The 69,348-nt window shown below is 52.4% G+C and overlaps 3 protein-coding genes across 8 annotated transcripts; 1 reads left to right on the forward strand and 2 right to left on the reverse strand.

Moving 5' to 3' along the window:
* Positions 1-15,273: 15,273 nt before the first annotated feature.
* Positions 15,274-24,642, reverse strand: UBXN10 (UBX domain protein 10). Of its 5 annotated transcripts, none has more exons than XM_045548527.1 (2): positions 24,568-24,642; positions 15,274-19,400 (listed from the first exon to the last, which is right to left on the reverse strand). In XM_045548527.1, exon 2 carries the CDS (start codon positions 19,383-19,385, stop codon positions 18,537-18,539), a length of 849 nt encoding a protein of 282 aa, XP_045404483.1. In that variant the 5' UTR covers positions 19,386-19,400; positions 24,568-24,642; the 3' UTR covers positions 15,274-18,536. The 5 variants fall into 5 exon arrangements, with proteins under 5 accessions (XP_045404483.1, XP_045404486.1, XP_045404488.1 ...); XM_045548530.1 differs by lacking the exon at positions 24,568-24,642 and adding an exon at positions 23,367-23,437; XM_045548532.1 differs by lacking the exon at positions 24,568-24,642 and adding an exon at positions 22,302-22,677.
* On the forward strand, positions 24,250-46,388 carry PLA2G2C (phospholipase A2 group IIC). Of its 2 annotated transcripts, none has more exons than XM_045548534.1 (5): positions 24,250-24,615; positions 33,406-33,521; positions 35,427-35,571; positions 37,278-37,381; positions 44,897-46,388. In XM_045548534.1, the coding sequence occupies exons 2-5, from the start codon at positions 33,482-33,484 to the stop codon at positions 45,061-45,063; spliced, it is 456 nt and encodes a 151-aa protein (XP_045404490.1). In that variant the 5' UTR covers positions 24,250-24,615; positions 33,406-33,481; the 3' UTR covers positions 45,064-46,388. The 2 variants fall into 2 exon arrangements, with proteins under 2 accessions (XP_045404490.1, XP_045404491.1); XM_045548535.1 differs by lacking the exon at positions 44,897-46,388 and adding an exon at positions 39,583-39,709.
* Positions 46,389-54,711: 8,323 nt separating this feature from the next.
* Positions 54,712-62,118, reverse strand: PLA2G2F (phospholipase A2 group IIF). The gene is made up of 5 exons (XM_045546466.1): positions 62,003-62,118; positions 61,331-61,380; positions 58,292-58,436; positions 57,362-57,471; positions 54,712-54,923 (listed from the first exon to the last, which is right to left on the reverse strand). The coding sequence occupies exons 1-5, from the start codon at positions 62,116-62,118 to the stop codon at positions 54,712-54,714; spliced, it is 633 nt and encodes a 210-aa protein (XP_045402422.1).
* Positions 62,119-69,348: the final 7,230 nt, after the last annotated feature.

A 69,348-nucleotide genomic window follows, 5' to 3' on the forward strand; every position in this document is an offset into this window, starting at 1 on the left:
AGAAGGTGAAAATCAAGCTAATTTCGGTTGAGTGGCATTTCAGAGCTCTGCTGAGGTGGAGGTGAACATATGCTGTGGCTGATGTCTAAAGAGAAGGTGTCAGTTATTTACTGTTCTGTATGATGCCTGCCTTGGCTGGACTCTCTCCGGTTGGGTGCAGCCAGAGCAAATTCATCTACCCCGCCCTTCCACCCTAATCTGCCCTGAAACTCAGCCTGAGATAAGACTATGTAAATTACACCGGATTAGGGAGCAGGAGATGCCACTGAGGGCTACTTGTGCCTGGAGGGGGTGGGGCAGGGAAAGAGCTTGTAGGCTGCCAGCCCCAGCCTTCCCCAGCCCCTCTCTTCTCCTAAGGAAAAATTTTGAGCCTCTGTTCTCGGTCCTACCTGAGAAACGGTTTCTCCCACTTCTGAGAAACTCCTGCAACTCTAGGTTCCTGGTCCCCGGGGACATAGGCTGCCGAGACCCCAGACCTGCAGGAAGCACCCTTGTTTGGTGCTCTATGAAGTCTGCCGTGACCAGTATTAAATCAGACTGCCGCGAGGAATCACATAGTATGGGGGCTTTGTAGCCAATCTACGGCTAAGAGGCGTACACGCTGACTAGACTGTTACCCACCATTGCGGAGGGGAAATGCACGCTGCATTATTCAGTGTCAGTTTGAGGGGTGGAGGGAAAGGTTAAAGCCACTGCCTAGCTTCAATCCTTCAAAATAAAATCCTAAATGTTGACTTGAAACATATGGCTATGCTTTAGGATAAATCTCAGTCTAGTTTCTCCTGGCTGCCCAAAGTCAGCAAAAGGATTTCTGGGCCACACTCTCTTCCTTCAGAGCCTGGGCCTTCCCTTGACTCTGGGACCGTCATCCCAGCAAGAAGGATGAGCCCTTCTTGCCCTAAACTGAAGATGGACAATCACTTGTAGAGTCTTCAGCTGGAGTTGTGAGTATGATAGGTGTGCTGTTAACCTTTAAACCTACTCCTTTGCTTTCATTTTTTAACTAAAAAGCTAAGTAGAGTAAAGGAAAGTTTTAATGACCTTTATTTTTCTATCCCAGGGAATCTGACTCAGGGACTTTTGTGGACTGGAGCGTCCTGAACTGGCCAAGCCTTGACAAAACCTTGGGTACCCGGAGCACTGGCTGAATCAGCAGCGTCACATGGCAGGGCTTGCCCTGTGATACAGGCAGAACGTTCTCTAAGTTCTCTAGATGACACGACCTGCTGCCAGGCAGCCCCCAAACAGAAAGCCCACACCTTCCCCAGAGCCTGCCTCACCTGCTTCTGTCACCTCTCCAGACCCACGGGCCTGCTCTCCAAAACTCATCCTCCTCCAACACGCTTGGTTAAAACTGGGCTTTGTTGCAGTGTCCAAGAGTCTGCTGAGATGTAGACACACAGGCAGTCCCTCTTTCCGGGCCAACACATCCCTGGAAAAGGAGTTGTAAAGAATGTCTTCACGATGCAGGTCGTATTTTCCTGCAGGAGCATGGTATAGTTGGGGTGCATGTCTAACCAGAGACTCGGCACCAGATGCATCACGGCGATATCCCCAGCACAGCCTAAAAGTTACCGTGTCCTGAAACCTCCGTGATCGCTTATCAGAAAAACCCTCCGATGAGCCTTGTGCTCTTGATTCTGGCAGGGCCTCAGCTGAGTCCTCAGTGTCCGGTGCTGAGCTGTCCCTCCCCAGCCCCTTTCTTTCCTCTCCTGGCCTTGACTTGAGGCTCTTAGCCCTCTTGTTGTCCTACGCTGGCTGGCTCTTTTTTCCTCATTAATTCCTTTAACTAAAAGGCTTTTGAACAATCCGCAATCTCATGTGCCCTCCTGATCCCCCAGCTCGCACTTTGCCATAGCCCACCCTGTTCAGGTAGCACCCCAGACTGTCATAAGAGCACCTCCCCACATTAGTGAACCTCAGGGGAGCCCCTATAACACTGAATTTGCCTTACATCTGCTGTGCCTTAAGGGGAAAGCGCAGCTAAATAGGGCCTTCATTTTTCCAAAAGATATTGATTGAGTTCTTTCTACGTGCTGGGCCCTTTCCAAGGCACTCAGGATATCGCTGTGAATAAAACAGATAAATATTCCCATTTCTGTGGCGTCTAGAGGGGAAGGCAGAAACAGCATTTGTCTGATGAGTGGAAAGACTGTTGGCTTGGGAGTTAAGAAGTCTGAGGAGCCAGTCTAGATGCTTCCACCAACCAGCTAAGTCACTTCTCCCTCTCTGATCCAGTCTCCTCATCTGGAGAATGAAAAGATGCGACTTGGTCATATGAGAGGACTCTCAACTGTGACCATCTAAGGGTGCTTTGATTTGTGACTCTCCTTATCCTGCAGCCTCGTTGGCTTCTCGGCCAGGAGAGTAGAGCTCTCCTACCTCTCCTTAAGTGGAACACTCAAGCCAACTCCCTCCCTGCCCTTGCAATTCTTTTTTGCTTTGATTATTCTGTGGTCTTAAGAAAGAAGAGAGAATACTTCTCCATCAGGTTAACCTGCCTTCTGCTCTTCCCCTTCTACCCTCCCTTCTCCTCTTCCATGTGGTCACAGATGTTTTTCAAGAACCGTCAAATGACTCCTTCTTCAGAGATGGTTTCTGTGGGTGGAATGCCTCTTTGGGGTCACTGTGATGCCTTTGGGAGCATCTGTTCCCTTCAGCATGCCCAAGGAAGCAGTGGGCAGATCCCAGGGAGGGATCCAGTACAGTTGGTGCAACAGAACCACTGGAAACCAATTAACAGGCTGAAAACCAGAGTAAGGACGATGGCCAAAGAACAGGCACCCCGTGGCAAACAATTACCAGCATGGGCAGGGACAGCAATGTAGGTCAGTTCTCAGCCAGGAAATAGTCTTACAAGTGCAAAATGTGAATCCCTTCTGGAAGCAGAATCTAGGTAAAGGATTTTTTTTTCTCTATTTGGGAGGCTGACCACCTGGTTGCCCTGTAACTCCCCTTGGTTTCTAAGCTGGTCTTGGCGTCTACCTCCCTCCAAAAAAAAAAAAGAAAAAACAAAGTGGCTCAGAGGCCTTCTGACTTGACCTTCTGGTTGAAGACCATGGGAGAGGAGGCTAGTTCCTGGTGTGCAGACCAGAGCTCTGGGCTCCAGAGAGTGTGCCAATATTGTACTTCCACATTTTTGAGGACACGGGATATTTTTTGGCATGGGTGTGGTGGATTATTTTTTTGTTTGTTTCTTTTTTGAGAGCCTGCCTTTCAGGATCTACGGTGCTTATAAAGATTTTCCCAGTTTTGGATGAATATCTGGGGAAACTGAAGTTAATATCAGCATCCAGGCTTTAAGAACCATTCTGGCAGGGGTTTGGTCAAATGGAAACAGGCAACTTCGGGGTTCAGATCCAATTGCTTATGAAATCGAGTCCCACCAGCCTTTTGGCGCTCGGATCTAGAGGCTCAGGTCGATAAGAGCCTCTTACGGTTTACACAGTGCTTCTGCATTTACTCTCTGTGTTCCCCAGAACAGCTTTGCAAAGTGGGCGGGGCAGGTGGGAACCTCTCTGCTTTGTAGATAAGGAAATTGAGGTTGGAAGAGGCTAAGAGCCTGTACATGGCAGTCAAGACTGGGGTAGGGTCTCCTCATACAGTGTTCCCCCCAACACCGTGGTGCGTTTGGGGCGTGTTCTGAGGGAGCTCTGGCCAGACAGGGCAGTTGTACTCATGAAAACATATTTCTGGTATCTTGTTGTTAATTTTATTCCAGGAAATACTTTGAATTTAGTAGCAGCTCATGGGAGGTTGGTCCTGATGGTCGCTTGGTAGAGGCGTTTAGCCTACTGGATACACCTTCCCTCAGAGGCCAGGGCCACAGCACCCTGGCAGGCATTTTCCTATGTGGGTCCTGCCTCTGCTTCAACCAGACCAGAGAGGAGGCTGCATCTCCCGAATGCCCATGGCGCCCCAGGGACCTGAGAGTAGCGATTGCAAAGGGCTTCAGAGGCTCTGTTCCCTGGTCCTCACCCTGGTGCATTTTTGCCCCAGGGCTGCCTTCCTCACTGCCACACTTTGACCTCTGGATTATGTGGGAATGTTGACCGAAGCCCAAGAGCCTCTCCTTCTGGGGTTCCTGCATGGGGCAGCTCTTTGCCATATGACTTCCCGCTGGCCTTTTCATCAAAGAGCAAAGGACTGTCATCCTCGACTTAGCAGCATAAACCTCCATCCGTGAAAAACACCTGCTGACAGCTGGTCATTTTATAATAAGAAATACAGCATTTGTTAAAACGGTACATGAGGAAATTTGCAAAAGCAATTTGTCTAGCACCCCTGTGGTCTTGGTTAACTTAGCCAGCTGAGTGGCCTTCCTACGGGAATAACATTAGGGTCCTGTCTTGACTCATTTCTAACCAGGTGGACTAGGTGTACCTCACGCTGCCCCTCGCTCCCCAAATATTGTTCCATGCAGTAAATCCTTGGCATGACACAGCCTCCAAGGCACTCTCTGGGGTGTCGTTACAGAGGGGTAAACGTTAGGGGTGAAGGAACTCATTGTGTGCCTGTAGGAGTTTAATGTCTTTTTTAAAGCGGGAATTGAGAAGTGTGACTAATGAGCACACTGTAAAAGCCACAGACCACCTCATTAAATGTTAGAGCCGTTTCCCAGGTTGGGCAGAAATGAAAATCCTCAAAGAAAGGCCACTTCATCAATTAATGAAGAATTTTTTTTTAATGTGGTAAATATTCAACAGACATTTCTAATAAGCAAAAAGCATTTACCAGAGGCTTTCAAATTGCCCCCAGCCCCACCCCAGATTTCTGGTGGGATGTGGAGGGGCGAGAGAGGTGAGGGGCAAGAGGCTTCTCTACGAGACGCGCCCTGTTAGCAAGGAGCAGCTGGTGTGTGATTTCAGGGTGCATTTGAGCCCACCTCTTCTTTGCAAGGACCCTTCTGTCATTGTGATCTTGCTTACTCTTCTAGAGCCAGCACTAGTGTTGCTATGTGGTTAAAAGAGAGAATCCTTTGGGCACAGTGGCACACACTTGTAGTCCTAGCTACTTGGGAGGCTGAGCCTGGGGCAGGAGGATCACTCGGGCACAGGAGTTCGAGACCAGCCTGGGCAACATAGTGAGACCCTCACCAAAAAACAAACAAAAAAGAATCCACAAAAAGCTTCAGTGCCTGACACACAGCAAGCATTCAGGGTATTTGCTGCCTGGTGTTACTCATAACGTCATTGTTGGAGGATGTGTCCCTCTCTGTGAATGGAGAAATAGAGGCAGAGGTTGGGAAGACCCACTGCCCTTGGCCACTGCCGAAGGTTCCATCTGCTCTTGGGCTTACCTTTCATGGGCTGGTCTGACTCGCATGAGAGCGTTGGAGGAAGCCCAGCAGGCACGTCAGTGGGCCGCTGGTCAGAAACAAGGACCTGCCCAGCAGGGCTGTAAATACAAAAGCTCCAGGCTGTCGTGTACCAAGAACCTCATTTGTTGCTTAATGGCTTGGAGTGAGGCTGTATTTAACACTGCAGTGGCCTGAGCATGGGGCCTCCAAACCGATTTCCCTGCCCCCTGAGGGTGTCTGTCTCCTCCTCAGCCACCCTTCTCACAGCCACCAGAGAGGCCTTTCTGAGACCAGTTTCTGATGTGGGCCGAGATACACCCTTGTGTTAAAATCCCTGCCGGCTCCCCTCTGCCTGCAGGTCAGGTCCACACGCCTTAGTGTGGCCTTTGGGGCCCTTTGCAATCCCCTCACCGAGCAATCACCCAGGAAGGACGAGCTCCAGCCACTCTGAGCTCCTCGTTCACCGGCAGGGTCGGCCCCTCCCTGGCTCCAAGCTCAGGGCGTGCTCTGGCCGCGGCCTGGAAGGCCTTTCTCTACCCACTTCTCTGCCTGGCAAACTCCTGTTTCATCACTCAAGGTTCAGACACAGGGTGACCCCTCTGTGAGGCCTTTCCTGACGTCCTTGAGCAGAGGGCTTGCTGCTGACACCTGTTAGGGCACCATCACCTGCTACCGAAACGGGGAGCTCTTGCAGGGCCAGTCTGAATCCCCAAGGCCTAGCCTGGAACCTGGCGCATAACAGACGTTTACTGTTTGTTGAGTGAAGCTCCGTATGTAATGCCACGTGTTACAGTGATTTTCTGAAGGTCTGAGTTGGTGGGTAAGATACAGGGCTTGAACTGGGTAAAAGATTCCTTTTTTGTCTGTGGCCGAAGAAATAAAAACCAGCCTGGTGGGCGGGAGGTAGGGGTTGGGAGTTTCTCTTCCCCGTCATATATCACCTCTTCAGACTCAGCCTTGCCCCAGCTTAGAGAGGGAGTGTTGTCATTGTCCGTGTCTGTCTTGACACGCTCCTTCGTGAGCAGGAACCTCCTGCCTGGCAAAGGCCGACATGTTTCCTGTTATTCAGTAGCTGGCCTTGCTCCACGCACCCCCTCCAGCTTCTGTATGGGCTTTGGGCATCGCCGAATAGTGCAGCCCGGCCTTGGAACACACTCTTTGGGACTTGTCATGCACAGTCTCTGTCAGCCTCCTTCAAAGCCTTAGTGTGAACATTTACACCAGAAACTGTCTAAGACGTGAAAAGTGTGTAATTGATGAATAGGAGATGGTAAACACCATTACGTCGTCTCATTTTTTTTTGTTGTTGTTGTTTTTGAGACAGTCTTGCTCTGTCACCCCAGCTAGAGTACAGTGGCATCCTCATAGCTCACTGCAACCTCCAACTCCCGGGCTCAAGTGATCCTCCTGCCTCACCCTCCCGAGTAGCTGGGACTACAGGTGCACATCACCACAACTGCCTAATTTTTCTACTTTTAGTAGAGATGGCATCTCACTCTTGCTCAGGCTGGGCTCGAACTCCTGACCTCAAGTGATCCTCCTGCCTCGGCCTCCCAGAGTGCTAGGATTACAGCCACCGTGCCTGGCTGTCTCATCATTTTTATAATAACAAAATGGAGAGGCACTAGGACTTAGAAGTGAAATGTCCTCAGAACTCCTTAGCAGGGGTTCTCAGCTGGAGGTGGGGGCGAGGGTATTTCAGTAGCACACATGGGGTTTTTCTTACACAGATGGGCTGATCCTGGTGCCCTCCCTACCCCAGACTCTAAAATGCCCCTCCCCACCCCCTGCCCCCTGCCCCCTTCCCTGCTGCAGTCACTGCGCAGGGCTTCATCACTGGAGACTCTGGCTGTGCATCCAGACCTGTGCTTAGTGGCTGTGCCACCCTGGCCGAGTCACTCTTCTCTCTGAATTCCATTTCCTCTCCATAAAATGGAAGCAAACGTTTGCCTGGGAGGCGTAGATCCAGTGAGAGTCCAGCTATGAAGTTCCTAGAAGTCACCAAAACAAATTCGTTCCATTCTCCTGTCCCTTCCTCACCCAGGTTCTACAGAAGAAACTGCTGCCACAGGAAGCCACGTCAGCCCGTCCACAGGGCACCTTCGCCCTCACGACAGTGCGGTGTAGCTTTGGCACAGAAGAGTGAGGCCCTGGGCTAAAAACAGAGCCCCTTTCCCTCTTCCTTCTACTGCTTGATGAAAGCTCTTCCCACAGACGCTCCGTGGCGACAGGTCCCACAGATTTTAACTCGTGTCTGTGCGCTGGCCACCACGGCAGAGGTTTCCACTGGATTTAATCGCTGAGGGTAGGTGGCTGGTGAAAGGTGGCGAGCTCCCCCAGAGGCACACCAGGTGGCGCTGTGGAGTGACCGGCCGGCCACGAGGGAGGGACCCGAGAAGAGCGCTTGGGGAGGGACAAGGCAGCCTGTTGAGGCAGGGCCGTGGCAGCAGTGGACAGAGGGCCTTAGTGGACCGCCAGCCTTCAGGCGCCCCACTCAGGAGCACTCTTCTGACTCAAGGTTGCATTTGAGCACACCGCAAGGGCCTCCACCCACTTCCTTACCGTTTTAAAAATGGGGGTAAATCCCTGCCTTGCAGAGTTGTTGAGAGTGGTGACGATGATGCTTACCAGGTGCCACATTCAATGCCGAGCGCTTCAGGTGTATCTACCCATTTCATTCTCACAACCCTGCGAGGTAAGCATGCTACCCGCATTTTAAACACTGGGGAACTGAGGCACAGAGAGGCTCACTAACTTGCCCAGGGTGGCCTGGCTGGGGGGTGGGAGACCGGGGGCATTCGTCTGTGTGTTCAGTGCGCACTTGCCAGCCGGCCCTGGGGGCCAGGGTACAGACAGGCAAGGTCCCAGCTCTCCGGACCTTATACTGGGCTGGGGAAACAGCTGATAAATAAATCCACAAACAAGACAATTTCAGGTTAAAGTTAAAAATGAAGAAAAATAGAGGCAGGTTACTGAGGTAGAGTTTGAGCAGCAGTCAGGGGAGGGGAGGGGAGGGAAAGATAACAAGCTGGTACAGGGAGCAGATCCTTCTATATGAATGTCGAACTAAACATTTCCTAATTCTGTGTCCTCCTTCAGGCAGAGAAAATGTCATTGGACCTGTACAGCTGGTCTGCGCCCACCCACTTACACAGCCACGCTACCCTGACACAGCATCACTTTAGGCCCAGGCTGAGCATTAGCTGAGGGATGGCACGTTCCCCAAATGCCAGAGGTCCTGGAGCTCGGTTAGGCTGTGAGCCTCGCTCGCTCACCTGGCCCCAGCTGTCAGTGTTGCTGAAACGCTGTCCCCTGGCCACGTCGGAGGGTTCTATGGCAATTGTTGAACTTGAACCTCAGATTCGAGCACTTTTCAGAAAGAAGTCTGTTCATGCTCATGGCTTTGCAGTCATACTGCTCTCAGCAAAATCTCCAGTTACAGGCAATAAAGACCCAGACCCCAGGGGGCTGTGGGGTCAGAGGATTGCAAGGATTCTGAAAGATTGGCCAGGCCCTGTCTGCAAACAGGGAATGTATAAACCATCCTGGTCCAAAGATAGAGCTCGCAGAGGGACCCCCAACATGCATTCGCCCCATCTGCCTCAGGTCTAGTCCCTGAGCCCGGGTCTCAGTGTTTTCCTTCAGAGATGTGGTCCTTGAAAGGGAGCCCAGCAAGGCCATGAGAGTATCTGACTCCTTCTGTGGCACTGTCTCACCCGTGGACTGGGCTTCTGTTCTTGCGCAAATGTACAATATTTGGAGAGCAGGAACCTACTTGTCTGCGTGGCCCCTTGCTGCGAAGAAGGTATTATCTTGATTAAGGTAATGAGAGACCTGTTCCGACATGTGTGGATGAGGACCAAAGCAGATGGACCGAATTAACCTGTGTGTGCCAGCTCTGCACAGAGCACCGCAAGGGGCTTTGGAAACCACGCCAAGCTCTTTGCGGATGGCATCGTTGTGAGATACGTCACTGTGAACTGGCTGAAGGCTTTGGGTGACCCAGATGTCCTAAGTTAGCCTTCTGCCTGTGATGCTGAGTCGCTTTTTAAAGCAGGATCTTTCACAGTTTCATTCTGGGGAGGTTGGCACCTCTCACAGGCAGAGCCCACGGCCAGGCACCAGGGGGACACAAAGACTGATTAGTCACGGGCCGGTTGTTGAAGGGCCTTACAGCCTCATAGAAGAGGTGAGGTGTGCACTGGTTCTAGGACATTGTTCCTCCCCTTGCCTGGCCCTTTAACCCTCAGCTCCCATGTTACTTTCCAGAAACTTCCCCCCATTCTCAATCCGTGATTCCATAATACCCTTTAATTTATTCATTCATTCCACAAATACTCCCTGAGCATGTGCTATGTGCCAGGAGCTGTGTTAGGCACTGGAGATACATCAGTGAAGAAAGCAAAGACCTGTGCTAATCTTATGATGGGTATCACAGTTTTCGGTGTGCCTGCCTGCCTCCCCACACTGGGCTGGGTCCCCCCGGAGGGCAGTGAGCACAAGCACGTCTTCATTTTTATATCCCTGGTGCCTGGCACAAGGAGGGAGACATATTTTTACAGGTGTCAAAACATCCTTCTACATACGATTTTGTCTGATTCTTCACAACAAGAAGCAGCATTCATTCCATTTGTGGGTGGGAAGATGAGGCTTGGAGAAATTATGACTTACCCAGACACAGGACACGGGACTTTTGATTCCAAATCCTGTGCTCTTTCTACTCCACCTCCGAGTGTTTCTTTTATCAAAGCTTGAGGGAGATGATGAGCTGGAGGAACCCAGGGGAGGGAGAAGTCACTTCCAGCAGAGCTTCAGGAAAGGCCGGGCTGAGGCTGAAACTGACAGTGGCCTCCTGAAGAGTCATGCTAAGCTCGGGGAGGAGGACGCAGAGGTACGAGAGCAGGACAGCCCTGGGCTGGTTCCGAGGCCTGGCACTCATCTGGCCTGGTGAGACAGAGAGAATCATAGACCACAGGTGTTGGAAGGGACCTTGAAATGACCGGGTCCAGCCCAGGAGTCCTTAGCCTCGCCGGTCCTTAGCATTCCCTGGGAGTTTCTAAAAGCATGGTTCCCGGGGTCCAGCCCCAGAGACTTTAATTCACAAGGTCTAGGGTGGATGTTTTTTAAAAGTTCCAGATCTTTTGGATGCTGAGGCCCCCCTTTCAAATCCATTATTCAGTTGGGCACAATAGTTTATACCTGTAATCCCAGCAGTTTGGGAAGCTGGGATGGGAGGATTGCCTGAGGCCAGGAGCTCAAGACCAGCCTAGGCAACATAGTGAGACCCCATCTCCACAAAAAAATAGAAAAATTATGTGGTGGCACACGTCTGTGGTCCCAGCTACTCAGGAGGCTGAGGCAGGAGGATCGTTTGAGGAGTTTGAGGTTGCAGTGTGCTATGATGGTGCCACTGTACTCTAGCCTGGGCTACAGAGCAGGCTAGGAGAAAAAAGAAAAAGAAAAAAAAAAAAAAGAAACAAATGGAATAAAATCCTTTATTCAATGTTTGCCCATTGAACACAGTCTTAGAATTCAGAAGCCATTTAGGAGGCATTTCTGGCTATGCTGAGTCAAAGGTTACCTGTCCCCAGCTTCAGGAACTGTGTTGTCTGAGATTTGTTGGTGATGGTCTGCTTCTCCCTAATGCTGGCAGCCTGGTCCCTGTCTGCACCCCCGTGTTACACACTGGTCTTCTAGCTCCTCTGCCTGAAAATGAGGGGAGAGCCTCGTGGGTTGACCGTGAGTGTAGATGTGATTTGTTCTCTCTTGAGTATGCGTCTGTGGCTCATACCGTGGACTTCTTGGAGGATGGGAGGGAAGGATCTAGACAGGTTGGTGCAGATGCCTGGGCTGGCCGGCCTGGGGGGGGCGGGGTGGAATGATCTGAGCAGGGAAGCACAGCCTGAACAGCCAGGACCAACCAAGAGCATTTTTAGTAGGTCCCAAGAGTATCTCCTCAGTGGCAGCTGAGCAAATCTCTCTGTGGATTAGACTGATTTCCTGGGCTCCCAGATCGGCCTTTGCCTCAACCTCATGTAAGATGCCTCTCACATCTCCACATTCTTTCTTAAAATCTGAATTAAAAGGCATTGGAAGACCATGGCTTGGTAGGCCTGGTCCTCAGACTGAATGCTAAGCGCTTTGATCAGGCTCCTGTGAAGCTGAGTGTTCAGACATCCTTCCAGAGACTGTTTATTGTAGATAAATCCGACTGTTTTCTGCCACTGTTGTGCTCAGTTGATTTCAGACTGTTATCAGGTGAGATCAAAGGCTAGAACATATGACAATTTTTTATTCACATGGCGCTTCCCACTGGATTGGAAATTCCGCAGGAGCAGCCACCAGTCTGATAGCACCAGGTTTCGTGTGTGGTGCAGGTTCATGTTCTGTTTGTTGGTTCAATGAAAAGATATGTATTTAAATAAGATTTGAACCATTAAAATCTAACATGCATTTTAAAGACCTGTTCAAGACATACATATTCTGAAAATTGTAATGCTTCATAGACTAGTAAGAACAAAGAAATTTCTCTCTCAGCCCCCTGGAGTCCCTTGGCTTTAATTTGGAATAGAGGGTTTGGGTTATGACAACAAAGTAACTGCACCCTCAGTTTTTCATTTTAGTATGAAAAATGTGAGGAAAGACAGGGAAATGTTAATATTTAATAGCAATCAATTACATGCAAAATTTTAAAAAGTTTAGTTTCTATTTTCAATCAACAAAATTAGGAAAAATTGTAAAAAGCAGTAACCTCAAAACTAAAGGTGCTGCAACGAAATTGTTATGTACTTTGCTATATAACTCTTTGCAAAGCAAAAGAAAATCCATACAATTTTTCATATAATTTGACCTGTGGATCCTATTCCTGGGCATTTGTCCTAAAGAAATAATTCAAAAGATGCAAAAAGCTACCTAAATGAAGATTTCAGCATTGACTTCTATAGAAAAAGCTGGAAACATGTAGATGTTCCATAAAAGGAAAACAGTTTAATAAATTATGGTACACCAACATGTTGAAATATTACCCAGTCTTAAAATAATTATGAAGACTGTAGAAACTTGGAAAAAGAATATAAACCTCTGCTTGCTAGGATTATAAATGTTAAAAATACACATGTGTGTCTATTGGCAAGAAAGTAATGTGCAACGTAAATTTAGTCATTAAGACTGAGATAATATATGCCAGAATATTAACAAAGGTTATCTCTGACTGAAAGGATTATGGAAGATTTTTGTTTTCCTCTTTCTTCTTCTCTGTATTTTCTAAGTTTTCCATTAAAAAAAGAAGCATGTGTTTTGTTTTGGGGGCGGAGTGTAATGGATTCTGTAAGGATGAGCCTTTCCTGCTTAGAAAAATAATTTATTATGATGATGCATATTATGGGTTAGCATTTACTTTAATACTATTTTTAAAATAAAAGGATTTTTTAAGTAAATAGGTTTTATACCCGGAAGCTGACACTTCTCTTGACACCTGTGGCTACCACCTGGTCCCCATTTCTTGCTTGGATTATGCTAATAGCTTCTACTTGGTCTTCCAGCCAGAGAGCTGATTTGAACACATCTGTCAGGCGCAGCTCCTCTGCCCAGCACCCTGTGGTGGCTCCCTTGTGACCCAGAGTGACACTGCCTGCCTCCCACCCCCAGCTCCGACAGCTCCTCCCCTCCCTGGCTCCAGCCAGGCTGGCCCCCTGCCCTTCCTGTAACAGGCTAGACAGGCTCCCTCCCTAGGACTTTTGTGTCCCCTTCACCAGGAACGCTCTTCCCCACAGGGGCACACGCTGACTCCCTCATGTCCTTCAGATTTTCCACTCAGATGTCCCCTGATCCCCATGTCAGATCTCATCCCGTTGCCCCCTGCCCTCTGATGAGCTCAGATCCTCCAGCCCACTTTGCTTTTCTTTCTTCCATGTTGTATATCCCCCTTTGCAATTTTGTATCACTTATTCCGTGTCTTATTTCTGTCTCCCCCCATTAGGAGGTAACGTCCAAAAGAGCAGGGAGTTTTGGCCTGTTCTGTTCACTGAGGAGCCTAATATGTACCTGGCCTCTAGGCACTTAATATATATTTGTTGAATGAATTTGTTACAGATGATTTGAATGAGATGAGGACCTGCTGGGAACTCCATTAAGAAGGAAAAGAGCAAGCTGAGGCCTGGCCTGGGCTGGGGCAGCCCTCTGTACAGTGGCGGAGAGTCCAGATCTGGGGTCTGCAGGACGTGATACGCTTCAGTCTGGTCTGGGTTGACATCTGCGGTTCCTCAGGGTGGGGGCAGACAGTTTTCAGACTATACTTTGCAGCTGGGAGGGGTGGAGTTGCAGCCGTTCTGCCAGGGTTTGTCTGCAGGTGGCTGGTCATTCTTGTCACCAGTGGGCCAGGGCTGGAGCAGACCTAGGCTGTCTGCTGGAGGCACTCAGCAACCAGAGTGGACCTGTGGTACCCACATCTCCCGTCAGAGAGGACAGATGTCAGAGAGGACAGATGTCAGAGAGGACAGATGTCAAAGAGGACAGATGTCGGAGAGGCGCAATTCTCAGCTGGCTGCAAAAAGGACCAGGGCCCCACTGCACAGATCCCCTCACTGTAAACAAGAGGTGGGCGTGAAACTTAGGAAACTAGGAGCTTTATTAATTGGGCCCCTGGAGAGTGGTTTTGTTTGCCCTCCCAAGGGGAAATGCATCCCACATCAGCTGCTGGACTTGAATAAATGGAATGAAGGACAGCAAGAAAGCGAGGGACGAAGGAGGGGAGAGAGAGATAAACAATGTGTTTAACTGGAACAAAGATTGCTTCTTAAGTAACCTTGGTCAGTAATCATATCCCTAAAGTTAGATGGGAATTAGTTTTAACTTAAACCTAAACATTAAGTGAAATAGTGATGTTTTTAGTTTCATCTCTTCTTAATTAAAGCAATTAATAGCTTTGATTTTTTCTCTGTACACTTTGTCCAAAAACATTCATGCAATTCCTTCATGTGAATGTGACTGCTGGTCAGTGTCCTTCCCTGGCCTGCATGTTTTGTTGCTGTCATGTTTATTTGCTTGTTTATTTTTGCATAAACAGCCCAAATGGGCTGATACTGGTTAAGCTAAATCTACTTGGGTAAATCCCAACTTGTCAAACTATCCTTTTTTTTTTTCCTTGAGAAAATGGATTATATATCCAGAGTCAGACCACCACTCATGATGTCTCTGGCCCCAGCCACCATCACCTCTTCACCTGGGTGATCCGTCCCTAGGTGAGAGGTGTTACTGTCACACCTCCACTACTTGCACCCGGCCCCTAAGGCCACTCTCAACACAGCAGCCAGAGCGCTCCTGTGAGCAGGGCAGTCTGAATGAGGCTCGCTTAATTTTATCCATTGGCACTTGTCACATCAGTCATTCAGCCTCTTGGGGTAGGATTTAAGTGTGTCCAAAAATACCTCCCGAGATGTGTCCGTCTGCGTCGGCTGTGCAGGAGTGCTACTGTTCCTAAACTGTCTGAATGTGAAGGAACGCAGATGAACATCAGAAAGAGCTGGTAGCAACTTCCCTAATCAGGAAAGGAAAACGGCACGTCACCAGTGTAGACAAAAAATAAAACACCCAATTTTATTTTTATCATGTGAGTGGCTGTCTTGTGTGTAAGTTACTTTTGGTAACTGAGTCACCAAAGTCTGCTGTCCTTGGATTGCCACCTCCTCCACAGTGGTCTCTGACTCTTCCTGCTTATAGGGTAGGGTTTGGTTGGTTCTGGTTTCAGGGTGAGAGTGAACGGGCTCCTGAACTTGGAACTTTATTATGGTGTGTTGCCAAGTGGACTAATGAAAGATGTTCCTGCTAGATTCTCAGAATGACTTTTAACTAATGCAAAAGCAAAATAATAGTTTTCTTTATGCTTCTGTTTAAAGGGTAGAAAAGCAGACCTCTTGCCGTACAAAAGGCTAATCAAAAATATGCCCCAACTACAGGAAACCAAGGATGCTTTTTATATCACCTTATTAAGAAGACCTTAATAAAAAACGGTGTAAAACGAAACTTCTTTGGCCCATGGGGCAAGGTGGCTTTATTTGACATTAGAATTCCATTTAAAATGGCAGGTAAGAGCACGAACAAAAGCAAAGTTTAGTTCCTCAAATGCCTCCTTTTGAAATTTGGGTGATCTGTCCCTAGTCTTTAAGGCTACTAACTGGAATGGTACTCCTCAAGGCTGCTCTCAGTTTGGGAAGCATTTTGTGCGAAGCTCTGGGCCCACAGTGATGTTCACAGGCCATCTCTTCTGCAGGACTGCACTGGCTTGACGGCTGTTGGCTGGGTCCCCAGGTACTTTCAGGGCAAGGACTGTTGTGTTAAAACCACCTGCCATCTGTTGTTGCAAATTTTTTGGATTCTAGATGATGAGTCACTTATTTCTACTGCTGTTCCTTCTGCTGCCAAGACTAATTTACCTATTGGACTTCATCAGGGAATATACTGGAATAACTTTTCATGAAGCTTTGTCCTATGCAAAGTTCACATCCCTAATGAGCAGGCTTCCTAGTACCATCACCAGAAAAGATGGGCAAGAGTTTCCTTCGCATTTCCAGGTGGGGAGATGACCCAGTAATGATACAGTGTGAGCCTCACTCTGGGGTCCTTCATGGCTAAAGCTGTAAGCCACTGACTGCAGTAGGGTTTGAGTTGAGAATCCAGTGTTGGTTCCATATTTTCTTGCCAATACTCTCTTGCTAGGGTGCCAAAGCTTGCCACCAAGTGTGGCAGGTAGGCCCTCAATGACCATCAGTAAAATGAATGATTGGGGTCTGTGACCACAAAGTGGGCAAGGCTGGACTACCCAGGGCCACCAAGATTAGTGTGCTGGGCCAGTTGAGCCCATGTAGGCCAGGGCGCCTGAGTGGCAACACCACATGTACAGCCATCAAGAACTCTGAGTTCTGATATAGTCTGTGCTTACCAATCCTCCATACTGGAGTACTTGGAATGACTTTTAGGAAAAGTTCAGAAGACTCTTCCCGTACAGACAAGCTAAGTGCTACGACAGAAGCTGAGAGCAGGAACAGCAGGCTTTGTGCAGTGTCTGGGGAGAGGACTTGTTTCTAACAGGACACCAAGTGCCTTCCCAGGGAGAAACCTGACAATCAGGTTAACACACCCTCTGTCCAGTCGTGTGTGGTAGTTGGAGTCTTAGGCTAAAACACAAGAGGCGCTTCTCTACCCAGTTTCACACAAATTGGTTTTTATTGTTAGTATCATCATCTTTTGTCCAAAAAAAAAAAAGTTTATTATGATGGTTCAAATCTAGCTTTTTTCATATATCCTAAAATATCTTAAGATATTTCTGTGTTTCATGCCTTCCATTTTTTTTCACCACCCAAAATTCTAAGCTAAATAGCAGCAACAAACTCCTAAGTGCAGAAAGATTCTAACTCTTTCAAGCATGCTCCATTTTGCTCAAGTTTTCTAAAGCTTTCCCGTCTGGAAAAAATTACCAAGTCCCAGGTGGGTGGGATTTTATTCTTACCACAGAGTAGGTGTGATTTTATGGGAGGCTCCTCCCCCAGCCTCCCAGATCAGAGGCAGAGATGCGTGGTTGAGTTGGTGGGTGGTGAAATTTCCGTCCTGTTGGCACCAGGCTCAAGTTCTCCTGCTGTGGTCAGTAACTGGGAGAGGCGGCCAGTTGTGTGGGCCTGCCCAAGGCACTGCCAGCCCCAGCCGACCTTTCCAAAGGAGCGGCTGACCAAACCAGGATGGTATGAAGAAATTTTGTAAGATATTCAGAAATGACCTATTGCGGAGTGATCTGCGTGGTGAGGGACGCAGTCAGGGCAAGGCAAGCCTTCTTCTCAGCAAATGGCTGCGGTGCTAATCTCCACTGCGAGGTATCAGTGTGCTAGAAGTAACGTTTCTAACCGCATGCCTTATCTGTGCACAAAATGCACTTGTTGCTGAGGGAGCAACATTGATATGCTTCTAGAAGCCCTGATTCCTGCCGTCTCTGTGTACCTAGGAGGTGGAGGCACGTACCAGGACTCAGGGCTTTGTGATGGCCGGGCTCTGGGGGTCACGGTGCCCAGAATGTCTGAGTGTTCCCTACTCTGAATGACGATTTGGCCACACAGGCGATCCGGGTGAGTCGTGGGAGGTCGGCTGCACTTGTAGTACGAGAGAACTTTGGCAAATTGTCCACATCACCACCTCAGAGTTGGACAAACAGGACTCCGTGGTCTTCACAGCAGCGCAAGCTAAAGTAGTCAGATGCGTTTCATGCCAGTCAACCAGGCGCTTGGGCACACAGTCTCTCAGCGCAGGGACAGCAAAGTGACACCGAACCGAGGACCCTCCTCCTCCAGAAGATTCTAAATCAGAGAACGGGGCATTGCTCCAAAGGACCTTCCGTGTGTGAAGTAGGTGAGACATTGAAACTGGGGAATGAAACAATTGATCCATACCCAGCTAAACCCAGGGGGCCATTAGCACAAACCTGCACAGACTTATGCCTCTGTGCATTTTAAAAACAAAAGACTCCATTACTGACGAAAGCAAAAGAAATCAGTTTACACTGGCTTTTCCAGTTTTAGAACAATTCTGCACATCCATCGTCTTGGAAGCCCTAGGACTATTCTAGAAATGTTGAGATGTTGGGACAGAAGAAGACCCATTCTTCTCTTTGATGCCACCTCACACAAATAGTAATCCCCAAGAAACTCCGACCACCGAAGCTCGGCAAAGGGGCTGCTTCCAAAGGCAGGGTCAACTGCCTGGTTCTTAAAGAGACTTGCAAGAAATACAAATGCAAGTTAGATATTTCTAAAACCCTGGTTATTTACCAAACTAGAATCCTCTTGGGATGTGTTTAATCCTGCATCAGGTATAGAAAGGCAAACCACTGGCTTGGAGAGAATCAGAGTTCATTGCAGAGGCAAGCAGGAGCTCCAGAAGGGACCGTTGTTTTAGAAGGACCCAAAACTCTGGAGAGGAGAAGTTGTGGCCATAGCTGTTTTAGGAAGAGCCTTGGTAACTTGCAGTTCACTCCTGTGGCGGAGGGAATGGAACGGCTGGAAGGGAATCTTCTTAGCGCACTCGGCGCAGGTGCAGATGTCACTGCTGCAGAGGGTGTGCTATGGAGACAAAAGTCCCAAGGATCCCAGCTGCACCAGGTCCATATGGCACTTGGAACCGGGCTGCTTGGGAGGCCACAGCACCCAAGCATGCTCCTTGCTCAGAGACCCAGGACCCCAGCTGGGTGGCTGTGGACTCAGGGCCACCCCTCCACGTCTTCCTGCGAGATGCCCAGCACCGACTTGTGGGGGATTCTGCACTCTTGGAGAGATTTGGTGAGGTCAGAAAAACATCTCCTGGGCACCTCCATGGTTTCGATGCTGCAGTGTCGATAGGAGGTTTTGTTCTTTTGTTCCGCCACAGCAACAACGGTTTGCAAATCATCAGTTGGCCGGAAATACCGTACAAACCTTTGGCCTGATGGTGATCTGACGGCAAGCAGCAGCCTTGGTTCTTGGTCTGATGGTTCCTCCAGGTTTCTGGGCCAGGAGGAGTCCTGTCTCTTGGTTTGCATGATGAATTTCCTCTCCAAGGCACAAGCTGGAGCTCTGGAAGCTTCTTCACTTGTCTTCAAGGTGCAGGCCTCCTTTTGGTAAAGAGCCCGGATGCTGCTCAGTTGCAGTGAGCTGGCCTGCTCAGCTACTGTCTCCACAGCCCCCTCCTCCAGGGTCTTCCTGCTGATGGAAGGAAGGACGGGGTATTTATTGAGAGAAGAGGAAGCCCCAAGAAACACTTGCTGCAGCAGCGACTCAGGGATCTCATCCAAAGCTCCCTGTTTTGGAGATTTGGGTGCACAAGCTACTGGCTTTTGGCTGCTTGGCGACTCACAGGGAATGGCTGGAGGCGGAGAAGACGGTATGAGGTGAGAGCACACCTCTGTGCCCTGGGATTTGTGCAGACTCCGCCGTGTCCGTCCCTTGGCAGACTTGGGCCTTGTGACGTGCATGTTTAGTGAGTTTGGCTGCCAAACGAAGCTGTCAGCTGCAGAGCTGACGGCAGCGCTGCGTTCAGGTGGTGCTATGTTCACAGGGGCTTCTGTGGCCATTGCTTCTCAAGACCCCTAGGGAAGCAGGAAAAAACAGAGGAGGCCGTGGGTTAAACTTCCTGGGACTGCTGGACCCAGGCCATCTACTCCCCAAGTGTCCAGAATAAGCACCAATGGGCCCCATTCTGAGGGGCCCTCTCTGGATTCTGGCATCTGGAGAGGGGCACCAACAGCTGTTGGTTCCTTTATTCGTGCATTCATTCATTTTAGGCATTGAAATATATCAGTGAGCCAAAGTCATTGCAATTTAAATGATTATAGTGAGGAAGGACAGGGGTTAAACCTACAAGTAAATAGATATTTTCAAAGAGTAATAACTCCTACGAAGAAAAAATTTTGCACCTGAGAGTGACTAAGGTGAGGGACTAATTCTTACTCTTTTGGGGGCAGGGGTTTCTGGTAAAAAACTATACCACTTAATTCTTATTCTTATGACGAGGGGCCTTTAAGCTGACACCAGAATGATGAGAAGGAAAAAGCCATCTTACAATCTAGCGTGAGGGCCGGCCAACTATTTCCATAAATATTTTCAGCCTTGGGAGCCATGAGGTCCCTGCTGCAACGACTTAACTCTGCCACTGCAGCACAAAAACAGCACGGACGATACGTTAAACAAACCCCCGTGGCTGTGTTCCAGCAAAACTTCATTTATAAAAACAGGGCATGGGCCGGATTTGGCCCCGGGGACACAGTTTGCCCACCCCTGATCTGGAGAAAAAGTGGCCAGGGAGGGAGAGCCAGGGTGGAGTCCTGAAGCAGGGCGGAGCTTGGCATGTTCCAGGGAACGTGCCGGCTCCCTGGGTGGGGACCCCTCCCTACAAGGGTGGCCTGTACTGTCCCATGGACACGAGGCCTAGTCAGGAGTGTTACCAGCAGCTGCCTTTGCTCAAGAGTGAAAGTGGCATTGTCATGTGCACTTGGCAGGGAGACCGGGCTCAGCCTCACTCACAGCTGGGAGAGGGAGACCAACAAGCTTCTCTCCCTGCAGTCCCTTTACAGAGCTTCCCTCAATAAGGGACAAGCCATCTACCCTGGCACATCAGTCACCCGGGAAGAGCCACCCTCTGGGATCCCCATTTTTCCTTTCTCTCTCAGTCCTTTCTCGTTACCCTTTTCGCATCTGCCCATAGTGTGCCCTAACTTCATTTCCTCCTACTGGCTTTCATTTCACCTTGTTAGGGGGCTCTGCACAAATCACTTAATACAATGTCCCTCCACTGCCCTAACTGTGTCATCAGGGGTTCTGGGAGAGGAGCAGGGTGGCCGTGCTGCTCATTTGGCCATTTGCCAGAGCTCACCGGGGAGTGCCAGGCCAGGCGTCAACAGCCCTTTTCTGTGAAGAGCCCGGCAGTAGGTATCCTCAGCTACTCAACTCTGCCCTTGTAGTGTGAAAGGAGCCACATCAGTACGTAAAGGAGTGGTGTGGCTGTGTTTCCATAAAACCTCATTTATGGACTCTGATATTTGAACTTCATGTCATTTTCATACTTGACAAAATATTCTTCCTTTGATTTTTTTTTTCAACGATTTAAAAATGTAAAAGGTATTCTTAGCTCACGAGCGACACACAGAAATGCAATGGGCTGGATGTGGCCCGTGGGCCATGATTTGTTGAACCCTGTGCTAGACCAACTCCAAAGGGGAATCTGGGCACATGCGAATTCTATGGATTTATGACACAGCAAGGCAGAGTGATTGCCCAGTGGTCACACAGCCAGCTGGTGGCAGAGTGTGAAAGAAAACCCAGGTCTCGTGACACCTGGTCCTGTGTCCTTTGCACCCAAACAAGCTGCTTCTTGAGGACCAGTCTTGGCCCTCTCCCAGCACATCACACCCTGTTTCTCTGCTGGCTGCTCACCTTCTGTCTTCCCAGCTACCTGCTGGACACCCTGAGGGCCAATTCATTTGGATCTCCCACAGGTGCGCCTGAGTGCCAGTAAGGCCGCCGGAAGCAATGACTGAAGTGTGGGGGGAGATGGGAGCATTGTCTGTGCAGACCTCATGCTGCCAGGCATGACACACCTCCGCTTCCACCTTGGTGGCCCCTTCACTAATGCCATTACCACCACCTCCTCCTAATCTCCGGTTGTATCTTTCCCCAAACACTACAGACATCTTTCTGGGCTCCCTATCCCCCTCTGGATCCTGACTACTGCTGTGACTCCTGTTTCTCTGCTCACAAGCTGACCAGGAGTATCCCAGACTTCTAAAGACTTTCTGGTGACTTCCTAGTACCTCGTGGTCCTCAAGAAACAGCATCTTTGGATGCAAAGGACAGAACCAGGAGTCACAAGACATGGGTTCAGTTTCAGGCTCTGCCACCAGCTAGTTATGGGACCATGGGGCAATCGCTGCACCTTTTTGCCATGTAACTTTCATCATCTGTCAGATTAGCTACATGACCTTGGAGGTATTATTTAAATACCTTCGAACACTAGTCTCTTTGTTTATAACATAAAGACAGTAACACGAAATAATGCAGGTAAGGCAGGAAGCCACCAGGTCTGTTGCATAGTAGAGGCTTAATTAAATACTACCTTTTTTTTTTTTTCTTTTTTGCTTTTGGTTATCTGTTTAGTGCTTTCTATTATTCTAGGTCCAAAAGTCTTACCTGTTGTGTTAGAGCTTTTCCCCAGGGTGTCCTTGGTGGGTCTAGTCCCAGTCAATGCTAATCAGCTGCGTGAATCCTGGGACTCAGGCCTGCCTTGTCCTCTGCACAGAAATGCTGGGAGGTGGATTCCAGTGAGCTACCTACTGTCTGTGCAGTTCCCTCAAAAACTGCAACAAAATTCCTGATCACTTCCCTTCCAATTCCACACTTTCACTTACCTCAAATTCACTTCCTCCAAGCTCCCTTCATCACACAATCCTGAACAATATAACTCAAGCCCCGCGGGCTTTGTATTTGAATCTTACCATTCTGTGCATGTTACCACTGTTGCCTCATTTTAGGAAGTAATATCCTCTTCCTCTTCACTAAACCACGACCAAATAAAACACCACATCCCTATATATTGCTGATGTCCTGCTCAGTTCAACATCTTGGGCAAAGTTAGCTGCTCGTTCTTATTTTAAAGGCCTCTGTGTTTTCCCCGTTCTACTCACAGCCCGAGTCTCTCTCCACTCCCATCCTCCACTTCTGCCTGTCTTTCACACCCAGTCTGGCTGCTCGCAGCTCAGGAGTCTTTGCTTTAGCAAAGTTTTGGCATCAAAAAAGCCTGCCCATCCTCCTTTGTTAATTTCATCTATTTTCTGATCAACTGTGAAGAATGTCGTTTCCCCCTTAAGTGCTCAAGGCTTTTTCTGGTAATGAAGCAACTCTGCACTTTCGCTTAGGGAGGCTTGAGAAGGTCGGAACTGTCCAACTGTTCTGCTAAAGATAAGCCGGACCGCAAGCCCACGCCCCTCTCTGCCCACCCTCCCGGCTGGTGCAATGGCCATTAATTTGCCACAGTTTCTGCAGAATTATCACAGCCTTGGCTTGCAACACCCACACATGCCTCAGGAAGGTTTAACTGTCAGTAAGTTTGGTAACTTAGAAACCTCTTCCTTAACAACTTTGCTGGGGAAAGTCATGTGTTCTCACAGGCCTCTGCTGGATTATTTTTAACAGTAAAACTTGAGTATGTGCATGCACTTTCTATACCTTTTGGTACTATATAATTATCCATGTTCAGGGGGTGTCATATTCAAGACACCCTGGTCATAAGATAACATGACTGCAAGCTATCTCAGAGAAAAACCTCAATTATGACTAATTCCCATAAACCCACTCATGGCTATTTAGAGAGACTAACACCTCCTTCAGGTAAAACCGTTATATCCAACCTGCTTTCATAACCCACTGCCTCCTCCCGAGCGCAGGGACCATCTGTTACATGGAGGGAACACCAACTCCCCCCAGCACCCATCACACGGAGAGGGGAGGCGGGGGGAACAGGTGTTCGGGGATCTGGGCCACCTGTGCCTTTATAGTCATACCTTGGGCCCCGAACTCTGCCCACGGCCCTCGGTCCAGGAAGGCTTCTGCAGCAGCCATCATTATCCCCGCCCACCTCGTTTCGCCACCTCTAGGCCTGGCAGCCGCTCAACCACAAAGTGATTTGACAAGATCTAGGCGTGGGCATCCATCAAGCTGCCAGCTGAATAGGCAAGTGGCCTGTTTACTTAAACACAATAGCTGCACCCCAGAGGCCTGCTAGGAGTCAGGAAACAAACACTGACAACTGTTTCCAAGAAATTGCCAGAAGGACAGGTGCCCATGCCTTAAAATTCATTGCCCAATCAACGGGGAAGAAGGAAGATTTGAGGGGAGAGGCTGAAGTGGGATTCCTGCTTTCCAAGGGTGCCCACAACCCACCACAGGGTCAGACCACCCCATTTCACTCGCAACCCAAATCTAAACCTACAGTAAATGCAAGAAAATATAACCACCTACAAACCATCTGCTGGTATATACCAAGATGCATACATTTGAATTGGTCTTTTAAAAATGTGTATTAGTTAATTCTATCCCCTGCCACACGCTTAGAAGAACCAACAGGGGATGGTGGTTGGCCTGAGAATGAAGAAAAAAAAAAACTTTGGTACCATTCCCAGTTCTACCCCAGACTAATGATTAGAATGCACTGTCCTGTGCAGGGTGCCACAATGACCCACAAGCCAGCAAGTGATCAAAGGTTTGGAAAGGAAATTGGGGATGATTGCAGCGGCAGCAGGGCGGGCAGGTGGCGGGGATAACTCAATTATTTCCAAGTTTTCGCAGCCCCAGAATGAAACAAGCTTAGGGAGCATTAGGAGCGGTTTGGGGGAGGGGCAAGAGGGCGCGTCCAGAAAGTCAGAGTTGACTTGAGTGAAAGAGCACAGGTCTGGGGGAGGGTCCTGCTGGCTCTGGTGTCTGCGTGTCACCAGGACGTCCTTTTCTCTCTCTGGGTCTGTCCCCGTGGCTGCAGCCCAGCCAGGAGGGAGGGCATGGCCCCAAGGCCTCGGAGCCCCCTCGGCTTCCGCACAGCCCAGTTGTGCCGTTTCGGTAACGGTGGGCTCCGGCCAGGCTTGCTCTGCCCGGGGGAGCAGACTCTTCCCAAGGCCCCTGGCCTGCCTCCCGGGGATCGCCCCTGGGGCCGGGCCTGGGGACGCCCGCACGTCGGGGACCGGCCTCTCCCGGCCCCTGCCCGGCTCTCACCTCGCCGCTCCGCTCCATCCGCCAACCGCGCCCGGCGCCGTCCCGCTGGTAAACAGCCCCGGTCTCCCGGGCAACCGCTGGGGTGGGGGGCCACGTGCTTCCGGCCTGACCGGAACGGCCGGGTCGGGTGGGGGGCGCTGGGCGGGGAGGGCGGAGGCCGAGTCCCAGGCCGGTGGGTTGCGAGCAGCGGGGGTCGCCAGCAGCAGCGCCCGCGTGGCCCTGCCCGGTGGAGACGACAGGGACCCTGGCCTGGGCCTCCTGCCGGGTCTCTCTTCTTCCTCATCTCCTGAGGGAGAGCCCATCCAGGGGAGGGAGAGCTCTGGCCTGGGGAAGGTGGGCCAGTGGCCAGCAACCCCGCTAGCCTCAAACCTTTGTGACCCTGGGTCAGGCCCTGACCCTCTTAGTGTCCCGGGTTTTAACATGCGGCTGTGGGCCTGATGGATCCCTGTGAACCCTAGAATGTGAGCGGCTGCTTTAGGGTATCTGCCTGAGCTGGGGAGCAGGACCCGTTGTCTGCCTTGTCCATCCTGAGTACAGCTCTTCGGGCATCAGTTCCTGCCTCCCCCTTCCACATCCCGAGCTGTCCACAGCACCTCACCTGCTGTGATGGCCTGACCACGCCCTCTGTGCTTCCAGCAACCTCAGTCACTTCCACTGCACCTGGGTCTCCCCGGGTTTGAGACCTCCATCCATTGCCTTCTCTGCCTTCTCCCTCCCTGTCAACCCGCTGCTCCTTCCTGTCCTGGCCCACGGCCTCAGCCAGGCTCTCGGAAAGAGTCCTCCGTGCCCTGTCTGATGAAACCCCAACCCCAGTCAGTCCACCCACATGCAGGTACCAAGGAAATCTCGGCCAGCCACACACCGTGTAATGGAAACGTGTGGTCTTCAACCTCCATTGGATCTTCAGCCCTACACAGCAAACCCTCCATCGTCCCTTCTCCCTCCTTGCTCCTCAGTGGCTCCTTCAAACCTTGTTCTCGCTCCTGAAACCTCTCGCCTCTCCCACCCCTTCCTCCCTCTCAGAGGATAACCTTACTGGCCTCCTCAGAGAGAAAATAGAAGCTGTCACATGGAAACTTTCTCAGCCTTCTGCCACCAGACCTGCCTGCCTTCACTTCTGTGCTCCTTGCCTCCCTCCTGTTCTGACGGAAAGGGGCGGTCTCATCTCGCCCAAGAGTAACTGCTCCTTCATGGGTGCTGGGAAGCCCATTCCCTGCCACACAGCCACACATAAACACACCCTTGCTGTCCTCTTGGCCTAGAAGATTCCTCCCCAACCCCAACCTCCTTCATTTGCCTCCTTCCCATTCACCCTTCAGGTCCCAACCTAATGGTTGAAGCCTTTCTTCCAAGTTGGGATTAAGACGGCTTCCGAAGAAGTCCCAACTGGTCTATTGTCTGCCAAGCTCTGTTCTAGACTCTTGGGCTACGCAGATGAATAATTTAGTAACTATATTATTAGAAGATAACGTTAGTAGATATACAAGAACCATAGATTCATTATCTGCCACTATGGCAAAATATTTGCTATCTGTTCTGTCCCGGACACATGAACACAGTATTGCTATAGGAGCACATCTCTAACCCTCCTTCAAGACATGCACGTGGATAAGAGTTACAAATCAGATTATTTTCAATACAGTCTGAGCCAAGGGTAGAGGAGCAGGCACAGGCTGGACACGATGATGTGCCAAGTGATTGGCATGGACAGGGAGTTCTCTGGGGGCTGGGAAGGGAGGGATCATTTCAGTAGTGGGTTTCTCTGCCCCTCTCAGAAAGGGGAGCTGCTGGTGCAGGCCCGGGCTGGGCAGGCCTCCTGTGCGCTGCCCCCTCACCCACCCTGGGCATCCAGGAGGGTTCTGTAGCCCCAAGAAGGTTTTAGGAGCTGCTGAGTTTGCAGCTCAGTGCTGGCGGCTTATTTCTTGTTAATGATTCTGTCAGAAATATCTTAGCAATGCTCTTCAGCCCTTCAGCGCCCACCCAAAAAAAGATTAAAGTAGATTCTTCATCAACTATTTTAATATCACCTAGGAATTATGCAATGCTTTGGAGAATCAAATTGGCTTCTCACCCCCCCTGTGTGTGTGTGTGCCTGCCTTTGCTGCTACACAGTGAAATGGTGGCTGTGCCTGTGGCCTGTTTAATGTCCAGCAGTGGACGCCTTTTGCTCTGTAGCGTCCGGTAGTCCACAGCCCCGGGAGAGGCTGGAGAGAAGGAAAGGAAGCCACCGGTCCATTGCTGTGGCTCTGCTGCCTTTGTCTCCCGACCTTCTATACTGCGGGTGTCTTTAAGGATGCAGCCTCTAATGCCTGGTCTCTGGCACGTACACAAAGTGGATCTCAGTAAACATGGGCAGAGGTCACTGCCCTGCCAGCTTGAATGTGGACTCACCTTCCTTCCCAGCCGTGTCGCACTCTACTCCCCAGCCCTCTCCCTGGGCCCCAGCCAGCTTGTTCCCCAGGTAGGGCCTGCAGCATTTTCGTCTCCAGTGTCTCTGCTTGTGACAGGCCTGCCTTGCTCCCTTCCCTGAAGTTAACCCAAACTGACGGATTCTCCAAGGTCCATCTCACAAGCCACCTCTTCCATGAAGGCCTTTCTTGACCAAGCCTTCCCCTCCCCAACTTTATGTGTTCTTTCTGGTCCCTTTTGGTCCAGTGGAACTTGTCCGAGATGGCGCTGTGCACCCCCACTGGGGCACCTCCTCTGATACCTTCACAGCTGTCTTCCCCGGAGCCACCACTGGCCTCCTTTGCTTTAGAAATGGCTGAGCCTCAGGGCCCCCAGCGAGTGCGTGGCAGGGCCGTGTTAGAACCCACATCCAGCAGGTTCCAAAGCCTACCCTGGACCCCAGAGCCCCACCCCCGTGTCCCCACGTGGCACTTTATCTGTCCCACTCATCGTGCTGGTCGCAGGGGCTGCAGCCATGGCCTCTGGAGCCCAAGTTTGATCTTGAATCCTGGCTCTGCCACTTGCCAGCTGAGGCTCTTGGGTAACGGTTTAACTTCCCTGGACCTCAGTTTCCACGTGTATAGAATGGAGATGGTAAAGTAGGACTGTTGTGAGGATGAAATGAGTTCATACATGTAAAGGTCTTAGCGCAGTGCCTGGCACATGGTAAGTGCGTGGTGAGGGTTAATGCTCATTATATTGTTTCCATCGTACAGCGCGCATCTCCTCAAGTAGGTTACGAGGTTCCTCCCTTGAAGGCAGGAACTCGCCTGTGTCAGAATGTCCTGCTTCGCCCACACGATGCCTGCGTTGTGGTATGTGCTCAGCGAGTGAGAATTAAATCAGTGATGATGGTGGTGCTTATTCCACAGCTGGCTTTTCTACCGAGAGATCTAGCAAGCTGCCAGTTGGGACCCCCAGGGATATCTGGCTTGAAGTCTAAATGACCTCCCCCGGGGTTGGCTGAAGGCAGGAGCTCCAGTTTCTTAGTGGCTTGTCCCCAGAGAACATTGGGCCCCATTTTGGATTAGTGACTTCTAGATTTGAGAGTCTACAGCCAGCATCCTGCTCCATCTGCCCTTGATCTCATTAGACATGTGGATTGAGCTCATGGATAACCTTTAAGCAGCAGGTGAACCAGGTGGATATTCTCACAGCAAGGCCAAGAGGCTGGCAGTTAGTCATGTCTCCTTGTGAGTCAGCTTCCTGAGGGGACCTGCAAGAGGGAAGTTTCTGGGTAATGAAACTTAACCCTTGAAGTACAGTCATGCATTGCTTAACAACAGGATGCATTCTGAGAACGTAATGTTAGGCAGTTTCATCGTTGCGTGAACATTGCTGCATGAACATCCCATGTGCTTACACTAACGTGGATGGTATAGCCTACGACACACCGAGGCTATATGGTATATAGCGTATTCGTCCCAGGCCACAAACCCATACAGTGTGTTACCATACTAAATACTGTAGGCAATGGTAACACATGGTAAGTATTTGTTTATGTAAACATATCTCAACATAGAAAAAGGTACAGTCAGAATACAACATAAAAGATAAAAATGGTGCACCAGTGTAGGGCAGCCTCATTATAATCCAATGGGACTACTGCCCTATGTGCGGTCCATTGTTGACCGAAATGTCACTATGTAGCGCATGACTGTACTGCAGCTTTTTATTATTTTCCCACACATTATTGGAAAACATCCAAAAATGTCTACTTTCCAGTTTTGTTAAGCAGAACATATTGAACACTGTAAACTCACTGTTGACCAAGTGTTTCCACCTTCAGGAGCTTGTCGAATCTTGCTGGCACTCTGTGGGGTCCAGGGTCATTGTCTGCACCTCGCTGGTGGAGGAAGCTGAGATAGTCTAGATGGTTCTGCCAGGAGCTGTGGAACAGCGCCAGCCCTCTTCTTTGACTAGACTCCTGAGTTAATTGTTCTTCCCCTTTGCAGTCACTCGCACAATGCAGCCTCTTCTTGGCAACTCAGAGTCAATAATTATGTTCCAGGTGCAATATTTTGATGTGGGTAGAGCCGTCTGCCCCTACACTCAATGGCCTAAATCCTCACATCCCCCAACTAGACAAGTACTATTATTACCCTACCTGCTCTTGGGTTTTAATCATTCCTCCCTTGCCTTCCTACCAGGAGACGCCACTCTAACTCCATTCCTGTTCAGTTACTGGGTCTGAGAAGAGTGGCCGAGCAGTTCATTAGAATTGTGTCTAAAATCAGAGTATAAGAGTATAAAATCTGCTTGGCAGCTTGGGGCATTTTGAGTTTTGTGTTCTCCCCTGTGTTTTGGATGACACAGCCCTTGGATGGATGGTTCACATAAGCAGGGGAACTGCCAGCAGTTAGGAGTGCTTGCTTTGGAGTCAGACACAGCTGTGGTTAAGTCCCGGACCTGTCAATTTGCAGGGCAAGTGACCTGACCTCTGCCAGCTTCCATAGCTCTCATTGATAAACTGAGATGGATAATACATACGTGCCTCCCTGGGAGTATTCGAGCAGGATTCAAGATGATTTGTATACTGTGCTCAGTGCCATGTTGGTACTCAACAGCTTGTGGTTATTGTTTTTATTTCTGTAACTTGAAGTATGGTAAGATTCTGATTGTTCATTCATTCATTCATTCATTCATTCATTCCTCAAATGTTTATTCACTGCCCATCTCCCCGTGCCTAGTTTCCTTATCTCAACATGAGGGTAATAATGGTACTTATCTAGTTGGGGGATATGAATAAATACACACAAAGTGCTCAGAAGCCATGCAGGGTATAAAATAAGCGTGATGTATACATTACCCACCGTCATCATGGTACTGCTTTGTGCCAAACACGGTGCAGGCACTAAGCATAGGAAGTGGGCAGAATGGACATGACCTCTGTCCTTACGGAGCATGCAGTCTCTGCCCATCTTATTTCCTCCATGAGGAGAGAAGCCAACCAGTGTTTCATCACTGTCCATAAAAGATGAATGGAAGAGCCTGACAAATGACCCAGAGGGTGGCTCCTGGGACCCCCAGCTGCTGGCTGCTGCCCTAGGGGTGACACAGGAGTCCATTCCAAGCTCCTGACCTCATTCTGGTGCCTCCTCAAGTTTCTGGCCCTTGGGTCCTGTGCTCTTGGTTAGTTTCAGCACAATCCTAAGCAGCCTGAAGTGATTAGTCAAATGGAGAGAACCACGCCTATGTCATAGCTGTGGGGACCAGTGTCTGTGAAAATGCCCTCAAACCTTCAGAATGCCACACGGATGGGAGGCCCATACAGGGAAACTGGTGAGGTGGAAAGAGCACTGGATTTGGAGTTACGGACCAGAGTTTAACTCCTGGCCCTGCCACTTAGTAGCTGTGTGGGTTTTTCAGGTTACTTCTCCTCGCTCAGCCTTGGTTTCCTCATCTGTCAAATGGGCATGTGATAGCACCTGCCTAGTAGGGTTGCCACAAGGAGTAAGTAGGAGCAGAATATAAATGTAAGGGAATTAAAGGCCTCCTCCAACACCACCTCCTTTAGGAAGCTCTCTGTGACCCTCCCGGGAGATTTCACTGCTCCTTCCTCTGAGCTCAAAGGCATTTATTTGTACAGCCACTACGGCAATGCTCCTCCCTCCACATCGGCTTAGATTGGACTCCCTGGAAGCAGACTCTGAGACCAAAAAAAAAAAACAAGCGCATTGCTGGGAGGCTCCCAGAAGACACAGCTGTCAGGAAGTGAGCAAGGCAAGACTGGGGAGAGGGAGAAGCTGACACAGAGGGAGAAGCTGACACAGAAGGAGATGCTGACACAGAGGGAGAAGCTGGCCACAGAGGCCGTTACTGAGGTCTTGGCCAGTCCTCCAGGGAGCTCTGGGGCTGGGCTAACCTTTCAGAGCTGTCCTGAAAGAGGCAAGGGATGGGCCTTTAAACTATCACCTCAGCCAGGCCTTGGCTTGAGGCTACTCTTCCTCTCCTCGCTGGGAAGGGTCATATCCTTGGGCCACACAGTCCTCTTCGCAGAGAGCAGTTCCTAGTGAGTGGGAGTGTGAGAAGCAGCTAATATGCCATCCCTGTAGAGCAGTGGTCCCCAACCTTTTTGGCACCAGAGACCAGTTTCATGGAAGACAATTTTTCCACAAACCGGTAGGGGGGATGGTTTTGGGATGATTCAAGTGCATTACATTTATTGTGCAGTCAAACCTCTCTGCTAATGATAATCTGTATTTGCAGCAGCTCCCAGCGCTAGCATCACCGCCTCAGCTCCCCCTCAGATATTAGGCATTAGGGTCTCATAAGGAGCCGCAACCTAGATCCCTCGCATGCGCAGTTTACAGTAGGGTTCATGTTCCTATGGGAATCTAATGCTGCTGATCTGACAGGAGGCAGAGCTTATGCAGTGATACAAGCAATGGGGAGCGGCTGTAAATACAGATGAAGCTTCACTTGCTTTCCTGCTGCTCACCTCCTGCTGTGCAGCCCAGTTCCTAACGGCCATGGACCAGTACCGGTCTGCAGCCCAGGAGTTGGGAACCACAGCTGTAGAGGGTCCTACCAAAGACTGTGCTAAGCATTCCACAACCAAACATAGAATTTCTGCCCACATGGGGCTTTGGGGCGATATTTGGTCTATATTTACTTATTTGGCCTCTCCAGACAGCTGGCAGCCTTCACTGGGCCAGAGCCTTCTCATTAGAAGAGCTCACTGGTGCTTAATCAGAGTCTTATCAAATTTCATTACCAGTAGTGCATCCAGGTCCCTTTCTTTGTCACTCTAAACTGTCATCACCTGTTCGTTCAAAAGATGTCAGTGCCTTCTTTGTGGACTAAACCTGCACACAATTATTTTTGCAAATTCAAAAGAGAAAAAGGAAGCACGCCTGTAGGGATGGAACCTAATTAAAAACCATCCTGCACGGCGGTGGAGGTGGAGGTGGGCTGGGACAGGCCTGGTCAGGGCCCAGCCTCACAGCATCCATCAGAATTTTGCCCAAGAGCAAAAAGCTAGCAAAGGTGCTGAAGGACTCTCCCAGGGACCTGCAGCAGGATGGTCATTTTGATGTTTTCCTGGGAAACTTTGCCACCAGGTGTAAACCTAGCCGAGCTCTGCAGCTGCCAAATTCTCTAGACTGAACCAAGCTATTGTTCACACTCCAAATTCTGACGTTATCAGATTTAGTTTGACTTACGATGGGGCTCATAAAGAACACTCATATTTAAAGAAAGCCTTTGACTGACCCCTGGCAGCCCCAGGGCAGAGACACAGCCCACGTTCTCTGTTGTCCTGTGGGAGGTGTACCTAACATGGCTTTCGTTACCACTGCGAATCGCGGTAAGAATGGCGTCTGTCCCTGTTACTGCATTTTATGGTACAGAGCAGTTTTACTTTCATTTTTCCAGCTGGTCCCCACGACAGGTCCTCAAAGTGGGAAGCCATGTGATCATGAGGAATTTTTTCAGCCTCTCTGGGCCTCAGTTTCCCCATTGACAAAATGATAATAGAACCTCTTAAATTGTTGTGAGGATTAAATCATGTAATATCTGTGAAGTGCTTAAAATTTCTTTTATTTATATTTTTTAATTTTTTAAAAAATAAGCCAGTTATGTTGGAGCCCTTAAAGTTTCTGAAATTATTCATAGGTATTTTTAGTCTCACTTTACAGGAGAAGCAGCTGAGATTCAGAGAGGCTAAGTTTATGGATAAGATACCTGGGTATCAGGGAAGGAAAACGGTGTGGGACTATGATGCAAATGAAGCAAGACTTTTCGAGCTGGATTTTCTCTTTCTTTTTTTCTTTCTTTCTTTTTTTTTTCTTGAGACAAAATCTCACTCTGTTGTCCCAGCTAGAGTGCCGTGGCATCATCATAGCTCATGGCAACCTCAAACTCCTGGGCTCAAGCCTCCTGGGTAGCTGGGACTTCAGATGCACACCACCACGCTCAGCTAATTTTTCTATTTTTAGTAGAGACAGGGTCTCGCTCTTGCTCAGGCTGGTCTCAACCCCCTGATCTCAAGGGATCCTCCCACCTCGGCCTCCCAGAGTGCTAGGATTACAGGTGTGAGCCACTCGCCCGGCCTGGAGCTGGATTTCTATTTTGAACGATACCTATGCCTTTTAAACTTTGGAGCAGAGGGAATCTGACTCCAGAAAAGAAAAGAAAAAAAAAATGAAGGGATAGAGTTGCCAAAGAAAGAAATTTAAAAAAAAAAAGAAAGCTTTGCACTTTTCCAACAATTGAACCCTTCTTATTTTAATATTCAGGTCTAAACACCAGAAAGGGGACCATACTCAAAGATAGTGAGGTTTGAAAGAGGTTCCTTTGAGCCCTCCACCAAGGGCTTCCCAAGGCACTGCAGTTGGGGTTTGCACCCAAATGGCCTCACCTCATTTTGGTCATTGCATCCCCGAACAGGAGTTCAACTGCCAGGCCCCTCGTGCACAGACGAAGGTGTGGCTGTGGTGCCTCAGGCCCCCTGGTCTCCTTGGGAATGAAAGTCACTGCCGTTCTCATCATCTTCATCTCCTGCTGTAAGTAGTGAGCCACGGGGACGGCACCAAGGTTCCGTCCTCCTGTCTGTCACTGGGGACCCCTCCTGGGGAGGCGTCGGGTGAGAGAAAGCCACGGGCCACTTAGAAGAGACTCAGGAGTGGAACAGGGTTCTCCTGCCTCCATCTCTGCTGTGAAATGGCCTGACGCCAGCGTTGGGATTGCATAAAACTTCCAGAAAATCAAAGGTTTCTAACCATTTACTAAAAAGAGTGTTTGACTGTTTTACCAACCCCAGCCCCGGGAGTCTTTTTTTTCCTTTGAATGGTAGTTGCCTTTATTTAAATATCATGTGGATTCCAGAACAAAAATGCAAGTGTATATCTGGCTAATTTAGACATGATTATTGCCTATCAGAAAGACATTCCTATGGTGACTTATGGAATAGGTGGTAATTATGAGTCATTGCTACCCGGAGATCAGGTTGCAGACCTCTGCGCAGTGGGAAAGGACCTCCTGGGGAACGGGTTAGGAACTGTTAGGAGACTCACACACAGATGGACTCTCTTGCTCGACTACTTGAGTCGAGATTGCCCAAATCCATTTTCCTGTCTGCTTCAGCTGTGTTGCAGTAACTTTTGGGTCCCTAAGTCAAAAATGTTAAAAATGGCCTTCTCTTTTCTCCTTAGTCAGTGGTGAAATTTAGTTTTCAGTATCACAGTGTAAGGGGTGCCCATATTCAGGAAGGACCCTTTCTGCAGCCACCAATGTGTCCTGAAGATCAGCCCCCTGTGTGGCTCCACCCTCTCTCCAGGGACTGCTGAGGCAGGAGCGACCACCCTGGGCTTCAGCCCCCCGCCCCACCCCCTGTCAGTCTTTCATGACAACAAGGTGCCTAAACACAGCAGTGAGATGGGAAGGTGCCCGAGAAAATCCCCCCAAACTCTCTGTCTCTGTTTTTTATTCGAGTGTGTTTTTATTATATTTTTTATTGCAAAACTATGCTTGTAATTCGAAAGTAAAACAAATGAGTATATAGTAACAAGGTAAAGCCCCTCCTCAACCTTCCCAGACCCCAATCCTTTTCCTACACCCAGAGGCAGCCACTCGTAAGAGTTTGCTGTACATCTGCCTATACAGCCTTTACACACACACATTTAAAACATTATAATAAAAAAGTGTAATAATACACTTTGCTTATCGTAAAAAAAATATATATCAGACAGCATGGAAGTATATAACATAAAAGCTGCCTGTTTCTTTCTCCATCTACCTCCTCAGTGCCATTGCCTGGAAATATAGCTATTAAATGTAATATATTTTCAAGACACATAATTTTGTTGTTATCCCCCTATCAGTGGACATGTGGGTGGTTTCCAATTTTCTGATATCACAAGTAATGCTGCAGCAAACCTCCCTGCATATACAGTTCTGCCCACTTTCATAAGCATTTTGTAGAAGCAAAAATGGCTGGGTCCATGTATATTTTATTTGCCACTTAAATAAATAGATTGAGGGTGTTTTTCCTGTCGCTTAAGTATTTTGTTTCTCTTATCAGATTGTAATGCCTGATGACATCTGAAGGGACTGGCATTTCTGGCTTTGAACTTTTCCTGTTAATGTGGCATCAGACCTGAGGGGGTTTCTGCATAGGACGGTGGTTTTCTGCGTTCGGTGGGAAGACCGTGGTTGGCAGTAGAGCATTGCTCTCAATGTCACAGAAACGGGTGCTTATTCTGGGTTAGCAGGGAGCTAGCTGTGTTATGGGGCTAGTGTTGATCCTATTTTCTTCTCCGGGAAAGGGTCTGGTGATTCCAGCTGTGCCTGTGCACTTTGCTGTAGGGGTCTGGTGACATCCCGAATGCAAAGCGTCCTAGTGGGGGGGGGACGTCAAGGCAGCACGTGCTCATTGCATCTGTGCTTCTTCCCTGTCTTCTCATTGGCAGTGGCGGCCCCCACCCACAGCAGCTTCTGGCAGTTTCAGAGGATGGTCAAACACGTCACAGGGCGGAGCGCCTTCTTCTCCTATTACGGATACGGCTGCTACTGTGGGCTTGGGGGCAAAGGGATCCCTGTGGACGACACTGACAGGTGGGTGCGGAGACCCTGGGGCTGCCCATCATTTGATTTGCACTGAAGTCCGTGCCTGAAGCTAGAGAGAGGGTACTGGGATTCTTACCTGGCAGACGACAGAAACCAAATCAGGCCAGTGTAAGGAAAACCTGAACAGGAGTCGGAGGGTGGTTCTTGAGGAACTCAGGGTCGGGGCCAGCTTCTTGAGTGTGTGACCCGTGAATGGCCCAACGTGGTTTACTGCTCTGCTGTCACCATCTTGAGATTTTCAGTAAGGGGCCCCGTGTTTTCATTTTGCGCTGGGCCCTGCAATTATGTAGTTAGTCCTGCCCAGAGTTCTAGAAACTTTTTCCTTCTCGTGGTCAATGTGCCCTTCTTTCAGCTTCCCAGCTTTGGGGATCAGAGGCACAACAAGACTGACTCACCGTCTCCCACTTCTAATTCCATGTCCTAGGAGAGGGAATCCAAGTGGCCCAGTTCGGAAAAGTTGTCCATCTGGGCAAGGTTACATGGTACAAACCTGGAGTCCAGGCTCACTCCTAAGGGTGGGGGTGGGGGAGTGTGAGTTCCTAGAAAAAGTAGAGGTGGGTGGAATCTGGTAAGTGTATGAAGAGGTAGGAAACAGGACGGTTTGCATGTCATTTCATTTGAAGAAATAAGAAAGCAAAATGTTCCTTGCCACATTTAACCTAGCATGGAGAAATCTGTCCTCACAGCCGGGCCTGAAATATCACTCCTGGAGCTCGAGTCCCCTGGGCTGGGAGGACCCCAGAGCCCCGGAAGGGCAGTGGTACTTACAAAATGCCCGTATGGGCCAGGCACTGGGATTGGTGGCTTGCACACGGGGCCTAATTTAATCCCCACCAGGAAGGGACAGGGCAGTGTTACAGCTGCATTTTGCAGGTAAGGACCACAGGAATCCAAGATCAAGAGTTGCTGACCCACCCCCCAAAGGCATGCAGCTCCTAAGTGGCAAAGTCAGGAGTTGAACAAGAATTTGCCGATTTCAAAGTCTGTCCCCTTTCCCCAGTGCACTGTGCCTCCCTGTCCAAGTCCAAAGGCTGGTTAGAAATTGAACACTATTAGCAAAGTTGACTAATGGCAAAGCGTCCACCTGCAGGTGGGAATGGCAAGAGAGGGAGCCCAAAGTGTCTCTCTTGGCAGTTCAGGCCTGGGACTCCAAGCCCAGGTGTCTGCAGTCCCACCCCCTGTACCGGGAGCTGTTATTTCTCCTCCAAGGCTCCTCCTCCAGCTCCAGCTAACTCTGGGCACCCTGAGAGCAGGGACTACATCTGTTTGTGCTGACAGTTGGCTCCTTGGACAGCTTAGCACACAGTAGGTGCCCAGTTCAAATTGTTTAGTGAACGAATGAGTCACGTGGATCTAGATTTGAGTCCTGGGTCTATCATGTTCCACTGTCCAATATTAGGAAATTCACCTCTCTGAATCTCATTTCCTCCCCTACAAAATGGGGACAATGATTGTACTTTGGAGGGTCACTGCGAGTAGCTAATGAGACAGCCGTGGGTACCAGAGAGGGCTCAGTAACTGTTCCTGGTTATTTTTATTCTTTTTAATGTCATCACCTCCCCACCTTCAGTGCTCTCTCGCCCAGGGGAGGAGGCAGGTGAGTCCTTCCCAGGTCCCACCCGAGGTCCTCCCGCCACTTCCCCAGGGACCCACCCCCAGGCACAGCCCCTCACCGCCCTCCTGTCTGGCCCCAGATGCTGCCGGGCGCACGACTGCTGCTACGAGAAGCTGAAGGAGCTCGGCTGCCAGCCTGTGCTGAACGGCTACCAGTTCCACATGGTCAACGGGACAGTGGTCTGTGAGTAGCCTTCTCTGTAGGGAAATGTCTTTGAACCTGGCCCCTTCCCTAATGTCTACCTCCTCTTTGACCCAGAGAACCTTTTGGAAATGAGATTTTTCCAAGTGCTTTGAGATGGAAGGAGGCAGTCCTGAGAATCAGAGCTGCTAGGGGGGCCCTTGCTTTGTCCCACCTGGTCTCTGCCCACAGCTGTCTCTTTGGTGTCCTCTGGGAGCCCAGAGCCTGGCAGATAGTACGTGCTCAGTAAACAGTTGTTGGCTTGAGCTTGCATTGAGTTTTGCAGCTTGCCTTGGCAACTGTCGCTGTTAAGGCCATCTTTCCTTACTTCTGTCATGTGTTAACAAAGCAGTCAGCTGTCTTGCAGTTGAACAAATATTTGTTAAGGGCAGCTGCGTGCCAAGCACTGGGGTGGGTGCCGTGGGGGACACAAAACCAAATAGGCAGGAAGGGGAAGGGAACTCAAGTGCGGTTGAGGCCATTCAAGGTGGGCAAGGGGACAGGGTGTCCTGCACACGGCCAAGGCCCTGAGATCCAGAGCGTGTTCTGGGGCTGATGGTGTATGGGTATGTGCGCGGCAAATCCAGTCTAAAGAGCAAGCATATTTGAAGGTGTTGGGCGGTAGCCTTTTGTGAATCTGATCTATGCCCACATTGCTGGGTGGTTTGGGTGGCCCTAGCAGTGTCCAGCTCACCTCCTGCCTGGACTTGGGAGGTGTGCAAGTCACTTTCCTCCCAGGTGTGTTTATGCAAACTTTGAGTGCTTCTTGGAATTCATCTGTCACCTCCAAGGTCAGGGAACTACCACCTCCCCCCTATTGGTCCTCCAAGAAAGGGAAATACACCCAGACAGTGGGTGCTGAGTACTCAGACCTCAGGTCTCCCAGGGGCCCCCACCCAGGATTTGGGCTCCGGGCACACTGAGATCTAGAGTTAGGATGGTGAGGTCTGCCTGGCACCAACCATGGGATATGAGACATGGTGGGCTGGGGGCTGGGACCCCTGTGTTGGGAAGACCAGCCTCAGCTCTGTCTGCTGCTCAGCCCGCACAGCCCCTGCCCCCAGCACACCGGCGACAGGGAAGGAGCCCTCTCCTGTTCCCCACGTGAGCTCACGGAGACCTCCTGAGCTGGAGCTCTCTGGCCACGGTCATCCTCGGTCCTAAAGCAAAGTGTCTCTTCTGTGACACCCCCAAGGCCACGTCCAGGAGGAGATGGGAAGGGATCAGGGCCTGATGGGAGGGGACTGGAGAAGGTGGCTCCCAAAATACTGTTTGCTTCGGTGTACAATGTCCTCCTGTGCCAGGGGCCGAGTTTCTGGTGGCCTCCTCCCACCCGTCTCTGCCCCACCAGGGCGAGGAAGCCTGGCTGGCTCAGACCAAGCCTCCACCCTGGGCTTCTGTGGGCCGCTGCACTCACCAGGGCTGGCCGCACCTGGGGCACTCCGCACCTGGGGCAGCTTCGTTATTCAACCTGCTTCGCCCTCCCAGCCCAGCACCACAGGAGACTCGGGTTCCTGGAGGAAAGTGACCTGGGCCAGAGGCTGGAACCCCAGGAGGTGGCACAGGGAAGTGTGCCCTGATTGGCACCTGCTAGGTGGTGGTGGGAGGTGCAGGTAGGGGCTGGAAGCTAGACTGGGAAGCTCCTGGGCGGGGCGTGCTTTCCTCCCACGCCCTCCCTGCCGAGAAGCAGCCAGTTGCGCCTGAAGCCTTGGCCAGGGCTCCTGCAGTCCGAGCCCGCTCAGGGAATCGCATGGGAGGAGGCTTCCGCATCAGCACCAGGGCAGCAGCAGCCCCTCCTCAGCTGACCCAGCCAGTGAGGACCAGGCTGACCCGTCCATCTCACCCCCACCTCGCCAAGCCCCTCCCCCCAGGAGCGGGGCTGAGAGCCAGGTGATCTGGGTTCTAATCCCGGGTCTGTTGCTGGCATGTGCTGAGATCCAAGCCCGCTCGTTCATTGCCCGGTGCTGAGTGAGCACCCGCTGGGCATCCACCCAGTCCCAGCACTGTGCCAGGGGTCAGGGGCCCAGAACAAGGCAGACCCAGTCTCTGCTCTCCTGGCATTGATGGTCTTGTGGGGACTCCAGAGCTGCAAGTGCCCTTGAGACCACCCACACTAACCCCTCACTGTAGCAGCGGGAAGACCGAGGCCCACCAAGAGGAGGGTTTGATCCCAGTAACAGACAAGGTATCTTGAACCTTTCCAGTGCCCTGGAACATACTGCCTGGCCTGAGTTATCTGGGCCTCAGTTTTCTCATCCACGAAATGGGTATAATAACAACAGCTGCAGATTATGAGCATCAGTGACGGCTGCTGTGCGCACTACACCTTGAACCCCCACGATGAGCCTCTGAGGTGAGCATTATCTCCCTATGACTGAGGAGGACTCTCAGGCTCAAAGAGGTTAAGCTAGAGGGCCAAGGTCACACAGCCAGGGAAAGAAGAGTTGGGATTCAGACCCAAGTCATCCTGCCTCCCCCAACCCTGCCCCGTGGAGGGTGATGGGCACACTTGATTGGAGACTTGCACACAAGCCAAGTCCCAGGGTCCGCAGCAGGCTGGCCAGGACGCTCTGCCCTGTCCCGGGGAAGGCACAGAGGAGCAAATGGAGTTTGGTTCTCCATGAAGCCCCAAAACTTTCCACTCCTGCTGTGACCTCGGAGTCAGGCAGAGCTGAGCCTTAGTGGCCTCCTCTGCGCAACAGCTGAGTATCTGCACTTCGTGAGGTCACTGGAGGGATATACTGACGTGACCCAGCTACAGGGGCTGGCTGCAGTAGGTGCTTCACTGCTGCCCTTCCTTTTAGACAAGATTCTCTTGTTGTCCAAGTTTTCTTTCCCCCTTTGCTTAAGCATTGGGATTTTCTTTACCACTGTTCAGAGCTTCCTTTGAAGAGCCCGCTCTGCGTTTGCCCCCCTCGGGCTAAGGTCACTCACCCCTTAGGGAATAAAACCTCTTCCCCTACCCTAATGGCTCCTCCGTTCACACAGCCGCCCCTGCAAGGGTTAACTGCCTCCAGCCTCCCCAGTTGTGAAATCCTGCACCCAGGCCTGGTCTCAGGTTGCCTAGCAACCAGGGGCTGCTCTGGGATGCGGTAGGTGAGCAGGGGAGGGAAAGTAGGAAAACAGCTTGGTCTGTCCACCTCTCTAAATGTCACTGGGAGATCAGTGCCCAGAAAGGCCTGTAACCTGAGCCCAGGGACCAATTTGCCTGGTGGGGACAGCTGCCCTCAGGCCAACTGGGAGGTGGTTATTTCCCCCCTCCTTTGAGTGGACTTACATAAGTACTTGGCATTTGTAAGGGACTTAAAGATCACCCAGGGGTGACGCCCCCTCCCCCCCCACTGGCATACATATGTGGTGTGGGGAGGGGCCTGGCCATGGGGGGCAGAGCCTGGGTTCCAGCCAGCGGTGCCTCTGTCATCTCCATCTCTGGCCTCGGCCTCTGGGTGCCAAAGAGAAGGTGAAAATGGTGACCATTGAGATGTGCAGCTTGCAAAGACCATTCTCATTTACTGTGGGAGGTATTCATTCCTCCGTTCGCCGACACATCACCCATCCTCCCTCCCAGCATGCACCTCTACCCCCGTGCTCTTGCTTACTTCTGTGTGTATTCATGCGCCGCCTCTCCCCCCAGGTAGAATGGAAGTTCCGTGAGAGCAGGGCGCAGGCCTGTCCTGTTTGGGGGGCTCTCGTTCTTAGAATCCAGCGAATGAGGCCCCTGGACCTCTGCAGTGTGGGGTCTGCCTTCTCCTACCTGCACCCCAGGCTCCTAGCCGAAGGCCAGACGCATGTTGGCAGCTCAGTACCTGTTGTTTAATGAGTGGATGAATGAAGACACTCACGAAACAGGCAATGCAGGTGTCTTTATCCCCATTTGAAAGCTGAGGAAACAGGCTCAGAGAGGGAAGCAACTTGCCTAAGACCCTAAGCACAGCAGTGGCAGACCTAGGCCCTGAATGTGGCCTCCGGTCCCTGGGGGTGGCTTCTCCACTGGCCGCTGTCAGCACATAGCGGTGGAGCATTCGCTGCCTGCTGGGGGCTGGAGCTCAGCCATCAGGAAGACCAAATCCCTGCCCCGAAGGAGCCTGTGTTCCAGGGAGGGTGAGAGACCATATCATACTCATAAATAAAGATACATTCAGACAAGGACAAATGCTCGGAAGCACCTCAGACAAGGTGACAGGCTGGGGAATGACAGGGTCGGGGGTGGAAGGCCTCTCCAGGCCAGTGTGCTGGGAGCAGCGGAGCCTCGGGAAGGAGCAGAGAATGAGGTTGGCGTCTGGCCGGGTGGACGGGGCAGCGCCCTCGCCCTCCACTTCCATGGCAGGGGAGCCCTTGGAGCGTGTTAAGCAGGGGACACTCTCATCTTGCTCTAGAGAGGCCACTCTGGCTGCCGTGCGGAGGGGAGCAAGGAAGGAGAGAGAGGGCCCGCTGGGAGGCTGTTTCGAAGCACTGGGGAGGTGTAACCGCAGCTGGGTCCAGTGCAGGGACAGGGGGTGAGGAGGGGTGTCAGACGCTGGGAATGATCCGGACAGGGAGTCAACAGGACCTGCTGATGGATTACATGGGGGGTGTGGAGGAAACAGAGGCTGAATCTGGGGCCAAGAGTGGCCGTAGACGGTGGTGTCCTCACTAAGCTGGTGAGGATGCGGGGAGAAACCTTCATGACACCGGGAGGTTGGCGGGAGCCGTGCTGGGTTTGAGACACGTATCAGACATGCAGGGGGATGGCACGTGGGCACGTGCTTCGGAGCCTACAGCCCAGGGAGAGGTCTGGGCTGGAGCTGAGAACCTGAGCACATTTCAAGTCCTGACACTGCACCAAGAACAGGCCAGGGACACTGGCAGGGGCCCAGCAGGGGTCCGGGGCATCTGCAGGCAGACCTGCTGCCTTATTGCATGTGTGGAGATGTAGTTCACGGAATGAGAAAGAACATTCTGAAGCCGTCAATTTCTTTCTTTATGCCTCAGTTTCTCCATTAGCACATTGGAAGATGCAAGATCTGGATCTGAGCTTGATTTTAAAAGGTGGCTTCCAAAGACGCTTTTCTTGGCCCGGGGTTGCCTCTTCCAGGTCATGACAGGCCGGTCCCACCGCGGCCAAGGGAAGCCATGAGAATGACAGTCTACCGCGAAGGACCACCGTCCGAGGTCAGTTCCAGAAGACCTGGGCCTGGGCGAGCCGTGGGAAGTGGAGCCGACTGGCAGGGAGGCTGACACTTCCCGCAGAGACGCGGGGAAGACAGGGCGAGGAAGGGAGGGCGCAGTGGGAGAAAGGAAGGACGAGGTTTAGAGAATCGAGATGAGAGAAAGAAGAGACAACCAGAAAACAAGATAAACAGAAAGAGAGGCGGACAGGAAGGGAGCGTGGGCGAGAAGGCGGCTGAGGAAGTGAGGGAAGCGTCAGATGCCAGGGCGACAGCACCTGAGGGGGGCAGCACCCGAGGCCAGGCCGTCTGGGAGGACAGCGAGGCTGCCTGGGGGTGGGGGCTGCAATCCAGTAGCCCTCGCCCCCCGAAAGGATGGGGGGCTCCCTGGGAGCTGGGGCTTGGTGGATCTGGAAGGATTTGCTCAGAGGCAGGAGGGGGAGTGGGATGGCAGAGGGCACGAGGCGCGGGGAAGAGTGGGAGAGGCGGCCCTGGAGCGCCAGAGGCGAGAACATCCCTGGCAGATTTCCCGAGGGCGAGCGGGGAGGGGCCGCGAAGCCTCGGGCGGTGTCGCACAGCCTTGGAAATCAAGTCTCCCGGGGACGTGTGGGAGGACAGCTCTGCAGGACGGACTTGGCAGAGGGAGCACGGTGCACAGACAGACTGTAGCCAGCTCGGGCCAACTCCGCAGGGCGCTGCTTCCTCCTCCCTCGGAGCCCGTGCATCACCCTGATGACAGCAGCAAGCACCTGTGACACCTCCCGCGTGCCGGCACATCCAGCCCACCTGTAAACAACAGTCCTCGCCACCGCCCTGTGGACTAGACACGGACTCATCTGTGACACGACTGAGTTTCAGCACCATTGTCTAGATGCAGAGACTGGCGCGAACGTGCCCGAGGTCACAGACCGGGGAGTCTGGTGGTCTCCCTTCCTCCCTTCCAACCCGGAAAAGAGCGTGCAACTGGGATAGAGTTATCTAGAAAGAGGAAGCTGTGCCTGAGACAGCCCCTGCGTGTGCACGGCACACACACACACACACACACACACACACACACAGTACTACCACTCTGACTAGTATGTAAATATAAGGTCCCCCCTCCAGTGGCGACTCGGCCAAAGGGCAGACACTCAATCCCAAAGGCCCACAGAGGTTTCTTTCATTTATTCACTATTTCTTGAGCATCTACCATGTGCCAGCACCTGTCCTCGATGCCCGCGATACTGTGACGAACCAGGCAGACAAGGGCCCGGCTTCATGGGCTCATGCTCCGTCGAGGGGGGTGCACAGAAGCGAGTAAACAAATAGGAGAAGCACAGACTGGGAAAAGCTCAATGAATTAAGTAAACAGGGATGTGGGACGGAGTGGCCTGGAGAGCACTGTGGATTGGGAGTCAGGAAGAGCCTCTCTGAGGAGGTGAGATCTGGCCAAGACCCAAAGGGCGGGATGGATCCTGCCACTTGCAGATCCTGGGGAGAAGCACTTCAGACGGAGAGAGCAGCCCGTGCAAAGGCCCTGGGACAAGACAGAGCAAGACATGTGACATGAAAGAGGCTGGTGTGGCTGGAGCAGGGGATGACGGTGAGGAGGCGATGAGGCTGGAGAAGCTGGTGAGGGTCACAGCATGGCAGGGGTGCTCTGCGGGCCAGACGAGGACTTGTCACGTCTTCCCCTAGTGATGGGAAACCGCAGTGGAGCTTTGAGCAGAAGAGTGGACACAGTTCAGGCTACACTTGGAGATGGTCCCTGCCCGCATCCCTCCATTAAGAGGAGGAGCTGCTGATGACAGGGACTGGGTGGTGGCCCAGGAGCTGGAGAGAGGAGGGCAGAGCATGGAATGTTTTAAACATGGAGATCAGCGGGACCTGCTGCTCAACTGGATATGAAAAGGGAAACAAGGGGAAGGAGCCAGGTCGGCCCCTGGTGTCCCGGCTTGGGGACAGGCTGGGCCGTTTGCTGAGAACGGGGGTGAAGGATGGGCTCTGGGGCAGAGGGAGCACTGGTGTTTCAAGGCTTCCCTTTGGAACGTCTTGAGTTGGAGATGCCTGGGACACCCAAGCGAGATGTCAGCCAGGCAGCCGGAAACATGAGCCGAGCTCTGGGAGAAGGAAGGGCCACCTTGGCTAACTCAGGGCCCTTCTGTGCAGCCCCTCCCTCCCCCGCTTGTTTCCTTCTAGGCTTCTCCTTACTCCAGCACCTGTGGGCTGCCCAGCCACGATCCAGAAAGGACTCCCATTTTCTTTTCTTTCTGTCCTTGACCCTTGACCCCTTGCAGCAAGCTCCTTGGTCTCCCCAACCTTAGAACAAACCTCCCCCAACCCCCGCCAGGGGTGGCCCCGGAGCCCCCAGTGACCCCATGTGTCTCTGCAGGCGGATGCGCCCTCGGTCCAGGTGTCAGCTGCCTCTGCGGACTGAAGGCCTGCGAGTGTGACAAGCGCTCTGTGCACTGCTTCAGAGAGAGCCTGCCCACCTACAAGAAAAACTTCAAGCAGTTCTCCGGCCGGCCCCGGTGTGGCAGGCGTAAACCCCGCTGCTAGGGAGGCCGCAGAGTCTCCCTCGTCATTCTGCACCTGCTCTGGTGTCACACCTCCAGGAAGCCTTCCCAGACCACCCCCGGCAGACTCCAGTTCTTCCCCAGGAGGGTGAACGAAAGGTCCCCCCCGAGGGCAGCTCGCCCTTCAGCATTCTGGCTTTGGGGACTCCTTGTCATTGGGCATCTGAGAACAGGAGAACAGAAGTGGGAAGAAGGAGCTTCATTCTAGGGCAGGAGGGGGGCTGCAAACATATGTGTGTGTATAAATACATAGATAAGTGACACATTCAGACAGTAGTAAGTGCTATAAAGCGATAGAACAAAGGGACAGGGTAGAGAGAACTCACAGCCCCCATCCCAGGAAGTTTCCAGGAGGGGAGAGGCCCTGGGTTCTACCCCAAACTCTCCCTCCACCCCCACCCCAAATCAGGATGCAGGGCAGACCTGGGGACCAGGCCCACACTCAGCCCTAGCTGGGAACAAAGGCCCCAGAAAACAAGGTCTTGGCACCCACGACAAGGACCCGAGGGGCACAGCTGACGTGTGCTTCTCATTTGCTCCAGTTCTGCCCTCGGGTGGGAACGAACTGGTGCCATTTTCACGTCTCAGGAGGCAGAGCGCTATGGAACATTAGCACCCTGCCACTGCTGTGTGAATGTCACAGCCAGGAGGATGTCAGAGAAGTGGAGGAAGAGGGCATGGGCGAGGGAATCAGAGGCATCCAAGATTTCCACCCAAATTTAGCAGCCTCTGGTTCTATCAGATTTGAATTCTGATAAATATTAAAGTGATCTAATTGGGTGGATCCTGATGGTCACATGCCCAGCTGGCACGGCAGATTGCGGAAATGGCCACCCTCATTCTCACCTCCTGTGTCCGCACCTCTTAGGACAAGAGGCTCAGCTTTTCCCACCAAGAGGGACAGTCTGTTTCCCCAGCCCTGGAACCTGACCTGGCCTTGTGACTGACTTTGGTTGATGGAACACAGTGGAAGCGGTGGTCTACCGGTTCCGAGCCTAGGCCTCAAGAGGTCTAGGGCACTTCTACTCTCTCTCCGGACACCTGCCTCCACCGTGAGAAAAGGGCTCACCTGCTGGAGGATGAGTGCCCACCTGGATCGGAGTCAGCCACTCGGCTGTCTCAGCTCAGGCCTCAGACTCGTGAGCGAGCTTGGGGGGATCCGCCCATAGCTGACCACAGACACGTGGGGGAGCCTCGCTGAGCCCAAAACACCTGCCCAGCTGAGCCCAAAACACCTGCCCGGCTGAGCCTGGGCTAAACTGCCAACACGCAGAACTGCAAGCTAAGTAAAGGCTACTGTTTTAAGTCCCTGGGTTTGGGTGTGGTTTGTTATGCAGCAATAACTGGCTGGCACAATTGGTCCTTCACTGAGCCTCCCAGGCTCTTAGCACGGTGCTGCCCTGGGAGGCCATAGGAACGTCATGAACTTGGGCCCTGCCCTCACCAGGCGGGTGTGGGAGGAGAAGGGCAGGCCCATGCAACCATCGAGAACACCTGAGAGCTGTCATCGCTCCCTCAGCCAGCACACATTGATTGAGCACCTACTGTGTGCAGGGCAGTAGGATTCAGAGATTTAAAGGTAACAAACAAAATCAGATCTGCAAATCCTCGGGAGAATGCTGAGAGGCATAGGAGCTTTTAGGACACTTAAAATCTGGACTGAGAAAGGAACAGATATGGAGACAGACAGGGATGCCAGAGGGGATGGTCAGCAGAGGGCCTGGGCTCTGGCTGGGCTCATGCAGTCACGTGGGTGATCAGCCTGCTCCTCCTCCTCCTCTTCCTCCTCCTCCTCCTCCTCCTCCTCCTCCTCCTCCTCCTCCTCCCCTGCCTGCACATGTGCAGAAGCTGCAATTGCAGATGGGGGGCTTGTGGTTTATGAGCATCAGGAGGGGCCGCAGTCTGAGGGAAGTGGTCGCAGAAAGGCAGACATGGAGCCAGGGTGGCTGGGCCCTCCTCTCCTTGGGGGTCCGACCATGGCAGAGGCCAGCTCTGGACTGTGAGGGGACCCAGCTGACCAACACAGCAGAGGAAGAGCCAGGGCCAGGCTCAGTGTAGGGGACTGGGGTTCCCAAGTGAGAGCCAGGCTGTCCTTCCACTCCCCAGGCCCGACTGCTAGTCTCCAAGCCACAGGGCATGGGCCCCTGATGGTGGGCATGCCCTGTGGGCGCTCACACCTGATTCCGAGAGGCGGGAGTGCAGAGGGATGCGTGGGCTCCCCCGGGGAAAGCTGCTGTCCTCGTGGGCCAGCTGTTCCTGCCGCCGGCAAACCTGCACTGAGGATGCCCCGAGCCGGCCCCGTGCATCAGTCTCCAGGGAGCTCGCAGGCCGGGATACACAAGCAAACAGGTGATTGTCACACAGGCCAGCAAACGCTGGGATTGGGGTGGGCTCAGGAGCAATGCTCTCCATCCAGAGGGTGAGGAAAGGCTCCCCGAGGTGTGCTGGGACCCCGGCATCCCACCTGAGACCTGAAGACGAGGAGGAGTGAGGAGGGTCAGGGAGCTGTGTGGTCTCCCAGGCCGAGGGCTCAAAGACAGTACGCGTCCACGCAAGCTCCCCGTCCACGCAAGCTCCCTGTCCACCTGCCTTCCCCGTCTCCGCCGAGGCCCCCTCTCCATCTTTGGTCGCTCCAGGCCAAAAACCTGGGAGCCAGATTCTTCCTCTCCGATCCCACGTACCACATCCAATCTGTTGGCACTACCTTTGAAACACATCCAGATTCTGTGTTGATAAAATACTTCATTCAAATGTTTACATGAAAAAAAAAATGAAATGAGAGGAGAAAAATCTAGAACATGGCCATTTCTCACTGCCTTCACTGCCACCGTCCTGAGGCCCGGGTCACTGTAGCACTCTGAGTCGAGCTCCCTGCGTCCACCCCGTCTCTGTCTTTTCTGCACCCAGCGGCTGGTCTGCGGTGACCGGGTCAGACCCCGAGGGCTCCCTGGAGCCAGCGTCATCACAATGCTCTGCCCTTCAAGTCTGGGTGGGCATCTCACCTTTGGTGAGGCTTGTGCTGTCACCCTATGTAACACCCCCTCCTCCCCCGAGTCTCCCCTCCTCTGTGTGAGCCCCGTCCTTTCTCCCCCGCTCAGTGCGCCGCCCACCCACTTACACCCTGTCCTTTCTGTCCGCCTGCCCCGCTAGAGTCCAGTCCCACGTTTCTCACTGACGTGGACACAAAATGACTTGGGGTCAAGAGAGCACATGGAATGTGGGGGAATCAGCAAGGAGCCCAGTGTGGGGAACACAGAATGAGGGCAATGGTGGGCAGGGTCGGGTCGGGGAGAGCCTTGACCCTGAGAGCAGCAGGGGTCACCGGTGCTCCGAGCCACCCACCGCTCTCCACCCACGTGAGCTCAGACAGCTCGACCTCCCTGAGCCCAGTGTCCCCCTGAGCAAAGTGGATGTCCGAGACCAAGGCGTGTGACACTGTATGGAGGACGTGCGTGGCGATAGCGGGGACTCCATCATGCTGGTTCCCGGAGCCACGTGGTGCTATCGTTGGTGCCAGTGCCCTGCCTCTGTCGGGACAGACTTTGAATGTAGATGTATTTTTACAACATTTCTCTTTAAATTTTAATCAGGCATGGTTCTTGATGTCTGCTGAAGCTATCAGACGTCAGGGTGGTGGGGTGGGGGGCCGAGGGTGGGGTGCTGGGCCGTTGCCAGAGGCGGCTGTGCGTGTGTGAGCTGAGACAGGCGAAGGGGCTGTACCCCATCCCCACTCGGGGTGTCTGCAGGCTGTGAAAGGCTTGGCAGGTGTTGGGAAGCGTGTCCCATGGCTGCATGGGTGTGGCTGCAGGCCCTGTATGGGGACAGCCAGCTGGGTGTGGGAGGTGGGGAGTGGGTGACTGGGTCTCTGGGTCAGTGAGTGCACAGACTGGTGGCTTGTGGCTTGGGCCAGGCATCGTTGAGGTCACCAGGAGCCGGATCATGTGCAGATGGGAGAACAGAGAGGTGGGGGCTGGGGGAGACCTGAGTTGGGGAGAAGCAGGGGGGTCTAGACACATTCCCCAAGCCTTGGTTGCTGTAAGGAACAGCTTCCAGGTAGGTACTGAGCGCTCACCTGGCACTTGCAACACCGGCACAGTCCCCGGGCAGCGCTGTTACCATCCCCAATTTACTCGTTCAAGGCCCCACGGCTGGCACGGGCAGAACAGGCGCTTGAGCCCCCATGATTCCCCTGAGGGGCTTGTCCGAGAAGCCCAGTACCCCAGAGAGGGGAACGGGACCAGAGGCTTAATGCTGGCCTGGAGGGAGCCAGGTCTCTGGGCCTGGCTGGTGCTGGGGAGGACAGGAAGGAAGGTGAGTGTGGGGGGCGAGGAACTGGCCCCAGGGCTGGAGAGAAGGCCCAGGTCCCCTGTGGGGGCGCAGCAGGGAGGAGGGCACACAGGCCTTCTCTGCGCTCTGGGCCTCCGGCTCCTCATGGACATGAACAGCTGATATTTGTGTACACCGACCCCTCCCGGGGCTCCCTCTCATCCCTTGTCGTGCTGGCCCCCCGAAGGAGCCCGGGACTTATTCTCCCGTCTCCCTGATGAAAGCGGGCGGCCGGAGGGGACTAGTGACCTGTTGCAGGTCACCAGTAGCAGCACTGGAGCTGGGACTCAAGCCCACACCTCCCGGTTCCAAATCTCTGGCTTCTCATCCCCTTTCCTGAAATAAGGGCTGGCTGTTCTCTGAGGTTCAGGCTCTGGAGGCGGAGCTCAAACCCTGCTTCTGAGGCAGGATTCTTGACTCAGCTTGTCGGGGCCTCGGTTTCCTCAGCTTATAAACACAGCTGTGAACAGTCCCCAACTCATAGGCTGAGACGACACACACAGAGCTCTCAGCACAGTGCTCAGCATACAGTAAGTGCTCAATAAGTCCTGCTTGTCTCACTTGGGCCCTGACATCCTGAGATCCCGGACTCGCTGCCCAGGCAGAGCACAGATGTCCCAGGGGCTGCCGCTGGCGAGGCAACATGTCTTCATCAATCTCCTGTACTGCACACCCCTGCGTCCTGGTGCTGGGAGCCTTGGAGTTTCTCTCCAGAACTTTGCTTGTTGTCACAGCCAGTGCCACCAGCTGCCTGTTAGGAAGCCACAGCTGGGGAAGCCGACAGCCTCTGGGGAGGAAAGACCGCCTCTCTGCACTCACAGCCGAGGTCTGGCCGGGGACGTGGTGGCCCCCAGCCCGGCTGTGACCAGGGTCAGGCACAGCCCCAGGTGCCTGGCTGTGGTTTGGGGACAGTAAGCGCCTACGGAACCTTCCCTTCTGCCTTCGTCTCCTCCTCCTCCTCCTTCTCCTTCTCTCTCTCCCCTTCACACCCACATGCAGGGAGCCAGATTTTCTTGCTAAACCACGGCTCTGCTTCTGCCAGGTTTCCGTTTGGGGGAGCATGTCACAGGCAATCCAGCTCCCTCTGCAACTCCTCCTCCCACCTGCTGCTGTCTGCTCCCCTGACCCGAGGACCTGTTGCCCAACATGCGAGCCCAGGGCGCTGGTCAGCCACAAGGACGGTTCTGTTCCCCACACCACGCCCTGTGCCATGGGTCTTCTCATCCCTGACCCCATTTAATCCTCCGCCCCTATGAGGTGCGTTTCATTATTAGCCACATTTTACAGACGGGGGAAAATCGAGGCTCAGAGGGGTGAAGGGACTTGACCAAGGCCACGCGGCCCACGTGGGGAAGAGCCAGGGTGCCACCCAGCTTGTGCTTTTGGGGCGGCTCTGTGGGAGAGGCGGTGTTGGCAGCAACGCTAAGATGGTGTGGGAGACACTGACAACTTCCTGTGCTCTCCTGGGTGTGGTCAGCCCGGGACAGGGTCTCTCAACAGAACCGCACTTTGGGTCCAGAAGCGGACGGGGAGGTGTGGAGTGTAGCCCCGGCAGTGACCCGCAGTGTCCACTAGGTGTCGCCCACATCCTAGAAAAGAGCTGCCGGCTGCTCCCCAGAAGGTCCGGAGGGTCCTGAGGGCAGGGCAGGGGAGGGGAGAGGAGAGGAGGGGTGGGGAGGGGAGGGGAGGGCCGGGAGGGGCCCGAGTCTCCAGGGAATGGAGTCGGGGGGACCCAAGTCTGGGCAGAGATGTCAGCGCCTCCTCTAGCCTTAGCACAGAACACCCCACTTTGGTGAAAGGGGCTGTCAGGAGTGCAGATGGAAGGAGAGACTCCCAGACCGTGGAAGAGGGAGCCCCCTTCTCAAAAGATGTGACTCCCTGCTCCTCCTTGCCACAGCCAGGGAGACCCCAGATGCACCATCCCAGCTCCACCCAGTTCCCCTTGGGGCACCTTCGGGACTGCCACACAGACTTGGGGCTTCATCCTCTGTGTCCCCAGGCCCATGACCCTTCGGGCCGGAGATGCAGTCCCATTTCACAGCTGGGACAACCGAGGCTCACTATATGCCTACAGCGGCTTCCTCCTGGAAGGAGAACCAGGATCGGTTGGCATCCAGGACCTCGGTCACCTGTCCCACTAGCCAGCTGCCTGAATCATTAAGGAGGTGTGAGGAGAGGTCGTAAAACTTAAGACACTGAGGACTCAGAGCCCAGCCCATCGCTTATGACCTGTGTGACTTTGGTCAAGCTGCTTGCCCTCTCTGGGCCTCGGTTGTTCAACAGAAAAGAGTAGGGATGTCAGCCCGAGTCATGGCACCCAAGTTGTCAGAATCCCAGGTTTCAGCACCAAAGATGTTAGGGTGGGAGTCTGCCCTCGGTTCTTGGTGTGCTCCTGGCTGAAGAATGACCAGACACAGCAAAGTGTCAAGTTCAGAGTATTATCCCGGTCCTCTGACTCCTTTCTTGGAAAAACCACCAGCAAGGCCAATACGACAGAGTAACCTCAGGCACTTTCACAAAAGCAGCTCTTTATTGTAGAAAAAAACGTGTCTGTCTCTGCAAGTGGAGAGAGACAAACCTACTGACTCACACACTGACCCACTCACTGACCCACTCACTTACTCCTGACTTCTCGGATTGTCTGCTTTTATCAGCCCCATCTGGAGGGGGCTCTTGGGAGGTGTAGGATGTTATCAAATGATCAACAGGTGTCCTCAGAATTCCATCTGTGTATATATACACGAGCTCCCTCTAAGAAAGCACACCTGGGGGGTGAACCCCACTACAGATTGAAGCTAACGGCCTCTTAATTACCAGTAGGTTACTCTAGGTCACTTTCTAAATCTTATTATGCCTGGGCTGGGAATTCCTAGATGGAGAAAGCATGCCCTCCTCCCCCAGGTGTGGCGGTTTCTCGGGGTAGGATTGGGGGTGGGCAGCACTAAAATGGAGTGTCTGCCCTTATCCTTCTTCCCAGGTGGAGCCATTGCTCCAAGCAGCACCAAAGCAGGGGACCCTGGCCCCAGCAGAGCCCGAGATCCTCACTATCTACCTAACAGGGAGAGCGCTGTGGGGATCGCCTGGGAATGAATTAGCCCTGTGATTATCATCGTCCCACGTTGGACCACGGGGACCAACATGGCCTGGGCACCACTTTCCCACCCCCAGGCTGGGGAGCAGGAAGGGGATGGGCCAGGAACCCACCTTCCCCAGAGCTGCAGATGCAGGAGTGAGTCACTGTGCCCTCCCCAATACCTGACCAAGGAGGACCCTGCAGTGGGGAGTTGAGGCAGGAGGCCTTTATTAACTTGAGGGGGGATACCGAGTCCTGTGAGAGTCTCTGGGGGCCGCAGTGCCCGAGAAAATCTAGGGTGAGGTGGGGGTGGGTAGGACCCCTTAACAGCACAATGTCGTCCCCGGACACGGCCCAGACTTTGAGCAGGGGAGAGTGTGCATGGCAAGGGGCACGGGGCTCCCACAGGTAGGGGGCTGCAGCCCCTGCAGGGGACGCCAGGTGCCCATCCCAGCTCCACCCCTGCCTGTGTGACGGCTTCAGCTCAGAGATGTGGCCATGGAGGAGGTGGGGAGGGCAGTGTGTCACCTGGGCCCCTGAGGGGGTTGAGGAGGAAGATCTCAGTGACTGGCACACAGGTGACCGCCAAGGCCCGCAGGAGGTGGGCAGGGGAGGGGCCTCCCACACACAGTGACAGCAACCCCAGGCGACAACCTCCTCTGAGTCGTAGGTGCTGGTGCGGCTTCCGGCCCATCCCGCCATCTTTGCCATATGTGCCCCCCACCCCGCCGCCGGCATCCCCACTCCCCCTGGCTCTCCCCCTGGTATCTGTGGGGGCACTGCCAGGGCAGGGCCAGCGTCCTGGTGGCTGTTCCTGGTGTTGAGATGCGCGGTGGCATCGGTGGGTCCTCAGGGCTGACGTGGGCTGAAGGTGGACGTCAGGAGGTCAGGCGAGAGGCAGGCTGGCTGCGTGCAGGCCGCTGGCCCTGAGGTCGCGGGCGAGGCAAGGAGGGGACAGGGAGGGCACACCTGGAGAAACAACAGCGCTGGGGCCCACCCTCTCCACCTCTGCCCCCAGTTCCAACCCCTGCCAGGAACGAGCCAGCAAGGCCCCTGCACCCACCCAGAGGCCATGCCCTTCTGACAGCTGGGCCCACCTTGTCCACCTGTTTCCCCTCTTCCCCTCTTTCCTCTTCTCCACCTGTGCCCACCCCCACTGCCTTCCGAAGCTTCCTCACGGCCTCCTGCCTGGACCCTCTCCCCTCTTTCCCCTCCACTGGGTGGTCCCAGCCCTCAGCCTCTTCCCATGGACAGGGCTACAAGGCCTCTGGGGACCGCCTTGCCTCTCCCTGAGCAGGGAGGGAGGGCTCTGTGTCCTTCCCCACTGTCCTGGCTGCTGTGCCAGCGAGGGCCAAGAGGGACCAGGGGGCTGGGGGCGGGGGAGCTGGTCAGAGTGGTGTGTCTGCCAGGCAGGGCTGGGCTGTGCCCCCTGTGTGCGTGGGTCAGTGGGGAGCACAGAGAAGACCTTGAGTATTGGGGGGGCATGTTCAAGTGTGCCCCCCTCTTAGTCCCTGTGCACCCAGGGGGGTGTCACCGGGCATGTGGGCTCTGTCAGTGCCCAGCAGCCTGCACTGAGGCACTTTGAGTGACAGAGGCCAGACCTTGGGGCTGGGGCACTCAGCCCTGTGACCATCCTCCGCGGTCTGGGCCTGGAAGCGTGTATACCCCGGTGAAGGCCGGGATGGGATTACCTGCTCAGCTAGCAGGAGCCACTAGCTCCCAAAGCAGAGGTCACTACGAGCCTTCCTATAGGGATGGCCAAGGGCCTGGTCACCAGGCCTGGTGACCAGCACTCTGTCTGCTTGGGGTCCTGGTCCCAGGACATACCCAAGCTCTGGGCCTGTGCTGGTGGCGCGGGGTCTAGGTCTCCAAGGCTCCAGGGCGTCAAGCTGGGGCCAGCCGCAGAGGCCCCACCCAGAGGCCCCCACCCACCCTTCTCTCAGGTCTCACCTTCCACACTCAGGAGAGACCCCTGCAAGCCACACACTTCCCACCCGGTCCAGAAGCAGTGGCAGGATGCAGTCACACCCAGTGCTGGCTGGAGGAGCCAGGCAGCCATGGCCAGGGCCCAGGCCTTCCTGAGTCCCCCAGGGCTGAGCCCTCGCTGGAGGGGTTGGGAAGAGGCAGTGGGCAGCCCTTGGCTCCTGGCCTGGCCTCCACCCCCGCCCTGCTCCCTCTGTCTGGTCCCCGAGCCAGACCCGCCACCTGCTCTTCTCTCAGACCTCAGCGGGGCTAGGGAGGGGCAGGGGGCACCGGGGAGACATGTGTGCAGGCCGCCTTCTCCGGGGGCGGGTCGTAGATGCTGCAGTTGGGCCTGGGGCCCTGGCAGTAGACGTTGAGGTAGCCGCGGTACTCCTCCCTGTATGTCTGGTCCCCGATGCACAGAACCACGCTCTTGTCACACTCACATGTCTGCTTGTCACACTCTGTCTTGTTGAGCTCACCTGTGGGAAGTGGGGGCCGGCAAAGGCCTGTGCGTGAAAGGGCCACTGCTGGGGAGAAAGGGGGTAGCCCACACACTCTGGGGGCCCAGTGGTCCTCGGAATGTGGTCCCAGGGCCGTCAGCACCAGCACGCCCACGGGCCCCAGCCCAGGCCCATGGGGTCAGCAGCTCTGGGGGGGGGGGTGGAGTCCAGCCAGTCTGTGCTGTACCAAGCCCTCTAGTGCATGCTAAAATTGGGGAACCACTGGTCCAACATGGTCATTGCATAGGTGGGGAAACTGAGGCCCAGAAAGGGGGCTGGGTTTACCTAAGTCACCCAGAGAGCTGAAGGCCCACCTTCAGGCCAGTTACTTTCTACTGTCCCAGACCTCCTCCTTCAATCACAGAATCAAAGAACACCCACCCCAGAGGGTGGATTCATAAAGACTGAGTGAGAAAAACATTCGCAAAGAGCTTAGCTCAGCACCTAAGAGCCAAGCAAATGCTTACTCATGGTACCGTGGTGCCATGGTACCGTGGTGTCATGGTACCTGCTGCTGTTTGTTGCTACTGCTGTTATTCTTAGCATCAGATACCATCCTCAGGTATGCATTAGAATCAGCGGGAGGGCTTGTTCAAAGACTCTGGACCTCACCCCTAAACTTCAGATTCAGTAGGTCTGGGTGGGGCTGATATTGTGCAATTTCAGCTGGGTCCTGGGTGCTGCTGCTGCCTTGCTGGTTCAGGGAACACCCTCTGAGAACCTCCCACTAGCCCGATTGGTTTGCAAACTTTGCAAATTTTCCATCAGCAGAGTCCTTTCTCTAGAATGAAACTCTTTGCAGAACTGATATATTAATATCAAACAGCCCAAAGAGAAGCTGCTTAATTATAAAATACATTAAAGAGCCAGCCCAATCACTGCGGGGCTGCACCTCCATGACCTCTTAGGTGAACCTGATGCCCCAGGCGTCCCCAGTACCCAGTGCGAAACCACTGCTTTAGGATAGTCCATTGCCCCTGGTGGGTCGGGGGAGGATTTCTCTCCTCAGCCTGCTTTTTTTTTGAGACAGGGTCTCACTCTTTCACCCAGGCTGGAGGGCAGTGGCATGATCACAGCTCACTACAGCCTCCAGCTCCTGGGCTCAAGTGATCCTCCCGCCTCAGCCTCCAGAGTAGCTGGGACTCCAGGCATGGGCCACCACTGGCTAACGCTGGTAAAAGCTAGATTCCTGAGCTTCAACCTGCTTTAATGGGGACATCCTCTCTCTCAAGCCAGCCCCTCCCACCCCACCTTTGAACAGCAGAATATGAGGACCACAGAGCTCTGGGTGCCCGGAGGCTCCAAATGTACCTGGTTCCCCACCAGCCTCCTTCTCAGATGACAGGAGACTGGAGCTTCTTTGCAAAGCCAGCGTTGCTTTTGAGCTATCAGTAAGGAGCAACGTGCAGAGCTGGGTAAGGTGTGGAGGCAGAGAGCCCAGTGGCTGCTGCTGGGGCTGGGGGCAGGGCGGGGCTCCTACGTGCCCCAGAGAGGGGCACAGCGGGTGAGGACAGGGACACCTGGGCCTGTTACTTGGATGCCCCTCGCCCACACTCCTCAGCTGGGGCATGGCCATGGAAAGTTCATGGGAAAGGAGCGAGCCCCGCCAGGCCTGGCGCCAGTAGCTTGCATCTCCAGAAACACTGGGTGTCCTGGGATGGGACTCTTCTGGTGGGGTCCCAGGGACAGAACTGGAAGGGCAAGGGTCTGCTCAGTGTCCCCATGAGTGAGGAGACTGAGGCCAGCTGGGGAAGGATCCTGCCCATGGCTGCACAGTGCCGGGAGATGGTGACGGAAACTGGATTCAAACCCAGGTCTCCCGACTCCCAGGCCAGCACTTCTCAAGGCACACTTGCAGAGCAGCAGTCTCAGAATCATCTGGAAAGCTGGCTAAAAACCAGATTCCTAGGCCCCACTCAAACCCACTGAGTCGGAATCCCTTCCTACCTAAGCTCTCCAAAGAGCCACAGGGACAGGAGAACCAGGGTGCCAGGGCCATGTTCGGGGGACCGGAGCACATTGCTCTAGAGCCATGGTGAGGCCTTGTCAGATTTAGATTTACCCAAAGACCAAAAACAAAACCAAAATACAGGATGCCTGGGTAGATTTGGATTTCAGATAAACAATACATGTTTTAGTGTAAACATGACCCAAATATTGCATGGGACATACGGATACTAATTCGTTTTCTGAAAATATTAATTTTATACTAACATGTAATTTTTAGTATCTGAATGTCCCATGCAATATTTAGGACAGACTTATATTTAAACATTTTTCATTGTTTATCTGAAATTCGAATTTAACTGGGCACCCTGTATCGTACTGGCAGGCCCGCCCCTGGCCCCAGCACACGCTGGTGGGGCTGTGAGTCCACACCCTTCTCCCAGGGCCCAGGTGGCAGGAGAGGCACTCACTGCAGACTATCTCAGTGTCATTCTCGATGGTGTAGTCGTAGTGGTCCATGTACGGGCAGCAGCCCTGATCAAAGAGTTTCTGGTAGCAGCAGTCGTGGGCATGACAGCACCTAGGGGTGGGCAGAGGTGAGCAGGTAGGTGTGCCCAGGCTGGCCCGTCTCCCACCAGCAGAGACCTCTGATCCTCTATTCCAGTCCCTCACAGGTCACACCTACAGACTGAATCCCAGAGAGGGGCAGTTACTTGCCCAAGGTCACACAGCCAGGCAGAGCTGGGGCCAGCTGGGTTCTTGCCCGTGACCCTGCCTCTTTGTTCGATCCCCAGAGCTCCCGCCTTTCCCCTTGGAGCCCTGGATGCAGCTGCAGGAGGTGTCAGGTGGTCCAGCCATGGGGTGACGGGGGGAGGGCCTGGGTTTAAGGCAGTGCTGGAGGAGCACTGGCTGTATGCAGACATCCCTGGCTGGGCCTGATGCCAGGGAAGGACAAAGGTCTGGAGAGTCAACGGGGACTGAGAGGAGGGGGACAGGAACCAAATGCAGTGCAGCTGTCCCCATTGCATCTGGGGGAGTGACGTCAGCTAAGCAACATGCATTTATTAAGCTCCCAGTGACACCAAACTTGGTGCTGGCTGCTGTTGTGGGGATAAGAGCAGGAAACAAGCCATGGCGGCTGGGAGCGCCAGTCCGATGGGGGAAGCACAGCCTGAGGGGCTGAAATGCTTCCAAGCCCAAGACCTTGAAGTTGGACAACAGAAAGTGTCCAAGACAGTGGAGAGGACACAGTCAGAGATCAAGCTCCTGGTCATGAACTCATCAAATAAGCTCCACTTTTTGGAGAAAGAACCTCTCCCCCCTCTCAGAGATGGAGGTCAGTGTGGCCTTCAGCTGTCCCCACCCGGTCCCCAGCGGGAGCCCAGGGCCCCGGCACCTACCAGTCCACCCCGTCCTTGGGCTGGCCACGCCCCCCCAGCCCGCAGTAGCAGCCGTAGCCCACGAAGGACAGGATGGCGCTCCTCCCCGTGATGGCTTCCACCATGAACTTCAGGTCGAGCAGGCTGCCCTGGGCTGTGGACAGAACTGCAAGAGAACAAGGGACGCTGTGAGCCCCTGCCCCGTGGTGACCTGTCCTGTCCTGAGAGTCTGGACTCACTGTCCTCCTGATACCCCAGGGCCAGGAAAAGGGGGAGGGAAGGAGGGAAGAAGCAGAGAGAAGGGAGGGCGGCAGGGACGGTGGGCAGCTGAGCAGGAGGAAAGAAGAAATCCACAAAGTACCGAGTATGGTCCTACCCACGTTCCTGTAGGAATCCCTGCAGCCCTGAGAAAATAATATCGCTAAGATTTGCCAAGGACTTGCTCCAGGCCAGGCACCGTCCTAAGCCCACTCCATGCATTAAGTCACTGCAACCTACTGAGCGCTGTTGTCATCCCACTTTACAGAGGAGGAGACTGAGGCTCGAAGCAATTAGTAGCTTGCCCCAGGTGATGTTGTCAGAAAGCGGTGCAGATGCGATTTGCTCCCAGGCAGTGAAGGTTTTGCAGCCAGACCCTCTGCTACTTGGCTGTGAACACTTCTCAAGGGGGCTGCCCGAGTGTCTGGTACACTGGAAGGGGCTTCGCTAACGCCACATGCTGTTATAAACCACAGGGGTTTGATTCTGGGTCCTTCCTCTCCCTTCGTGGCCTCTGCCTGGCTCCTCTGCCCCCCTCGGGGACTCAGGGTCCCCACCACGGTCCCGGGGCTGGTGCATCTCAGAGTTAGTCTGGGGACAACTCGGTGCTCTGGTCATTTAATGAAGATACAGTCAAGGCTTCATATTACAGGCTGATACCGCTGGGGGTTGGAAGAGGGACACACACACAGCGGAAGCGATAGTGCAAGGACACTTCCTGAACCAGCAAACTCAGCTTCACAGCACCTGCCAGACCCCCCAGGACCTATCCTCCCTCTCCACGGCTTCCCTCCCTCTTGCCTGTGCTGAGCTCTCAGAGCAGCCTGTGCCGCCTCTGCACGTTCTCCTGGGCTCAGCACTGAGTCCGTGCACCGAGCCTGGCGCCCGAGGTCTCTACCTGGGTGAAGCCGCACACACCAGCAGGAGAGCTGATCTAGCCCCATTTTGTGGATGAGGAGACTGAGGCTCAGAAAGGTGGGGGCTTGCCCAGGTCGTGCAGAGCCCGGCACGGCCCGGTCTGTGTGCCCCCGAGCTGGGCTGCTAACCACACAGCGCAGCCCCCTGCGTCCTCCACGCTGGGCCACTCCGGCTGTGCCCAGAGTTAGGTGACCAGGTCAGCACCTGCCTCCTGCTCTCTGCTTGTCCCCACCCTGCTCCACGGCCGGAATGAGGAAATGCACAGGGGGAGGGAAGAAGCCAAGGGTTTCAGAAACTGGGGGGTTAACACAATCCAAAGGCCACTCTCACTTGCTTCTGGAGACAGTGTCCCCATCCCTAGCGACGAGGAGTCACCTCCTCAACATACCTCAGTGGGAAGGGCACGGACTGTGGAGTCACACAGACCTGGGACGACAGCTGCAGCCCCCCCGGGGCGCTCCAGGGCTGTTTTCTCACCCGCACGATGGGAGGGACCATCCTGACCATGATGGCCCGGGCAGCCCAGTGCCCGGCTCCTGGCCTGCCACACAGCAGCGGCCTCTTTGACCTCGGTGCCCAAATCTGAGGAGCGGGATGACACCCACCTTGCAGGGCACTTTGCAGGATTAAGTGTGATCACAAATGTGTGCAGAGTGCCTGGCCCAGCCGCTGTGAGGCCCTGGCCTCCCCCTCCCCAGCCTGAAAGCCCCCACCCCCATTAGCAGTGTAGGTGTTACCCTGTGGTGGCGGCTCCAGGCCCCAGGACCCTCTGACCGTCAACTCCCACGTGGCAAGAGAAGCAGCGTGGGGAACTTACTGCCACACACAGGGTGGACACATGCACACTCACACACTGTCACACGTACCCACCTCACACTGTCCTCTACACACCGCACACACTCGCACCCACACGTCCCACACTCACACTCATGCATCACAGACACACTCGTGTACACAACGGCATCCAGGGGACAGTCGGGGGCTGGACCCCAGGCCACGTCCACACCCACACTCCAGGCAGAAGAAACGAAGTCCACGTCCAGCCAGGCTGAAGGCTCTGTCCCTAACCAGGGTTGGACAGGACTCAAGTGGCAGTTTTCTAAATCACAGGCCGTGTGACCTGAAAGCAGCCAACCCTTCCTCATGTCCGGCCACACGGAACCTTATTTTTGTTTCTGGCGTTTGTTTCTTTTCCTCAGACCCGGCTGTGTTTCCGAGCGTGGAAAACCAGGCGACGTTCCAGTTACGGAGGCACCTGCCACACGCACCCTGGCTGCGTGCAGGGTCGGATTTGCACCAGGAGCCGTGATGCCCGATTACTACAGGGAAAGGTGTCCCCGACCTCCCCACCACTGTCCCGTGCACACACAGACGCCCCCCTGCGTACACACCCACGTGCAGATCTGCGCCCCTGACATTCACACGCGCGCTCCGGAGCCACGCGCCACGGCAAATACGCTCTCACGGAGACACGGCAGGCTCCCACAGCTCCCACAGGTGCCAACAGCGCCACATTTTATCTGTGTGTGTTGCACACACAGGCATCACCATATGCTCAGACACCTACACACGCATAGATCTGTGTGTCTGTCCGCACACGAACTCGTTAACTCCCGTCTACACACGCATACTAACACTCGTTCTTATGTACACGACGCCCCAGCACCTCCACTTTATGGTGCTGGCTCAGCTCCACGCCCTGCCCCGCGAGCCTCGTAAATGCCGTGTTTACAGGTAAACGCCGTGTTTACAGGTGGCTGGCGGCGTAAACAGCCCCGGAAGGAAGAGAGGATGGAGGCTGCAGGGCCGGGCAATAGAATAACAACTCAGGTGCTGAGGTCGGGGGAGACAGGCTGGGGGCGCAGAGAAGGGGCCTTTACTCACCGCTGCTGGCCAGGAGGACGATGGTGAGGAGCTTCACGCCCAGGCTACACCTGAGGGGGGAAGAACCCGGAGCCAGAGTCGGTCCCCTCCACCTTCCTGCCGCTCCTTACGGGGCCATCCACACTGTCCCTCGATGCCTCAGTAGCCGCCCCCCAGCCCCGTGATCGGCACCTCCCCACCCTGCCCCTCCTGGGGGGACACAGCCCAGATGGCAGAGCTGGGGGGCTCCAGAGCCTCCCCCCTCACACCCTGAGCAAGTCCCCTCCACGCACCAGCTTCCGCGGCAGGAAGCCCACCGTCTTAGCCCAGACCCCCACCTTCCATCTGCACGCCACGGAGTCCTGGGACAAGGAGTCATGTGCTCCACCCTATCGGCTGGGTCTTGAACCCAGAGCCAAGAGACTTGGGTCCCTAAATTCTAGTCCTCCCTCTGTTTCCAAAATGTTGTGTGACCTTGGACAGAGCCCTCAGCCTCTCTGGGCCTCAGGTGCCCCAGGAGGGTTGACTAAAGGATCCCAGAGGCCCCTCCAGCGCTGAAAATGCAGGGCCCTATCTCAGCCCATCGCTCAGGACTCAGAGCTCTCCTTGCTGGGAAGTGGATTCTAGGAGCCAGTCCCTCACCCCCACCCTGCCCCCTCCACGGAGGAGTCCACCCAGGCAGCAGGCACCTACCTGGAGGTTCTCAAAGAACAAGAGGCCCCAAGGCTTGGGCCCCTCCACCCAGAGGGGCATCTAACCAGCACCTTCTTCCTGAACCCTTTGGGGTTGGCCTGCGCCCCATCTGCCATGTTCCGGGTTCCGGGGGGCCAGCAGCATAAGTCTCGAGAGGTCCGAGATGCCCTCCAAAGGCCCTGGGGAGCAGGCCCCAGCTTCACGCTGCCTCACACGCTGGCAGGGCAGCACCGGAGCAGTGCCCCTGGGCAGGAGGCAGGTGACACATGCCCTAGAAAAAGGAGGCCCCACCTCCTTCCTCCCACCCCCACAGCCCTGCCCACAGCTGGCTGGTAAAGTCCCCACCCCAAGTGTGCTCTGGCCTGGCCGGCTGGGGGTTTATATACCTGCCCACCCCACGCATCTCAAAGGAAATTAGCCCACAGCCCTGTCTATCCCCACCCCACGCCCACTCCTGCCTGAAAGACGTCAAAAGCATCATTCAGTGACGCTTGTTGAAGCGCAGTAAAGCAGACTTTATTCAAGGGGGCCACGGGGACAAGCATGCGGGCCACTGCCAGGGGGCCTGCAGGGGGAGAGACTGCACTCAGTTCCCAGGTACAGCAAGGGAAAGCGGGAGTTCACAGCCAAGGCAGGCGGAGGGGTCTTCGGAAGGAAAGTTGACAAGAAACATCAGGGACGAGGGAGATTCCGGCTAAACTGACCCAGCAGGACGCTTGCTGAAGGCAGCCGGGTGACCGGACACCACCGGGGGGAGGTGGAGGCTGAAGGACTCGTCAGATACGGAGCATGGGGCAGATTCTACAAAACCCACTTAGCAGGGTTCTGGCTACAATCGGACAACACTAGGATGAGTACGGAGTCCAGATGTCGAGGCCTAGTTGGAAAGAGGGTTCCTGGGAGCCTGAGTAGAGTTTGGTCAAGGAGAGACCCTTTCTCAGGGAGGCCCCTCGGTGCGGACGTGCTCAGGTCCGTACGCCATCCTGCCACAGCTGGAAAGAGCTCTCTGCCCACATCTGGAAGGGGGCCTCCACTCGTCTGGAAGCTTGTTGGTGCCCACATCCGTCAGGCCACCCTGGCTGAGACCGAGGGGCACATGGCACATGCGTCTGCCGGAAGCCCCTGACCCACATCAGCAAGGATGAGCCTGATGGATGTGGGGGTGGCCGGTGCCCCCAGGCTGCAGAGCCACACCCCTGGCCACTAGTGGCTGCCCTCCGCTCCTCACCCAAGTTGTGATGACCAAAAATGTCTCCGAACACTGCCAAATTTGCCCTGGGGTGGGGGGGGCCCACAATTGTCTCTGGTTGAGAGCCTGGGGAGGGGGTTGGGGGGGTGCACCTGGGAAAGATGAGGCCAGAGAAAATCTGAAGGGGCTTGAGCTTTGGGAGTCGCACTAATAGAGGCCCCGATGCCAGCACCCCCACTTCTCAGCTGACCTTGGCAGGAGAGCCCCTATTCTGGTCTGTGTCCCCAGCTGCAGAATGTACATGGCAAGGCCTCACTGAGTAAGGACGGTGCCTGTGGATGGCAGGTGTGGGGCTCCACTCAGATACTGGGTCAAAGGCTGGCGGTTACAAAACAGAAGCCTCATCTCCAGCCTGGGGGTGAGTTGAGATGGTGGTGGGGGGACAAAGGAGGGGGAAGAGGAGAGTATCCTGGAAGGTGACACTCCAGATAATCCCCTCACCGTCACATCCTCTCCAGTGTCCCAAACCTGCTGAAGAGGGGCCTCCCCTCCTACCCTTGGCGTTGCCAGTTTCCTCTTCTGTCTGTACCCTGCACCCAATCACGCATCCTTACACAGGAAGTTGTTAATTTGCACTTGCTCATGCATTCCTTTGTGGATACTTGTACGTGTTTTGGTGTGTGGATCTTGACACTGCACTTGAGCTGGGCATCCCGGAGAAAAGGGCTTTTATTTCCTCCCAGAGCCCACGGGTTCCCCGTGGGACAAGCCTGCATCTGCCTTATCAGACTAGAGCGACTGGAGGACAAGGAAGTTTCTGCCTTCACTTGTCTGCACAAAGCTTGGCTTCTATCTTTGCTTTGACTTTTGCCGACACCTCTTGGTGACATCACCAAACTCCAAAGGAGGAAGAACCAAGAAGTTAGGCTCAATACAGTCCACATCCTGAAGATGCAGCCTCCAACCTGCAAGTAACTTGGAGCCACATACACCTGTGTCAAGGAGGCCAAGGCTGGGGCCAGGGACCCCTGAGAGCCTCTGAACAGCACTGCTGCCATGTCCTCATCTCGAATTCCCACTGGACATGCTGGTTGGGCTGCTCTTCAGAGAGGCTAAATCCTTGAGGGGGAGGATGGGCTCTTCTCTCTCCCTCCCCCACCCTCCCCCTACCAAGCACAGGGTGCTCAATAACGAGTCAATAATAAACTGGTTGACCCAGTAATTCCACTTCTGGGTCTGTGAACAAGATACAAACTTGAATGGTTCCTGGAGACAGATGACAAAGGACACTGATAGGGGCGTTTTTATGATGCCCCCCCCCAAATCAGAAGCAACTTAAGTTAGGGGATTAGTTAAGCAAATTATTAACCATCCATCTACAATCATGTTTTCAAAGAATATTTGATGATAGAAAAAAATATACCTGTAATACAGGGTAATAGCATTTTTTTAAGGGGGTGGGTGTGCAAAATTATCTGGAAGGATATACTGTAAAACATTAGTAATGGTCATCTTTAGACAGTAGAATAACTGGTGGTTTTTATTTTCTTATTGATAATTTTTGGTACGAAAATGAATGTAAAAATACATTCAACAACTAAGATAAAATGGTCAATTTCCATTTTAGTGACACAAACTCACTCAACTGGAAATAGCTCTATATTGATTAAAGAAATTGAAAATTGTAATTTAAAATCGTCCCATAAACAAAATTAGGTCCAGATGGCTTCACTAGTGAATTTGACCAAATACTTAAGGAAGAAATAATACCAATTATTAATACATTGGTTTGGTAGGGCTGCCATAATAAAATACCACAAATGGGGTAGCATAAACAACAGAAATTAATTTTCTCACAGTTCTGGAGGGTAGAAGTCCAAGATCAAAGTGTTAGCAAGGTTGGTTTCATTCTGAGGCCTCTCTCTTTGGCTGCCTTCTTGCTGTGTCCTCATGTGGTCTTTCCTCTGTGTGTACACATCACTCTTGTCTCTGTGTGTGTCCAGATTTCCTCCTCTTACAAGGACATCAGTATATTGGATTAGGAGCTACCCTCATTTAAGCTTAGTCACCTTTTTAAAGGCCAAGCTCCAAATACAACAATATTCTGAGGTTCTGGGGGTTAGGGCTTCAACATAAGAATTTATGGGGGACATGATTGAACCCAGAACACCAATTGTACACAAATTCTTCCCCAAAACTTAAGGGGCCGATTCATTGTATCAAGCTACCATTACTCTGACACCGAAACCAGAAAAATGCAAGAAAAGAAAACTACAGACTGATACCCTGCAACAGCATAGATACAAAAATTCTTTTAAAAATGTTGGCAAACAAGCGAATGTTGGTAAACAGGATAATATATCATGACCAAGTGAGGTTTAACCCAGAATGAATGGTTGGTTTTACATTAAAAATCAGTCAGTGTAATATACCATATCAGCAGACTAAAGAAGAAAGACCATATGCTCATCTCAATAAATGGAGTAAAATAAAACAAAACAAAGGAATACTATTTGACAAAATCCAGTATCCATTCCTGATTTTTAAAAAACTGTCAACAAACTGAAATAGAATGGAACTTTCTCAACTGGAAAAAAGGCATCTACAGTGAACCTACAGCTGACACCATGCTTAATGGGGAAAGACTGAGTGCTTTTCTCCCTAAGATTAGGAAGAATGTCCACTCTCACCACTTCTATTCAACATTCTACTGATGGTTTTAGTTGGTGCCATAGGCAAGAAAAGAAATAAAAGACATTCAGATTAGAAAGGAAGAAGCAAAATAATCCTCTATTGGCATAAACATAATAGACCATGTAAGAAAATCCTATAGAATCTACAAAAAAAATCTACTGGACCTAATAACCGAGTTTAGCAAGGTTGCAAGACATAAAATAATAATTGTACTTCTACATCCTAGCAATGAACAATTGGAAACTGAAATTAAAAATACATTTATAATAATATCTAAAAATATGAAATATTTAGGGATAAAATTGACAAAAATATGGAGGACTTATACACTGAAAACTATAAAACAATACTCAATGAAATCAAGGAAGACCAAAATGTACCATCCTTACGAATCAGAAGACTCAATATTGTTAAGATGTTCATTCTGTCCATTTGCTCTATAGAGTCAATGTGCTCTCCATCAAAATCCTAACAGATTTTTCTTACAGAAATTGACAAGCTGACCCTAAAATTCATATGGAAATTAAAAGGAGCTAGAATATCTAAGTCAACTATAAAAAGATGAATAAAGTTGTAGGACTTATACTACCTAATTTTAAGACTTATAAAGTTACTGTAATCAAGACAGTGTGGTTTTGGTATAAAGATAGACAAAGAGGTTAATGAAACAGAACAGGTGACCCAGAATTAGACCTGTACATGTATGGAAAATTTATTTTTGGCAAAGATGCAAAGGCAAGTCCATGGAGGAAGAATAGTTTTTTCAACAATGGTGCTAGGACAATCGGCTGTCATTATGAAGAAAGAAATGGGGAGAAGGAAGGAGGGAAATAGGGAAGGGGGAAGAAAGAGAAGAGAAATAAGAAAGAGAGAAAAGGAGAGATTGAGAGAAGGAAAGAGGGGGCAAGGAAGGAAGGGAGAGAGAAAAACAGAGAAAATAAAAAAGAATTTAAATCCATGTCTCTCACTGAGGGTGCTAAGACAACTAAACAGGGAACAAATGGCCTTTTCAACAAATGTTGTTGGGATAACTGGATATCCATAAGCAAAAGAATGATGTTGAATCCCTTCCTCACACCATATACAAAAGTTAATTCAAAATGGATCAGAGACCTAAATATAAACTATAAAACTCTTAGAAGAAAATATACAAGTAAATCTTTGTGATGTTGAGTTAGGCAACAGTTTCTTAGACAGTACATCAAAAGCATATGACAGAAAAAGATAATTTGAACTTCATCAAAATTAAAAACATGTGTGCTGCAAACTATACCATCAAGAAAGTAAAAGGAAATATTTGCAAATCATATGTCTGATAAGGAACTTATATCCAGAATATATAAAGAACTTTTAGAATTCAGCAGTAAAAAGATAACAACCCAACTTAAAATAGGCAAAGGATTTAAAGACATTTCTGCAAAGAAGACAAACAAATGACCAATACGCACCTGAAATGATGCTCAACCTCATTAGTCATTAGGGAAATGCCAGTCAAAACTGCAGTGAGCTGCCATTTCGCATCCACTCGCTAGCCGTAACAAAAAAGACAACCGAGCCAGTGCAGTGGCTTCCTCCTGTAATCTCAGCAACTCAAGAGGCTGAGGCAGGAGGGTCGCTTGAGGCCAGGAGTTTGAGGTTGCTGTGAGCTACAATGATGCCACTGCACTTTAGCCTGGGCAACACAGCAAGATCCTATTTCATTGATGGGAAAGTAAAATTGGAAAACAGTGTGGCAGTTCCTCAAAGTGTTAAATAAACATGGAGTTAACATATGCCAGCAATTCTACTCCTAGGTATATACCCAAGACAATTGAAAACATGCATCCACACTCATGAATGGATAAAAAACATGTAATATAGGCTGGATGTGGTGGCTCACACATGTAATCTTAGCACTCTGGGAGGCCAAGGCAGGAGGATGGCTTGAGGTCAGGAGTTCAAGACCAGCCTGAGCAAGATTGAGACCCCGTCTCTACTAAAAATAGAAAAATTAGCCAGGCATGGTGGCACATTCCTGTAGTCCCAGCTACTCAGGAGGCTGAGGCAGTAGGATCACTTAAGCCCAGGAGTTTGAGGTTGCTGTGAGCTAGGCTGACACCATGGCACTCTAGCCCAGGCAACAGAGTGAGACTCAGCCTCAAAAAAAAATAATGTAGTATAGTTATACAATGGATTATTATTCAACCATTAAAAGAAACAAAGTATTCTCAAAGTGTGTTTTCTAGAAAAAAGAACAAAAAAGAATAAGGTATTGATACATGCTATAACACGGATGAACCTTGAAAACACTACGTTAAATGAAAAAAGCCACACAAGGCCCCATATTATATGATTTCATTTCTATGAAATTTCCAGACTAGCCAAGTCTGTAGGGGCAGAAAATAGATGAGTGGTTGCCAGGAGCTGAGGGGAAGGAGGGTGAGGTTGAGGGGATTGGGAAATGTTTGCTGATGGTAGAGTTTCTCAAAAATGTTCTAAAATTAGATGGTGGTGACGATTGCATAACCGTTAATCTACCAAAAACACCACATTGAATTATACACTTGAAATACACGAATTTTATCTCAAAAAAGCTGCTTTTAAAAATGGATTATATTATTGAGTTGTATAAAAGAGGGAAATTCTGACCTATGCTACAACATGGATGAACCTGGAAGACATTAGTAAAATAAGCCGTCATCAAAAGACAACTACTGTATGATTTCATTTATATGAGTTACTTGGTCAAATTCATAGATATAGGATGGTAGTTGCTAGAGGTTGAAAGGAGGAGAGAACAGGGAATTATGTTTAAGGGGTACAATGTTTCAGTTTTGTAAGATGAAAAGTGTTCTGTAGATGTGTGGTTCCCAATCCCTGGGCTGCAGACCTGTACAGGTTCGTGGCCTGGTAGGAACAGGGCCACACAGCAGGGGGTGAGCGAAGCTCATCTGTATTTACAGCTGCTCCCCATCGCTCACATCACTGCATAGGCTCCGCCTCCTGTCAGATCAGTGGTGGCATTAGATTCTCACAGGAGCATGAACCCTACTGTAAACTGTGCATGCGAGGGATCTAGGTTGTGGCTCCTTACGAGACCCTAATGCCTGACGATCTGAGGTGGAGCTGAGGTGGTGATGCTAGCACTGGGGAGCAGATGCAAATACAGATTATCATTAGCAGAGGGATTTGATTGCACAATAAATGTAATGCACTTGAATCATCCCCAAACCATCCCCCCATCCCACCCCTGCCCTCGTCTGCGAAAAAATTGTCTTCCATGAAACGGGTCCCAGGTGCCAAAAAGGTTGGGGACCACTGTTGTAGATGGATGATGGTGATATAACCACAACAATGTGAATATACTTAATGGCACTAAATTGTACACTTAAAAATGGTTAAGATCATAAATTTTCTGTCGTGTATTTTACCACAATTTTAAAAAATAAATATTTAAAAAATGGATCATAGACCTGGATGTAAA

This window comes from Lemur catta, chromosome 3, assembly GCF_020740605.2.
Source record: "Lemur catta isolate mLemCat1 chromosome 3, mLemCat1.pri, whole genome shotgun sequence".
In the NCBI taxonomy this organism is placed as follows: Eukaryota; Metazoa; Chordata; class Mammalia; order Primates; family Lemuridae; genus Lemur; species Lemur catta.

What these genes read in the sequence shown, in the direction of transcription:
- UBXN10 (XM_045548527.1), bottom strand. Translation starts at nt 19,385, where the DNA reads ATGGCCACAGAAGCCCCTGTGAACATAGCACCACCTGAACGCAGCGCT.
- PLA2G2C (XM_045548534.1), top strand. Translation starts at nt 33,482, where the DNA reads ATGAAAGTCACTGCCGTTCTCATCATCTTCATCTCCTGCT. An exon ending in CATCATCTTCATCTCCTGCT is followed by an intron (nt 33,522 to 35,426) that starts GTAAGTAGTGAG and finishes TCTCATTGGCAG; the next exon opens with TGGCGGCCCCCACCCACAGC. An exon ending in CCTGTGGACGACACTGACAG is followed by an intron (nt 35,572 to 37,277) that starts GTGGGTGCGGAG and finishes GTCTGGCCCCAG; the next exon opens with ATGCTGCCGGGCGCACGACT.
- PLA2G2F (XM_045546466.1), bottom strand. Translation starts at nt 62,118, where the DNA reads ATGGCAGATGGGGCGCAGGCCAACCCCAAAGGGTTCAGGAAGAAGGTG. An exon ending in TGTTCTTTGAGAACCTCCAG is followed by an intron (nt 61,381 to 62,002) that starts GTAGGTGCCTGC and finishes TTCCCCCCTCAG; the next exon opens with GTGTAGCCTGGGCGTGAAGC. An exon ending in CGTCCTCCTGGCCAGCAGCG is followed by an intron (nt 58,437 to 61,330) that starts GTGAGTAAAGGC and finishes GTTCTCTTGCAG; the next exon opens with TTCTGTCCACAGCCCAGGGC.